Genomic DNA, 68,672 nt, shown 5'->3' on the forward strand with positions numbered 1-68,672 from the left:
TTAGTCTAAAAGCAAGAAACCCCCAAAAGATGGTAAGAAAAAAAAAAAACTTTGTGCGTGCGTGTATATAATAGCCTGCATTTTAAAAATACTTAATCTATGAATCACACTGTCAGATCCTTCGATGAATTCTGCTAAAAAAATAGGTCACTATTATGCCATACGCTTGCCTTGCGTTATCATCATTTAATTTTAGGCGCATTTAAAAAAGAAGGACACACACTCAACATCAGCCAATGCTAATTTATTAAAATCAGCTGGGGAAATTCAGAACAATGGAAAATCAGTCAATAGCCTGACAGAATTCTTCATCTTCATATAACGTTAGCCAACATATTAGCTAAAACACAAGTCAAAAACAATAGGAAATTTTTATCAAGGAATAGCATTAAAACGGCTTTTAAAAACCTACTTCATCATGTAGGCTATATCATCTAAAAACAAAACGAACAAAAAGAAAGACAGGACCTGAGGCGATTAACAATTCCTGCACTTGAAAAAATGTGCTCTGCAGGAACTGAAGTCGCAGGCACGCAGAGATAACGAAAAGCAAGCCAACAGAATTTCGGAAAGTGCCAGGACATCCCGCACCACCGAAGTGGGTCTTCATTAGAGGAATAGACAGCGCGGACGGGATCGCAGCGGTGGCGGGCTGTAGTGAATGACGTGATTGACATTAGCTGGCTTTGGCTAGTCTCTAAGCTAATGCCTACATGCCTGTATTGTATATGATTACGTATCGCTCCAGTAGAGTTATTGTAAGCCAATTTGACATTACACAGTTTACACAAAACTTTTCTGTTTCCTTCTACTTCAAAATAATCCCACACCTTGTCGTCTTTCACGTGGTCACTTTTGATCTCGCCACAACTGACACGAAGAAAACTCATGCAAGGTCTGAGGTAAAAATTTTGCATTTTTCAAATAATATAAAAGGATGGTAATTTGAATGATGATTGATTTTTTTTTTTCTTTTTCTGTCGTGTAATTGACTATAGTTTTCAGTGTCGACTAGTAGGAGCTGTACAGTTTAGTTGACTAGACCCACACATCCCTAGTAAGGACATCGGTAAAATAGTCCATATGACATCAGGGGTTCAACTGTAATTTTACGAAGCTACGAGAATACTTTTTGTGTGCAAAGAAAACTAAAATAATGACTTTATTCAACAATATTTCTCCTCCTCATCCCGTCTGCAGTGGTGCACCACCATTGTGGAAAGTATCACGACGCATGCGCTTGCTTCCGCTTTGTGTAAACAATGCATGCACGTGTTAATGCAGCACGCACAAAGTTTAATTTGTGTTCCGAAGATGAATGAAGGTCATATGGGTTTGGAACGACATGAGGGTGAGTAATTAACAACAGAATTTTCATTTTTGGGTGAACTTGTTATACATTTTTCTTGCCATGAAAATAGCCACAGAAGCCGGCATGGCGTTTAACACAAACAAACAAACTTTCCCTTGATGTCAAACCAGTGATCCATCTGTTAAACCCCTTGTGTTTGATCTGCAGGCTGCAACAGAAACGTCTGTATCTTCAGAAACAATCCCAAATGCAGTCCTACTTCAACCAGATGCACATTGTGGAGGACCCTTATGCTCCCTGTGCAACCATGGGCCACCAGGACTCCGGAGTCCCACCTCAGCCACAGGGTTCGATATTACCAGCACATCAGCAGACACAGAGCCCCCAGGCCTCACCTCAGTTTGCACACACACAGCCGTTTGGCCCCCTAATGGAGCCTAACCCAGAATCCCTGACCTATGAACCCTACCTGGGCCATTATGCTCAGATGCAGCCTCTGCCACAAAGCTTCTCCGCTCAGCTGCATCCCCAACAGCCAGAGCCCCTGAACTACACCTACCCAGCCTGCGATCCAAGCCACTCCGCCACAGGAGAAGTGCTGTATCCGGAGCAATACGACTATCCGCTGGATCTCGGGCAGCCGCCTCCACCTGCAGAGGGTGGAGCGACTGGGTTCGAAGGGCGGGTGTTGGCTGACCCATTTCTGGACAGCGAAATGGAGACAGTGGACTCCCAGCATGGTTTTGTGCTGGTGAACTAAGCCGAGACTCGAATAACCAGTATTACCTTGATTTCTGACTCATTACGGATGAATTGACAGATGAGATGACGTCACAGGGACGGATCGAGTTTTGTACGTTCGACGTTTAGGTTGTGGCAAACGTGAGCTGTAATCTTTATACTTCACGAAACTCCTCCCTACCTCCCTTCTCGTTCTCCAGTGGTCCCACCTGCTGCTCTCTCACAATAGAGTGCCGGATGGTGTGGCGTTTGGGCCAGCCGCATCGGGGGCTCACCTCCTCTCGCCTCCGAACCGACTGCAGGATAGGAGCTGCTCGCTACGCACCGTATGTAGCACAAAGACAGCCTAGATCTGCAATACGGAGCCTGCTCGACAGCACAATTAAATATTGACATGTTTTGTACTGAACAAAATCACTCAAAGCGTCTGACTTTGATTATGAAAGACTAGTCATGCGCACTCAATAAGTGCAATGTTAGATAAAAATACTTGGCAATATTGAAGCAATATACTGATTCATCTGGAACTGAAAAAATGAAGCCATAGGTTGGAACTGCACCACCCAAAACTGCTATCACCAGATGTTTCTCAACTTTTAAACGGCCAAAACCGCAGATATTTGTGGACGAAGCTGTGATTTTGATCTTTTTTCACTGGATTCCCTCCTCACGCTCATCCTAAAGGCCCTAAAAATAACAATCTGCTCTCCTTAAACCGCAACAGTGTTATTTTGTTTGCTAATATCGCAGTTCCTCAGAATTGGCGCACTGTGAAAGATGAGTCATTACTCTCTTTACATGGTGATGGTTAATAAGGAGTGGTTTATAAGTCAGGTGACATCAACTCCATGGGCGATGTTGGTATGCGTTTAAATGATTTAGAATTCAATTCTTATTATTTTGGTGGTATTTACCCCTTTACACTAAAGAATACATCAGCATTTATGTTTAGTCACAAGACACTGGATAGTTTGGCCAATTCATTGCATTTACAACACAAAACAGAGATTGTTTTTGTTAGCAGCAGTTAGTGAATCTGTTCTACTTGAAATGACAAGTCTGTGACTAAACTCGGATATTAGATACTCTACAGAAAATGATCATCACGCAAACTGATCACAAGGTTCGGGGCTTTGTAACAGAACACGTTTTAAGGCAGATAATATACTGGAGCACTTTGTCAAGCAAGCTAAAGGAAATGTAGCGGAGGAGACGGCAGATGGATGAGGTGAACCTGCTCTGCTAGTTTAGTCAAGTAAGAGACAAAATTCATCTCTTTCTAGTAACGTGCTCCAGCGCTCTCTCAAAGAAGGATGCAGAGAGAGCACGACTTGGTGATTGTTTTGTGTAAAATAGGGATTAGAAACTTTGAAAGTGCTTTCAAAATGCAACAAATTTTGTATTTAATGTGATAGTGTTCCGTGTGCCTTTTTCTTTGTTCTTTTAAGTTAAGATCCTAAAAGGATAGTTCACCTAAAAATGAACATTTCTGTCTTTATTTAGTCTCCCTCATGTCAATCCAAACTTGTATGGATGACTTTCGTCTGTGAAACACTTTCAAGCATCACAAAGAATGCAAAAGAATGATGAAAGTATCGTGAAAATGGCTCATATACAGGTTTGGAGTGACATGAGGGTGAGTAAATGATGTTAAGAGTTTTATTTTGGGGTGAATTGTTCTTTAATAATTTAGTTTCTCGGTTTGATTCTGTTGGTATTGTTACAGGACATATGTAGACCCAGGTTTTACAAAGGTACAAAACCAAAGTCCCCTCAGAAGTGTTCCTGTATAACCCCACCGTGTGGAGTTTGGAGCTTCTTGGTCAGCTTCGTAACAGTGCTGTTTTTTTGTTAGCTTTTTTTGGTCAATCAGTATATGCCGTTGAAAAGTATTAATAGCAATATTTCTTATGAATAGTTCAGAAAGAAGATTAGTGAATGTGTTGCCATATATGATAATCACACCTCTGCTGGCGAACACGGTTCCTTAGACATCCTACAATTCTGCATTTACCTTCATGGTTGTTGACCACACATAAGCTAATGTGCTGTTAAGATTAAAAAAGATTTATTGAACAAAAGGTTTGTGCCTGTTTGTTTTATCTGGGGGAATTTCACTACACACAGGCGTCTTTTTATGGTTTTGATGTGTGTATTCGGTAACTTAACTTCATCTGTTAACTGTCATCATCTGAAGGTTTGAGGTCCAGTCACGGTCTTCCACCGGAGCTGCTCCCGTCAGTTTTGCTTGACTTTAGGTATTTGTTCATACAGACGTTAGTCACTCCTCTAAACTGCTGTGTAAACGAGTAATTTCTGCGGTTGTCAAACCCAAACTGACAGTATGAACGTAGCGCTAGACGGATATGCCTGACCGTTACATAAATTGCGCCTTTTGCAAACTGTTGCCAACTCTCGCGAGACAAATAAGCAACCGCAGCTTCAAAAACAAGGCCAATATTTTTTTGATAATTTTTATCATCAATATTATTTATTATCAAATATTTATTACCAATAAATGATCCCGCAACATATTAAAGTGAAACTACCCTTTTATCTGAAAAGCAAAAACATAAGTTATTTGACAAAAATCAGCAAACTGCAACAAAGCAGGAACAAAACTCATCTCCAATCACCTGTGAGCAGAATAGGATTGGACAGATGGAAAAGCAGAAAAACACAAGAGCTTCAAATGGGAGCGGTAACATAGCCACATATTTATAGCCTACTAAAATATTGGCTATTCGAACCAAATCTACTCTTAGTATTAGTATAGGCCTACTTGGTTTTTTTACAGCCCGTGATAATTAGTACATTACAAAAACATTGTAAAAATTAAAAATTAGGCTACCTTATAAAGGGAAAAAGTCATCCCACTCCTCGACGTCTACTACTATCGTCGCTTCAATCCCTCATTCAAGAAAAATCACGTTCAAAAAGAAGGCGCGTGCAGAGGGGGCGGAATATTTGACAAATCACGCTACAGCACTTATATTTTTGCACTGATTGGCTATTAACTGTGAGCAGACAGAGTGTCAAGCAACGTATTGGAGAATACAGTGAACATAAATGAAAAGAAAAGAAGTTGCTTGCCAGGTTTTCCTAACAAGCAACTTTTTTTTTTTTTAAATAAGACCAAAAACCCGCAACCCGCGACTTTTTTACAACTTTACAAAATAGGAAGCCCAAAGTCGCGTATAATACGCGGACTTGGCAACTCTGCTTTTACGGTGTCTCGTTTTTGCGGTGTCTTCTAAAAAGAGCGGCGCTCAAGATAAAGTCACCATTAAAACAAAATCGATTTTTTTTTATTGAATATTGTGGTATTTATTATAAATGATTCGTCCGTGCACATCTATTTTAATTCATGTGCACTTAAAAAATTAATGTGGATGGAAATGAGGCTGTGAGGGATGGATTTGACAATTCTCTCTTCTGTCTACCGTTATCAATCTCTCTATTTTTTCCTCTTTCTGAAAGGCGTGAAATCACTATCGTGGAGTTTTGACATAAGTTATTTGACAAAAATCAGCAAACTGCAACAAAGCAGGAACAAAACTCATCTCCAATCACCTGTGAGCAGAATAGGATTGGACAGATGGAAAAGCAGAAAAACACAAGAGCTTCAAATGGGAGCGGTAACATAGCCACATATTTATAGCCTACTAAAATATTGGCTATTCGAACCAAATCTACTCTTAGTATTAGTATAGGCCTACTTGGTTTTTTTACAGCCCGTGATAATTAGTACATTACAAAAACATTGTAAAAATTAAAAATTAGGCTACCTTATAAAGGGAAAAAGTCATCCCACTCCTCGACGTCTACTACTATCGTCGCTTCAATCCCTCATTCAAGAAAAATCACGTTCAAAAAGAAGGCGCGTGCAGAGGGGGCGGAATATTTGACAAATCACGCTACAGCACTTATATTTTTGCACTGATTGGCTATTAACTGTGAGCAGACAGAGTGTCAAGCAACGTATTGGAGAATACAGTGAACATAAATGAAAAGAAAAGAAGTTGCTTGCCAGGTTTTCCTAACAAGCAACTTTTTTTTTTTTTAAATAAGACCAAAAACCCGCAACCCGCGACTTTTTTACAACTTTACAAAATAGGAAGCCCAAAGTCGCGTATAATACGCGGACTTGGCAACTCTGCTTTTACGGTGTCTCGCTTTTGCGGTGTCTTCTAAAAAGAGCGGCGCTCAAGATAAAGTCACCATTAAAACATAATCGATTTTTTTTTATTGAATATTGTGGTATTTATTATAAATTATTCGTCCGTGCACATCTATTTTAATTCATGTGCACTTAAAAAATTAATGTGGATGGAAATGAGGCTGTGAGGGATGGATTTGACAATTCTCTCTTCTGTCTACCGTTATCAATCTCTCTATTTTTTCCTCTTTCTGAAAGGCGTGAAATCACTATCGTGGAGTTTTGTTGTTTGTTTGTTTGTTTTTGCTATTTGAGCAAATAAGAACGCAAAAAAACATTGGCGTTTTCAGTTCTATGATGACTTCCACTTCTGAGAAACCCTAAAAAGTGAAAGGGTTCCGATTTCAACAATTGGTGCAACATTACAATCCATTGAAAACTATTTAACCCACTTCTATCCCAACATTTTTGACAGGAATTAAAATTTGCAGGCTTGGTTTCATTCCTGTCAAAAATGTAATCAGGCATTGTCCAGACTAAGGTCTATGACATTACTCTTCCGTGATGTGCAATCTGCCACTCACATGAAAACATTGCAACAATTACTAAACAACAATCCAATCAACTACTGATGCACAAAATCAAGTTCTGCCCTAATTTTTTTCTCATTCGAGAAGCTGTTTCACTCAGATGTACCTCTGAATAGCAAAGAAAAGTCACTTGTAATAGCTATGGTTCATGCAATTTCAAAAGGAGTTCAACTAAAAAAAAAAAGATAGAAAAACTATTGAAAAGCAGTTTAATGCAACAACAAAAAAACCCAGCCTCTTTCAAGCCCTCAAAAAATAATAGAAATCACAAAGTATTTCGGGTTACATTAGTCAATTAAACAAATTAATGCCGTTTTTGGGGGGTTTAATTATGTGCATTGCTGCTTACGAAACGTTCCATTCCCTATCAGACCGTTTCAATTCAGGGTGTTTTTAGGGGCGTGATATTCAAATGACGATTGTTTTCTGGCGCCACATTTACCAACATGCGATCATTCGGACGATGAGATCGCCGGCATACGAATGTTTCATAAATCACACATGAACTCTGTCGTAAGTTGATTTGTGCGCACAGATCTGCGCTCGTTTCTACGTTAGATTGATAAATGAGGCCCAATGTCTTTTGAATTGCATCAGCCTGCAGCAGTTTTTTCTGCATGTTTAGACAAATATGATAATCATTTTGTAATAACTAATATGTCTCAATTAATTGTTTAGCACAAACTAAAATGTTGACACAATTTATGTTACAATATAATGAAACAAGAACTGCTACAGTGATTAATAATGTATGTAACAATTAGAGTCTTTACATATTCTCAGAATATTCAGATATAATTAAATATATAGTATTACAAATAACATTGGTATTTGTATGTTCAGAGCCAGAGGAATAAAAACGTAAGGTCTCCCAGAGAGAAAATTGTTTTTGTAAAACCTTTAAAAAAAATCTCAATCCAAGGCAACTGAGGTTTAGTTGTCCTCATGTCAATGAATGTTGGTCTTTGTGAGTTGGTTGCATTGTTTGTTGTCTTCTGATTGAAGTCAACTTTAAAGTTAATTTGAACCCATGGTCAAAACTGCAAACAGAAATACACTTGACATTTCCTCAAGCAATGTGTTAAAAGGCTAATGCATTATTGATGCAGGATGCCTGTAATTTTTGAAGTCATCTTGAAGGCCATGATTAGCTTAGCTTGTTCATGTTTGTTCAATCCGGCCTGTCATGGTGAGTTTCAGACAATGGTATGCAGATTAAAATAGTATCTTAAAAACAAGTTCCATATTAAAAAGAGGGATGAGTCAACTAACACCTAGATATAGTTTTTAGAGACCTTAAACTTGAATGTTGACTCTTTGACTCATCATCACACAATAGCCAAATTTCAGGAAGTTAGAGCTCATCCAGTGTTTGATGCCACAGATAGATGCAGCAAGGAAGCTGATAGAAGTGGTGATTCAGCCAGTGCTGAAATTTGAATGGCATCAGCGTAGTAGTGAAAGTTGAGACCATGTTGATAGATGATATCAGCTCAGAGAAACGAAAGTGAAGAAAAGATAAATGTTCCAAGTACTTAACCTTGGGGAACACCTTGTGTAAGAATGGAGAAATGGTAGATTTGGGCTTCCTTTAAATAACCATTTGAATGATGTTGTAACGGAGAGTCATCGAAACAAACAGCATTTTGGGAGTAACCGCATCTCAGTGCCATCAGTCTTTGAATTTCAGCATGTTTAAACAAAGTGATTATTAGCCATCTTCAGCACAGCTGCCATTGAATAATTCTGCTTAAACACAAGCATGAACATCTGAAAACAATTGGCAACAATAGCCCATCTCAGCTACACAGGAAGTACACAGACTTAACACTGATGATAGTGCAGCTTAAAAAGCTGTGACTTGAACATCCACTTTCTTCAAGACAGAGGTCCACATCACTTTTAGTTCTGCTTTACATGCTATAATATACTACGTGGCCATTTATAAGAGTAATTGCTAATGACATTAATTTGAGGTTTAGACAACTCACTAATGGTCCATTATCTCCACATTTAGGTTCAGGTAATGAGACGGTATTAAATACCCATGCAAACCATTGAGCTAAAGTCAGCCTGATCTATGACTACATGCCTCAAGAATTGTAAGGGTCCAAATTCAAGTGATACAGGAGTTTGCTACCCTCACTAATAACTTACTGAGCTGTTCAAATTTGTTCCAAATAGATTAGTCACAAATCCATCCTAAGAGTTTTTACAGCCTTTGAAATAATTCTGCTTAAGACATCTGATACTCAGGAGACGTGCCAGAGAGCAGCACCACCAGTTCCTGCCAAATTCAGTGACGAAAACACGCAATCCAATGCTGTCGATAAGTTCACTAGCCAGGTAACTGTAGAAAACAGTTAATCAGGAGACCAAAAACCTGATTCCACATTAATCTTTAAAATTCATATAGGATGACAAACTCTTAATAGACGATACTAACCGGTGTGACGCACTCCCATTCCAATTAGAATTATGCAATGATTAGTCTGTGAGAGTACATCAAAGGAGGACAACTGCAGGATACGTAGTTCAACTGACTTTATTTAGTCCCAAAAGTACACCAATTTCCCAAATGAGTTAAAAAACAAAACAAAACTACAAGTTCTCATGATATTGAGCTTGAACAAAGGTGCAAGTTGTTTGTAACAATGAATATTGCTGAATTACATCCCACAAAAGACAATATCCCTCCAACCAGCCGAATGATTTTATGACACGGCCACATTTTAAACATGCCTTCCACTTAAGAGAGAACAATGTATATTGAAAAACGTACAAAATGATAAATCGTACTATAACTAGATAGTTCATTGGCACAAAGGTTCAAGAAAATCTACAAGTTTATAAAGGGGGCTATTCATGACCAACATGAGTGCAAAAATGCAGGCAAAACGGCGTGAATTGATGTTGATTCATACGTGCATCCGGTGTTGCAGCACAACTGATTCAATTATATGGTCCCTAGAAGGAAAAAGCTCATGATAAAGGTGTGACTTCATTGCGTAAAGCAAATTTCTAGAGAGACCGCAATCCAACCATGTGCTCAGAACACAATCTGCCCTGTGCACACGGAGGACTCTGCGGTTAAACCGTGAGAGCACATGAGATTTTTTTTTCCTCTCTAGAGAGGGAACACATGTAAACAATGTGCTGTGCACTAGCAAATCTACTAAAGCAAATAAACAGGCATTTCGCACCATCTGCTACTGGCAGGATGAGCTCTGGTCTAAGAAAAGCAAATGGCATGCTGAAGCAGGCATGTACCGATTCCGATACGATCACACTGGAATGGCTCATGGGGTGATGTTTGCGAAGAGCTATGCGTAATTGTACAAGCATGCAGAGCTTAGCTGCGCTAACAATGTTTGAGGTAAAACTTTATAGAAAGTCCATCCTTTGATCATTCAATATCTTTGAGAGTAAACAAGAACACAACGACGATACTTAATCATTCAAAATGAACAATAAATATAATGCAACAGGTCTTGTGTTGTCAGCTTTTCACTGGATGTGGTGAAGAAGTCAGTCAAGCCAAGGCAAGAACTATGGAGAGAGCGAAAAAACAGTATAGGGGAGAATGAAACAATGTTTCTGAGAGGATTCATGTTTCAAAGGTTAAAGAGATAAAAGAAAATATACCACTTATAGCCTCTAGAGCAAAGTACTTCACATCCATATCTTGGTCTGTAGCTAGTTTCTCCAGGACTGGTTTAACCTCTGCCTGCAAAGCACTATTGAAAACATCATTGTTAGTAATGCTGGTTTGTTTGCTTATGCAATCAAGATACAAAAGGGTACAGGCAGCTATTATTTAAAGATACCTGCTGTCCAAATCTGGTCCGATCTTCTGTAAGCACCTGGCCACATTGAAGCGCACATTGGCCACCTGATCAGTGGACATCTTGAGGACTACAGGCAACATGTGCTTGGTGGTGATTTCCTGTCCACATATTTCAGACAGAGCCTGACCCAAAAAAAAAAATTTTTTTAAAAAGGCTTTCATTTGTTGTCATTTTGCAACACCAGATATTAATGAAATTACTTTCAACTGGGAGAACGTTTAGGTTTAAGAAACAGGCACCAGCCAGGGCATCCAGACTTACATTGATGCAGAAGAGAGTGGTCATCCTGTGCAGGTAGTTGGAATCATTGGCCATGCCAAGGACTTTGGGCACAATGGTGTTCTGGGCCCATTCTGCTCCAAACTTCTCCACCAGCTTCATGAGGTTGCAGGTGGCAGCCTCTCGGATGGCAAACACTGCAGAACAAGGCAAAGATATTAATGTTAACTCACAGGCTAACATGAAGATCGAGATTTGAGATGAAGATGAAAACTGACATTTAGATAAATGTCATTTTTAGGACAAACCACCAGATATACAGCCTAGTGTCATACAAACTAAAGACATACATTCTTCAGTATCACAAACAAATTGTCACTTAGAGAAAAGTAGAGAAAGAATGATTGTGTGTGTTTGTCCGAAAAATCTACATTAAAATAAAAATATATTTTAAAACCATCTATAAAAATGAATTAAAATTAAAATAAGGAATACATTAAAAATAAATACATTTACAGCAGACAAAGTCCCATTCTACACATATATGGCATGGGACTTCATCTACTGTAGATTAAGAGAATTGTGAAAACTGGACATGTCATATGTGACCCTGGACCACAAAACCAGTCTTAAGTCGCTGGGGTATATTTGTAGCAATAGCCAAAAATGCATTGTATAGGTCAAAAGTATCGATTTTTCTTTTATGCCAAAAATCATTAGGATATTAAGTAAAGATCATGTTCCATGAAGATATTTTGTAAATTTCCTACTGTAAATATATCAAAACTTAATTTTTGATTAGTAATATGCACTGCTAAGAACTTCATTTGGACAACTTTAAAGGCAATTTTCTCAATATTTTGATTTTTTTGCACCCTCAGATTCCAGATTTTCAAATAGTTTTATCTCGGCCAAATATTGTCCTAACAAACCATACATCAATGGAAAGCTTATTTATTCAGCTTATAAATCTCAATTTCGAAAAATTGACCCTTATGGCTGGTTCAGTGTCACATATAGAAGACTCATCAGTACATAAAATAAAAAAAAATATTGTGTCCATTTTAGGACACAATAGTGATTCATGGATTGTCCCTTAAGGGGTTTAAAACTACAATCTTCCATTACCAGTCCACATTTTTATCCACAACACTACACCACCCTCCTTATCCAACAGAGGTCCACCATTCCACTTATTTTTCTCCTAAAAAGATGATATAATATGAATAATGCACTTGTTTTGTAATATTTACTTTGCGAATTTCATTTTTCAGTTTGTTTGATCAGATTATCTGGCACGACAGTTGGACCCAAGCAAGGATAATCAACATTGTTTTGGTGCTCCGCATTACCTCCACAGATTACATTCCACCTGACTTCACAATAACTCAAATAGAGATCACAATCAAGCCATTTAACCTTCATTCTGGGAAGAGTAAATATCTACAAACATCCTGTGAAATTGTGCGTCACCAATCTGCTAAACATCAGACGGGCGGCTCTTCTGAAATCCGTCTGACGATGACATAACCCCCTTTATCAAAAAACTGGGAATTTGTCTGAGACAATCCTATTTAGAGTTTAAAATTCAAGACAAAACCCTATCCATAGTCCTTACAGAGCTTATGAAAAAAATAAAATGCTGCACATCAGCCAAAATATGATGAGCAGTTTCATGAAGTAGGTCAAGCTTTAAATGGAGATTATAAAACACACAAAAAATGAGACAATCCATTTGACACAGTGTATCTCTTGCAGATGTACCTGTGTGTATTTGTCAGAAAGAGTTCACATTTACACATGACTGCTCCGGCTCTGAGCTCTTATGTAAGAGGACAGCACTGGCCCAGCAGCACAGGATATACAAGAACATTCCAGTGATGTAACCCATCTGGCCCTTTGTCTACAACTGTGTCAGAGTGAAATTGTGTGTGCACACGGACGAGGTCCTCGCTGAAAATCACCGTGCAAAACACCTCAACAGATGGATCCACTCAGCGCATGGTTCAAAGTGAGATCATAACCATTCCGACAACCATTAAATTGAAGATTTACTAAGAGGCTCATCAATCTGAAACATTCATTACCACTGACATGCCAATCAAAGCGAGATCAGCAGGCAATTTAAAAGTCTGATCTGTTCTACAAAAGTGGCGCCTATACGAAGCTGGATATTAGCTATTGTGATAAAATCTGAATTATCAGCAGCCATTTCTCCTGTCTTTAGTGATCTTAAAGAAATCATTCAAATAGATGACCCTGGACCACAAAACCAGTCTTAAGTCGCTGGGGTATATTTGCAGCAATAGCCAAAAATACATTGTATAGGTCAAAATTATTGCCAATTATATGCCAAAAATCATTAGGACATTAAGTAAAGATCATGTTCCATGAAGATATTTTGTAAATTTCCTACTGTAAATATATTAAAACTTAATTTTTGATTAGTAATATGCATTGCTAAGAACTTCATTTGGACAGCTTTAAAGGCAATTTTCTCAATATTTAGATTTTTTTGCACCCTCAGATTCTAGATTTTCAAAAAGTTGCATCTCGGCCAAATATTGTCCCATCATAACAAACCATACATCAATGGAAAGCTTATTTATTCAGCTTTCAGATGATGTATACATCTCAATTTCTCATTCTTTGATGAATAAAAAGCACAAAAAAAACAGCATTTCTTCTAAATAAAATTATTAAATTATAAATGTCTTTACGGTTACTTTTTTTTTTATGCACCCTTGCTGTATAAAAGGAGAATTAAAGGAGTATTTTTTTAATCTTATTGTCACCAAACCGTAGAAGAGTAGTGTACATGTAGTCTAATTTTAATTATCATATAAAAAAATTTACTCTTGATAATATGCAGTCTTAGACTACAGTATTTAGAGATTGTACTTGGATTTAGACTTGGATGTGGATTTAGAGATTTACACACTTTACCTTGTTAAAGAGTCTCAGACCCCTTTTCTACTTAAAAATAACAACATCATAATAAGAACAGAATGACACACATGGAGGTGAAATTGAGAGAAGAGGGAAGAAAGCAAGAGAAATGTAGAGAGGGAGAGAGTGCTAGAATCTTATCAAACCCTTATAATTGGCTGATAGCAGAAACTTTTTGAGATGAATGCTTTGTAATTCTCTTTCTCCTTTTGGGGAAGGAGTAGGACAGGAGAGAGACTGAGGCAATTGCTGCTGTGCCATCTTCAAATTTAAGCAAATGCATCTGCTTGAATTATACAGTTTAAAGGTTCTGGTTCATTGTTGTCAGTAACTCAATACATCTTTTTTTCTTATGGCACTCAGGAGAATCGTCAGACTCAGAAAACCTACCGTGATCAATGAGCCATGCCATGCACAGGGAATTCAACTTCTCATCGAAGAACTCCACTCCCTAGAAATAAAGTTGGGATATAGTTGCAATCCATACAGTAACAATCCACCCATTTCTCATTCCCACGTGTTTCCAAATCACTCTGTCATTTTAGAGCTTATAGGGGTAATAAAAATTGTCATTTCCTCAACCAAGTTGTTCCAAACCTGTATAAGTTTCTTTCTTCTATTGAGCACTAAAGAAGATATTTTGAAGAATGTTGGTAATCAAACAGCTGACGGTAGCCATTGACTTCCAGAGTATGGAAAAAATACAACAGAAGTCAATTGCGATCATCAACTGTTTGGTTAACGACATTCTTCAAAATATCTTTTGTGTTCAACAGAAGAAACAAATGGTTTGGAACAACATGAGAGTGAGTATCCTTTTCCGCCCAGATACAACTAATCGATCTTGAGTGGAGCGCAGACTCACCAGTTGGCCAGCCAGCAAAGGCATGTACTCAATGATGGCCAGTCGAACCCTCCACTTGGCATCCTCAGCCAGCTCTACTATAGCTGGCAGCAAAGACTGAGAGAGCTGCCGAATCCCGATCACCTCATTCACACAGTCCAGATTAGAGATGATGTTCAGACGCACCTCAGGACACTACAGGAAAATAAGAAAAAAAAAATTATATTTTTAAATACTTTTTTTTTTTTTTATCAGATGGACACCAGGACACTAAACAAAAATAAAATATTTTGACAAAGTAATATACACTATATTACATATTTTGTTTTAAAGGGCTAGTTTACCCAAAAATTTTAATTCTGTCATTAATTACTCTGTCGTTCCAAACCCGTAAGACCTTCGTCCATCTTCGGAACACAAATTAAGATATTTTTGATGAAATCCGAGAGCTTTCTGACCCTGCATAGATAGCAACACAACTAACACGTTCAAGGCCCAGAAAGGTAGTAAGGACATTGTTAAAATAGTCCATGTGACATCAGTAGCTCAACCTTAATTTTATGAAGCTACGAGAATACTTTTTGCGTGCAAAGAAAACAAAAATAATGACTTTATTCAACAATATCTTCTCTTCCGTGTCGGTCTATTCTTGTAGCCTCATAAAATTACAGTTGAACCACTAATTTGTCTTTACTACCTTTCTGGGCCTCGAAAATTTCAGTTGCTTTGCTTTCTACGGAGGATCCGAAAGCTCTCGGATTTCATCAAAAAATACCTTAATTTGTGTTCCGAAGATGAACAAAGGTCTTACGGGTTTGAAACGACATGAAGGTGAGCAATTAATGACAGAATTTTCATTTTTGGGTGAATTAACCCTTTAACATAAGGAATAACAATAAGTTTCAACACCAATGAAACTTGCAGAAAAAGATCAGCAAATTAAATGTGTATTAAATAAAGTAAACATAGTCATCAATGATTTTATAGCTTTAAAGTCCCCATAATTTCTTCTAAGTATGAATGAATTTTATTGAAAGCAAAAGGACTCCATCTTTTATATTTCCCTTAAATGACTCTAAGAGGACGCCACACTCATGTGATATTGTTACAGCGCACGCATACATGCTGCCAAATATTTGATGACTTGCTTGAGCAAGTGCACTTTGGTGATGACTGACTAAAATCCAAACAACAAAGTTTGTTAGTCAAACAGAGCCGGGCAGATAAGCAGCCAATGGAAATACACTTCAGGGCAGAATTCACAGAATCCAGCTCTTAACATTTTCAGATGGTGTGTTTGACAATCGAGAGGAGTCCAATAAAACAGAAGGGAACACAAACACTGGAGGAAAGAGTTTGATGGGTTTCGGTTTGGCATGGTCTTGCTGAAAGCGGAGGCCAAAGTTCAACTTCATTTAAAAACAGACTAAGAGTTTATTAGTACAATCGAAAAGCTAATACAACTCAGAGAGTGGTCATGGACAAGAGCCCAATAAAAGGAACATCAATCAAGGACCTTAGAGAAGACAATTTAGCAAACAGCCCTTAAGCCCAACACAAGGTGACCTATCAGACCTGGAAAATGAACAGCGGTGTCTCTGCTCTAGTACAATCAGAAGGATCTTTGACCACAAGAGAAATAGAGACAGACAGATGAGAGACTGGGCCGAGCTCCAGGTGGGTTACCTCGTCCTTCAGTTGGACCAGGAAAAGAGGCAACAGATGTTTTACGGTGTTGTCCTTGCCCAAGATGGTAGAGAGACCCATGATGACAGAAGCCAAGGCAGACTTCACATGCTGGTTTGTGTCAGACACCAGCTCCTGTTAAGGGAAGAGAAGGAGGCTTGAGGGCTTTGAAATCAAGCTATTTTTCTACAAGTAGCTGTAATCAGAGACAAGGTGACTGCAGGATAGGGAATGAAAATAAATGAATATACAACAACAACAACAAATGTTTAAATAAATATTTTATAAATAAAAGCTCATTTTTTACAATAGTTGTTACTATTATTATTCACTGTTATTTTAAGCAGCAACAATAACAATAACAAGATGATATTTATTGTCAGTATTATCATTAACAATTGTATTATTATTATTAACAGCATCCATAAAATATTTGTATTATTATTACTACTATTAACAGCCAAATAATAATAATTATTAACAAGACAATAATAATAATAATAATAGTTACTATTCCTAACAGTAACAACATATTTATTTTATTATCGGTCATTATATTATTAATAGCAGCAACGATAATAATAATAATAATTAAGACGTGATTTGGAGGAGAAGAATTGTTGGATGAAGTCATTATTTTTGTTTTCTTTGCGCACAACAAGTATTCTTGCAGCTTCGTAAAATTACGGTTGAACCCCTGATGTCACATGGACTATTTTAACGATCTTTACTGCATTTCTGGGCCTTTAACATTTCAGTTGCATTGCGGTCTATGCAGGGTCAGAAAGCTCTCAGATTTCATCAAAAATATCTTCATTCGTGTTCCGAAGATGAACGAAGGTCTTACTGGTTTGGAACGACATGAGGGTGATGACAGAATTTAAATTTTTGGGTGAACTATCCCTTTAATATGGTATGGTATATTAAATAAGTAATTCTGTCTACTTTAAAAACAATGCAGCAACAAGCCACCCAAACTGCTCACCTACGCCATTACTGAAAAAACTGAAATGTATCTGGAAATGTTTTGAAATCGGACCATGACTCCCTAAACTGATTCATTAGGTGTCTAAACATCTCACCCCCATTACTGGGGTCTTTGAAGAAAGACAGCATCACAGCGAGGGAGGCGGCGAGATCCAATTGAGCCTGAAAACCTGGACATTTATTTGCTTGTAAAATGCTACAGAAGGTCTGAAATCCTGAGCTATCTTTGATCTGATGTTTCAGCGAAGAGCTTGTATGTATAGGCTAATTGCCGATCACATCGGCTGACTAAGCAAGCAGAAAGCTGTTTGTATCTGTGAAGAACGATCCGCTTACATAAGCTTATTAACAGATATCAAACATCAGGTCATGAGACTCTCAGGCCACTCATGAGCAAAGAACGCCCTGTGAAGCTCAAGCAGGAACACCGAAAGGCTCCACTGTTCTTTGTAGTCTAGATGAGTAAAAGAGAGGCTTGTCCTGAACTGTCCTCTACTCTAAAATCCCATTTCCATAAGACAATGACTATACATAGAAAGTTAAAGACCAAACATTATATTACACAATATGTTAAGCAGGTATAACAGGTGAATCATTCTTTTGAACTGATTCAATTCACAAATCAACTGAACTACAGCCTTATAAATTAACATGGGATCTCTTTTAAACAGTGCAAAAAAAGGTTGTTCGTGACGTTTTTGTCATTTTATTCATTTATTTTTGTGACTAATATCAAAGTACCAGAGTTTGACAGTATTTTGGCAAAAGATATAGTTACAAAATTAAGTGTTTTTGTACAATTTCTAACTGCAGTATTAATATGTATTTAACTACTAATGGCACACATAAAAATGCCTAATGAAGACTCCTGGGAAACAAATTAATTCATAAACGATTATAAATCATATATGAATATTTCTGAAACCAATTCACTATTAAGAACAATTTCAAAAGGTTAAAAATTAATCAAGTCAAAATAAATCAGACTCATTTTTTGTTCCATTTTAATCAGCTGAATTTGTTTAGGGGGGAAAAAAACCCTGCAAATTTCTTAGATTCATTTGTGTTCCAATAAAGCATGCGTTACATATTCTATTTGATAGTAAAATATTTTTAGTATATACATCTACACTTCCCATAGTTACTAGGAAGGCAAGCTCAGGCTGTATACAGTAAAACTTAACCAAACTCCACTAATATAAAATGCCATTTCACTTCTTCTAGCACTATGATTCAGTCAGTCACAGGCATACACCAGGAAATTAAAATAATAGAAGACTAATCCTAGGCTGATGCTAAATAAACCTAAAGACAGACAGCTGACACGGGATCACTTACGGGTGTAACATAACAACAGTGACCCCTGCTGCCCATCACCTCAGAAAGGACGGACAGTTCAACAACAATCCGAATGAACTCACCTGCTGATGATATCCTAAATATGAGTCAACTCTGATAATCTGTACAGACGAGGCATAATCCTCAGTCTGCATATATTTATGCATGTTTGATGTATGAGCTAGATCAGTGGTTCCCAACCTTTTTTCCCTCGGCGCCCCCCCCTATGTACATATATGTATATATATATTTAATATATACACATATATATATATATATATATATATATAAATAAAAATGTAAATATATGTATGTGTGTGTGTGTATATATATATATGCACGTTATACTAATATTACACGTTTTAGAAATGCACATTTGACAGTAGCTTGAGTTGAGAGTAGCAGGAGCTTGAGTTAGGATGCAGATGTACATTTATTTTCATTAACAAAAACAGTACCCGTTTCTGTGAATACCTGTGAACATTATAACAGCCTCATCTTTCATACATTTGTAGTCAGGGCTCGCAAGATAGCTAGCCCGACGTCCCGTGGCTATTGTGTTTTCCAGTCGGGCTACCAAAATGTACCACTGCCCTGCCCCACGGGCTATCTTGAATAGTGAAATAAAACCCCTTCCTTAATTCGCGTTGTTCACTCGCTTGTAGGGGTGAAACGGGTCATAGGTTATCATTTACACGCGTTTCTAAGTCTTACCAATTTCATGCGCATGAAGAATTCAGTTCGGTGCTCGCGAGAGCGGCGTTTCAGGCAGAGCACGAACACAGAATTGATTCCTCTTTCGTTTGAACGGACACATACATGCAAAATTATCTCAAAATAACTATCTCGGCAAGTGTTTTCGTGTCTTAAATGAACGTTAACAGTGGAGAAAGAAATCGCACGTGCATCATTATATTGGATCTGTGCATTCGGTCTTAAAGGGGCAGCCGCCTATAAATACCTGCTGTTTAAGCGCCACCTGCTGTCAGAGAGTGACATTTGCGTCTCATTCAGCCCGTCTGCTGTTTTTGTTTCATTCAGATTTTTCACATAGTATCACAAAGCTAAAGTCAGACCATTTTGTTTTTGTTTCAAATTTTTACAATTTAAAATCTAAATAACATGCATGCAGCATCTATTTTGGATCGTGATTAAAATACACAGGCAAAACCTTAGTTTACTTGCATGGAGACATTTATTTGAATTATTTATTTGATTCGGGATTTGTTTTAAATTTTAGTTAGTAAAGTTAGTATATTGTTTGACATTTTCAATTTCACAAAGTAATGTGCAGCCTTTTGGTCTGAGAAATAACAAAAGGACACCTTTTTTTAAATCGGTCTTAAATCTCATTTTGTTACAAAAGAAATTGTGAGAAAATTGTATTGTGAAATCAGCATCGTGAATCATATCACATCGTGAGTTGAGTTACATCCCTATATGCTACTAGTTTTTGCTGTAGTATCGAAGTAGTAAATTGTTCTTTAAATAGTAAGTGTTACTTAAATAATAAAGAACCTTTTTTTTTTTGTGCTCATCTGAAAAATGATCCGATCTGTGACTCAAAATGTGATATGATAATGTAATATAGTCCGAACCGTGAGATTTGTGGTCCGTTGCACCCATACTCTCCTGACTTGTTATTTGAAGAAAAAATACAATATCTTTTATTGGGCTAGTTAAATTAATTTTTGGGCTACCAAAATCTGAAGAATGCCTGCCCGAAGGGCTACTAGGGATTTTGACCTTTTGCGTGCCCTGTAGATCATGATAACCACAGGTACAGCACCTCACTACCATGGTAAAAAATAGCCTAACTATTTGGTTCCAATAATATTTGCTATGAAAAACAGTAACCTGAAGACATTCAGTATAAGTACAAATGCACAACAAACAACTGATATGACTTAATAACAAAAATACTGTGATTATATTCCATTACTCCTTTCATATATTTAGTACATTATTCATATAATAAAATTCAATATGAATATTCGGTCACACTTAAAAATTAGGTGGCCTTAACTACTATGTACTTACATCAAAAAATAAGTACAATGTATTTATTGTGTTCATATTATATCGCAAAACACTTTTGCTGCTATTGAGGTGGGATACGGGTAAGTTTAGCAAAATAATGTTTTGTACAATTAATTTAATATCATCATGTTGTATTGCAAATACAGATTTTGTGCTATGGTTAGGTTTAAGGGTGGGTTAAGGTGTAAGGGATGGGTCAACCGTGTAATTATAAATGTAATTATAGAAATTAATTACAGATGTAATTACATAGGTATTTTTAAAAATATAAGTACAATGTAAAAACATGCACACAATAAGTGCATTGTATCAAATGATTAATTTAAATGTATGTTTTCTGCCACAATACCATGGTTTGGCTTTAAACTAGTTTAAATCGCACACCTATGCGATTTGTAATGGAGAACTCTGCAAAGGTGTAAGGGATGGGTCAACCGTGTAATTATAAATGTAATTATAGAAATTAATTACAGATGTAATTACATAGGTATTTTTAAAAATATAAGTACAATGTAAAAACATGCACACAATAAGTGCATTGTATCAAATATAAAATAATTTAAATGTAAGTACATAGTAGCTAAGGCCACCTAATATAAAGTGGGACCAAATATTCAACTTTTCTGCCACAATACCATGGTTTGGCTTTAAACTAGTTTAAATCGCACACCTATGCGATTTGTAATGGAGAACTCTGCGCTGAACTCGAGCGCGATCACTAGATCTCACAGCGCTGTTTAGTGGTCTCGTGATCGTGACTGGTCAGTGCAGTAAATAAATTTGATGTAGCTCACACCACGCTCTCTTTTTTTTTAGCTGAGCTGATAAAAGGCCCGCGGTTTCAAAAGAGAAGCGCTATTTAGTTTCGCTTTTGCCACGTTTGGTGTTTAAAGCTACCACTTGTTTATGTCGAAAAATGTAAACACCCCCAAAATAACACAAAAACAACCAGACCTACTGCAAGATCTCTTGCAGAGACAACCTGGATACCTTCCCAGATATGATATCACATTATCAAAAAACAAGCTTGAGTTTTCTAAGTACCCCCTCCTGAGAACTTGGCCGGCACCGTGCGGCATAACTGTTCAGCCACACGCAATTTCATACACAAGTGGGCGAGATTAAAATGTGTACCTTGACGCATGGCAGAATATGAGTCATGATGATGGTCTCCCTGCTGTCTTCAAGCAAATTTTCACAGAATACTGCAGAGATAAACAGGCCATGGGATAAGGGTGTTGTTGTGTGGCTCTTTTCATAGAGACATCAGACTTTGGGAAGCTGGCAGTGGGACACCTCACCTTTCACCTTGTTGGCAGCAGCAGTCCGGACCTCTGCCTCGCAGTCTTTCAACAAGTTCTGGAACGCCGGGACCAGATCGGTCTTGGTGATCTCTGGGCCAACTGCTTTTTGCAACTTTACACAAACAGAAAAACAACCAGAGTTGTTTCAGAGTCTCAGAGGCGACGTGGATAACGGCCAAATATGCGTTTCATAAGTACCCACTTCTGAGAATTTGTCTGCCACCATGTAGCGCACCCTCCAGGACTTGTCATCGGCGGCCTGAAGTAAAGTGGGCATGACCAGAGCCTCCAAGTCTTCCTGTGGCAGCAGAGTAGCAATGCTGACGCCAGCTTCTACCGCCAAGAGACGCACAGAGTCCTGCAGAGAAAAGGAAATGCCTGGATCAATGACATAAGAGCACTAGAGGTCTGCTACCAGACCCGAGCCCGACAGGTCCCGAAATACTTTCGAGTTTCGGGTCGGGTTAAAGTTTAATGAATTCGGGTTGCGCTCGGGTTTATAGCTAAACTAAAACTATATGCAGTAGGCTATGCTGCTTAGACGCAAGCACACACATTAGTGCACACGGCAACGACAACACAGCACGGAAACTTTTATTAGTAAAATAGCTTCGACAGGCTACTGACTCGCAACTTTATATTTCTCTGCAATGAGGGGGTAAAATCGTTGTTTCTGAAGGAACTAAGCCTCATTGCTTGTAGAGAGAGGCGTGCAAACGCAGGTTCACACACGCAACTTTCAGCCCTCTCTCTCTCTCGCTAATTCAAATAAATGATATAATTAATTCAAATAAATGCGATCTTACCGCACTGCATCTGTGTCTGATTTAAAGCAGGCCGAATGCTAACGAGCCTTAACTGACGAAAATGACCATAATTTGCACGATGGAAGAATTATCGTCTTGTTGTATACAACCATTCAAAAACTCTGCAGAATTTATGTGACTGCTGCACCTGATGTTCATAAACTTTCATAACTGGTAAGTGTTTTTTCTTTTGCCTTGTGAACTGACCGAGCCTTAATTATTCTGTTTCTTTACATTTTTGTTTTTTCATATTTGTTTACTGACCGTTGCATGCTATCGTGAAATACAGCATTTTTTTTTTAAACTTACTGACGGATTTCCGCTTTAACTGTACTGGACACACGTGGGTAGCAGACGCTGAACAGTCCGCACGCAGACGTTCGGGAGGTGAACCAGTCCCCGCTGGCCAAACGCTTCACAAGTGGTACAAAATGCACCTCTAGGTCTACGGGGGAATGTTCCTGAGAGATCTTTCGCAGAGACTCCACGGCCTTGTCCCGCACAACCGTTTCCTCCACTGTGGCCAAACTCTCCAGGGGAGGCTGAGGAGAGAAGAAGTGCAAGATTACTTATGGCTAATATCTAGGGATGTAACGATTCACTCAACTCACGATTCGGTTTGATTCACGGTTTTGATTTCACGATTCGATTCACGATTTTTTTTTACAAAATTAGTTTTAAGACAAATTATAAATTAAATATGTCCTTTTCTTATTGCTTGAACAAAATACTGTATGTTTCTTTGTGAAACTGAAATATAACTATAATAATATAGCACATTATTGCATATTATTGCTCTTTTGTTGGTTATGATTGCTTCTATTGTCCTCATTTGTTAGTCGCTTTGGATAAAAGAGTTTGCTAAATAACAATTTAAATATAATGTAAAATGTAAATAACAAAACTAAATTGAAATTTTAAAACAAACCCCAAATAAATAACACAAATAAAATAAATCTCTTCATATAAACAAATACTTTTTCTGTGCTCTTTCCATTTAAAATTAGAGGCAACCACTGCATTTTAATCATGATCATAAAAAAATATCTGCATGCAAAAGAGCAGACGAGCTGAATGAGACGCAGATTCACTCTCTGCCATCAGGTGGCACTTAAAGCGGTTCCTTGGTTTCCGCTGTAAACAAAGCAGCGCTGCACTTATGAACTTTAGTATGCATTATACAGAGGCAAGAGGAAAAGAAAAAATACCATCGAAAGACAGTAAGTTCCCCTCAGACATACATTTATATAAACTCCTACCCCTAATTGAATCGCGATTTGTTTAGCATCTCAAACGATTTGAATCGTCACATATTTAAATCGATTTTCAACCAGCTCGCGGTTAATCGTTACATCCCTACTAATATCTGATCTGGTCATTTTTAATTAAGTAACCAAATACCTCGCCTTTAGTGACCTACCAAGAGACAGTTCACAAACTCTGGGCCTCCAACCAGTACAGTGAAGCTCCCGAGCTGCTCAGCCAAGGCAAGGAGAACTTCATCCTCATCATATATGGTGTCTGCAGATGAAGGGATGTCAGGTAGCTAATTGATATTTAGGTAAGTAATACAAACCAAAAGCAAGTGTAACAGACCAAGGTCTTTGAAAGAACAACAAATGGTCAATAAACAACAATATGACAATTTAAAAAAATTAATTTTCTCTTCCCACATATTTCATAACACTTAGTTGTTTAAATTATTTTTGGACGTGATGATAGTTTTATAAAAAAGGACAAACATAAAGCCTAATTAATATACCAAAGGATTGCATGTGAACCAAAAGAGAACTCCGTATGATTCATAGGGCTCAATGTGTTTATGCATTGCAGCTGGATAATTCATTCACACTATTTTCCAAATGCATGTTATTGATCTTATAGTGAAAGATTTATGCATAATATTTCTGGCCTTGTAAATTAATCTAAATGTCTTGATCTTCTGATAAAACGACAGACTCTGGTGACATATGAGGGACTTCTCCGATCATTTTGTCCATTTAAACCCTAACTAGGTCTTACAATCAATGGATTGAACCACGTCCTGTCCTACATTTTTGTTCTTTTTCAATAATCAGTTTCATTCAGATGTACATCTCATTACGGAAGAAAGCATCTGTTGCCAATTTCATTACATCGCAACTTTAGCTATTATTGCAAATTAAAACCCAAGAAATTTGCTAAAATACCTATAAAATAATTGAATAAAAGTATATTTTCTATACTACAAAAAAAAGGCACTAAATAATTGTTTTAATATACTACAATGAAAATTAATTGACAGGCCAAGTAAATAAAAAAATAACACAGATGAGCCATGATTAACAAACACAAGATAAGATCCATCTAACAATTCATTTGTTTCAGAAATACTGGGATTTCTTACCAGTAAGGAATGGCAGTAGTTCAGTTCGTGTTCTTTCCACACCCAGTGCCAGAGCAATAGTGGACAACTTCTTAATACTGTTCAACCGCAACTGAGGATGGGCACAGAATAACATGAACAGTTACAAATTATGCAAACCCCCTGTTATGTTTCATCACATTATGCATAAAAATCCAGGTCAGTGGTTCTCATCCACGGTACTGGAGGACAGTTTAGTACCTCTCCTTAAATGTAACACACATCATTAGTAAAGGCTTCAAGACCTGACCTGGGTTTGTCAGGTAAAGACACCAAACTCTGCAGTGCCTGGATCGAGAAACACTGACCTGGAGAATGACTAAATGACTGGCATCCTAATGTACGTTTTAACAGCCCAAAAATGTCGCCAAGGTAAATGTTGAGAATTAGCCGGTCAATTTCAAGCTTATTATGCCCGGATCCAACTTCTATCTTCAGGCTTTATGTTATGGATCAAATAGACATCTAAAAAAAACCTTAATGCAAATTGATAATTTTCTGGAAACAGCTACATGAGTGAATATTGAGGGGAAAGTAAGGAGAAGAAAATGATGTTTCTTTTGTAAATGAATCGCTTGCACGGTTAGCGGGCAGTGCTGGAAGATACTAATAAAACGCGAATTTTTTTATACATATGAATCAAACTCAGATTCTCTTAGACTGGTGTCTACCTGAACGTCTTCATTTCTCAATTCATCGATTAAAACCGCGATAGGATAAAGCGAATCGTCTCCCTCTGCTCCTGCCATTTTAGACTTAGATGTTCACTGCAGAGGCGTCTGGCGTTGTGCTGCTTGACTTCCGCTCGCCGCGCGGGCTGATGGGAAAACAGTCAACAATTTTAAAGTCCAGGGCTGCGTTCAACCGACCCCTAGTTGCTACTTGTTGATATGACTTTAAGATCAACAAAATATTCCATATTCATACACTTCTCCAAAGTGAAATGCTGATAACACATTGCAGAGCCTTCCAGAGCAGAGCACTTTGGTACTTTTCAATCATCTGTCAGATGATGCATGGCTAACCTCCCCCTCATATTTGCACAGCTTATAAAAGTGCGTTGCTCTGTTTGTTTGACGTGAACTGGGAGAAGATGTGAGGAGAGACCTGAAACAGAGCAGCTGCTGCCACAGACCAATTAGTTGGAGGCTTGCTCTGCTCTTCCGAATCAATTACTGCAGCCATTTAGCAGCAGAGGCAGACTATGGGCTGAGCTGACACTTGCTGACGTCAAACCTGCGTCCCATAAGGCTGTGCAGGCGGAGGTGTGATAGCAGAGATGTGAAAGTGAGGGAGGGCAGGGGGTTGACTGCTCAAATCAAAGCTTCTTGAAAGCTGTTTTCCCCCCTGGATCATACATCCATTTCCTCCTCTGTTTTCTGAGTATAGCAAAGACATTCATTGACGTCACGCCATAAGGCCAATGAGTATTTAACAGAGGTGATGGAGAAGCATCGTGCTGCTGATGGGTGTTTTTTGGGCCAAAATGTGCCCTGGATTACTTTGAACTGAACACAAGGGACTGGTTGCTCAAACACCTTTTATATTATGAAACAACACAGCAGAGTGTGATGTTTGAGGCAAAGGTTAGGCGAGTGCCGTTATGAAACCCAGGCTGTAATAAGGTCATCTGTCTGATCCAATTTTTAGAGTAGACTTTCATTACATAATTTAAAACATTTAGGCCTATATTAGTCATAGCCTTAAGCAACCAGAACACCCTAGAAACTGCCCAACAACATGCTAAATTCCACTCAGAACTATTTAGCAGCCACCTAGAAATGCTGTAAGCACAACTGCATAGCATTTTGCTAAAAACTGCTCAGAACACCTACGCTGCATCCAAAATCATATACTTCTATGTAGTATGCAATTATTAAATGTACATACTGAGTGACTGATACCATCTTTGTTATGGAATACATTCATTGGTTCGCAGTGAGTTTACAGTTTTAATGTACATCTTTGCTTTAATTTATTTTCTAGATCTGAGGTAAACTATCTGTTGTTGCTTTCAGTATGGCTTTAAATGCCATGCAATATGACATTCAAACTCACATTAGATATGTTTAACTTTGAATCAGTTTGAAATAACTGATTACATATAACTGAAATGCTGTAATTTCATAACAGCACTCACCTGACCTTTGCCTCAAAAAACCAAAAGAGTAGAATGTCTGAATTTATAGTATTCGCAAAACAGTAAGCAAAAACGACCTAGATGACCTTCTACTTCTGCCGGGATTCTGAAGGAATTAAAGTTTTATGGCATTTAGGATTAATGATTCTAAAGTGACACAGCTGATGCTGGTAGGTCACATGCAATGACAACATGGCAGATGTAGTACGTTTTTAACAATCATGAAGTAAGTTCAAATTCAAATATAGTTCCTACTCAGACAGCACATGATTTCAAATGCACCACTAGTAACTGTCCAAAATACCTGAGCTACACGCTACCTACCATGCATCAACAAGCCAAAAAAAAAAGAAGTCTGAACTCCTTAGCATTTAGCAATGTCTTAACCAAACAAGGGTGCATTTCCCAAAAGCATCATTAGCCAACTTGCAAGTTCTGTCATTACCAACATAGTTCAACGATTCTGTATTTCCCCCAAGCCATAGTTCAAACAAACATTCGCAAATAGTACTGCAAACTTGCGTGGTTGGAACTGTGGTTAGATAACAAGATAAGCAAAGATAACATGCAGTACAATATCTTAAATTCCATTTAAATATATAATATATATATGGGGTCCACCATGCTTAAACCACATGTCATTTGACTTCACCTTGAGAAATTTTTATTATAATTTTTTTAAACCAGCAAAAAAATAATCTGATCAGATTTTCTATGCTAAACTGTAGCTGCAAGAATATCATAAAGAAGGTCCTAAATCTTGGCATTAATAGTATTAATCAGTATTAAGATGTGGTCACATTTAATGCACCGATACTCAATGCAAAGTTTGTTCTTTTTCATTCTTCTTTTAGGGGTAAAAAGAAGTTGGTCCACCATGCTTAAACCACATGTCATTTGACTTCACCTTGAGAAATTTTTATTATAATTTGTTTAAACCAGCAAAAAAATAATCTGATCAGATTTTCTATGCTAAACTGTAGCTGCAAGAATGTCATAAAGAAGGTCCTAAATCTTGGCATTAATAGTATTAATCAGTATTAAGCTGTGGTCACATTTAATGCACCGATACTCAAGGCAAAGTTTGTTCTTTTTCATTCTTCTTTTAGGGGTAAAAATAGGAAATATATTTGCAATGGTCTACTGTTAGCAAACATCCCAAATACCGGAAAAATAAACACAGAACTAAAAAGAATGACAGCAGTGAGGAAACGGCAGTTAAGAAAGTATTCAACCATAGTGATGTGAACATGTTTGAAATTCAGCACTCCAGTCAAGTCATGTTTATTTTTTAGAACTTTATAAAATAGACTGCTTTAAAGCAAGCAGCTTTACAGTATTAAACATAAAAACCATCTCAGTGTCACTTTTAATTAGAATTTCAACTTAAAGGGATAGTTCACCAAAAATGTTTTATTCTGTAATGAGTTATTCACTCTTGTCGTTCCAAACCTGCAAGACCTTCGTTGATCTTCAAAACAGAAATTAAGATATTTTTTGATGAAATCCAAGAGATTTCTGACCCTGCATAGACAGCAAAGTAACTGAGATGTTCAAGGCCTAGAAAGGTAGTAAGGACATTGTTAAAATAGTCCATGTGACATCAGTAGTTCAACCATTTCTGCTCTTCCGTGTCAGTCTTCGCCGCATGTTTACATGCATGCTTCATGGTACTCTCGTGAATGCTATTTTTTGTTATTTTTGTTTTCAATACGTCATTGCCGTGGAACAATGGTAATTCAAAGGTGTTTACCAACTGGAAAACACTTTTTCAGAAAGCTCGATTTCGGAAACAACTTACAATCAAATTTCGTTTTGGTCTGATTTTGTTCCAAATGACATCACTAACTCTTTGATTTTGCAAAATTACTGTTGTTCTGTAAATATTTGTGGGCAAATAAGTTGCGCTCACAGTAGCGAAATTTCATGGGCAAAAAAAAAGCTCCATTGTCTCAGCTCACACAGAAATTACTTTCAAACCAAGCAACTGTACCTGTTGCGAAATCTGCGTTGGGAATTTTTTTTACCCTAGTGCAAATCGCATGGATTCCTATTGAAATTACTTTTGATTTTGCCCATGAAAATTTGCTGATCAATGGTTATTGTATAAATGGTACCACAACAGGAATTCACACAATCAGCAATTTCACATGAAGGCTAAGGATTTCCCCAGATTTCACAACGGCTTCACGTTGGTCACGTGAATTTGTGATGAACAACAGAAAGATGCTTGGTTTGAAAGTGACTTCTGTGTGAGCAAAGCTTCATACATTGCCACGCTATTGACAATAGACCATTTTGACAATAGTGTAATAGTGTATTTAATAGTGTTTTTCTTCTTTTATAAGTTGCTTTGAATGAAAAAGAATGGATCAATCAAAATATAATAAATGCCAGCCATCATTTAATGTTGGCGTAAGAAGCTATTATTAAAGCTTGAATGAATGACTGACCACATAGATGAAGTAGGTGATTCATAAACAAACTCACTGGAGGGAATCACTACAACTCAGTACCACCAACTTTGAGAATGCATCATACTTCCTCCGTTTGGCTCTTTTTTTAATCCTCTTCAGGATATGATCTTTTTCTAGCTTCGATAAAATGATACTTAGAAGCAATACTTATCATCCGCCTCCAAGAACCAACCTGAATGGGATTTTTATAAAACACATCACAGATATGATGACAATAAAGAGCTAAAAGCACATGCACACTTCAGTGTAATCTCTACCTATATGCAATATACACAGTGATGCACTCATCTGATCCTCTGTAAATCATACCAATGTCAAATATAGACCAGACCAACAGCTACAGATTACATTTAACTCAAAAACCATAGCTCATTCCAGAATAATGTGTTTTAATATTGTGAGGAATATCCTGAAATAACTCAACCCAATTTCTGGTAATGCGCTCTCATCTTATGATAGAGACAAGCATCTCTACACCGTCACAATATGACGTAAATATGAAGTGCTCTGCAGGCAGAAGAAGGATTATTGGATTGACCTGCATGGCTAAGGTAGTTCTGACATGGTTAACGTGAAGAAGGAACATACCCCACACAATTGTGTAATTGTAGTGTAATGTGAATCAAATAAAAACATGAGATCAGTGTTCTTCCTTCTAGGCAAAATCTGAGGTTCTTCATCAACTGTGTCCAGACTTCTACTGAACAAACAGCAAGTAGACAAATTATGCAGCTGATTCCTCAGGGGAAGATTTTGCTTTGTTAAACTTAGAAAGCATAAATGATGACTAATATCAAACAATTATAGGGCTGACAAAAGATTTATTATAGTGGCTTAACATGTTCAGTTACACTACCATGTAAGGCTGCATTTATTTGATCAAAATTACAATAAAAAAGGTAATATTGTGAAATATTATTGCAGTTTAAAATAATTGTTTTCTATTAGAATACATTTTAAAATATCATTTATTTACACATTTTCTTTCATTTCAATATCTTTGTGGAAACTGTGATACCTTGTCACCCCCCGTTGCTTATTTTGTGAAACCTAACTACGTTTATGGAATAACCGTTTAATAAAAGCAATACGCCCCGTGAAGCTGTGGTTTACAGTGAATTTATAACAGCTAAGGGGGTTTTAGGCACTCCGCTTCATGTCTAACAACGCCCCTTAGCTGTTATAAATTCACTGTAAACCACAGCTTCACGGGGCGTATTGCTTTATTTTGGTTATAGAACGGTGGCATATAAATAAAACATTATTACTTTGTATAGGAGACACTTTTATCAGCAGCTTTACTCATATTTCCCAGCACTCCATCAAATGTCTCAAGCAAGCAAACTAACACGAAACTAAACGAAAAACAATACATTTCTTAAACTACTTCCATTTGAATCTGTTTTTCGCCCACAGTATTAACTGCTTTTAGCAGATTTTTTTTAATGATGATATGATGATCATTCTGAAATAATGCTGAAGGAAAGTTATATGAATTATGAATTAAAAGGAACACGCTGGTTTGGTGTCAATGAATGAAGGGGCATCAAATTGGACAAAACCATCACAGTATGAATTGGAACAGTTACAAAGAGACCAAAAGGGCACAACCTTTAACGGATCAGCCTGAAATTCCCCTCAGCAAAATCATGTCTGAACAGCGTGTTCCTCTGAGCTGTGTTAATGAAGACACAGAACAGCTCAATCTGATGAAAGCTGGCCACATTTAATTTGATTTCATTATAAAGCGAGGCAGCTTTCAAGTGTTTGATCATTTTCAGAGTTGTAATGAGTCGTCGTGCGGGGCTGTTAGGAAAGGGCAGTGTTCATTACCATAGAGACGCAATGTTCTTTACGCCGGCTGCTGCGTGTTTACTGCGGAAGATGCAGGATAATGAGCGGTCATCCACACACCGCCGGCTGCTCCTTGTTTACTGCGGAAGATGCAGGATAATGAGCGGTCATCCACACACCGCCGGCTGCTCCGTGTTTACTGCGGAAGATGCAGGATAATGAGCGGTCATCCACACACCGCTCGTACGACGCACGTGGAGCAATAACGGTAAACACTGACAAACAAGTCAACTCCTCCGAGGGGACTTCAGCTACTAATAAATACCTGTTGTTCCAAAGTCAGCTTTAATGATATAATTACATCTATATGACATGAATGTTTGACCTTTGGCAGTTTAGTGCAAATTAATCAGTGAAAGCGAAAACGTTAGCAAGGGGAAGTAGCCATTATCCGTAAATGTCGGAAGTAAACAGTAGCGAAATACCATTTACTGTAGGTGTTTACAAGCAAACGTTCAAAACAAGTCATTAAAAGACAATCAGGCAGGCAGCCTCGATTTGAGATCGTCGTCTGACGTGCAACAGTGCCACCTTCCGGACAACTGCCATATGACACATTCAGTTACTCGAACTGAACACACAAATAAAAAATAAAAAATAAAACAATAAAAAAGTGACGTGACATGTGGCCAAATATGGTGACCCATACTCAGAATTAGTGCTCTGCATTTACCCATCCTAAGTGCACACACACAGCAGTGAACACACACACCGTGAACACACACCCGGAGCAGTGGGCAGCCATTTATGCTGCGGCGCCCGGGGAACAGTTGGGGGTTCGGTGCCTTGCTCAAGGGCACCTCAGTCGTGGTATTGAAGGTGGGAGAGAGCGCTGTACATTCACTCCCCCCCCCTACAATCCCTGCCGGTACCTTTGGGTTATGAGTCCGACTCTCTAACCATTAGGCCACATATATATATAATTAATTATTTATACTTAATATATATATATATAATATAATATATTTATATTTATTTATACATACATATATATATATATATATATATAGACAGACACACACACACACACACACACATACAATTGTATTGTCATACCTGACAGGTTCAAGTATACAAGTATATAAAAAAATCAATCCAATTCAATTTCACACATGGTAGAAGAATACCTGAGTTTTTTTTATGACAATAAAAATTGTTCAGTCTGACGAGTAATAAAAAAAACATGTTCAGAGATATATAAAAATGTTTAGAAAATGCAACCTCATAAAAATTAGACAAATTCTCCTGGATGCAAACATGGTGAAAAAAGCCATCAAGTGTCTGTTTGATGAGGTATAAAGATCAAGTTAATGACTCCAGACCCATGATCAGAGTCTCCCAAATAAAAAAAATGTGTCTAGAGTTAGCATAGTCAAGCAGACGGGTAATATTGAAAAGTCAAGCATCAGAGCTCTCCTCTGATCTCTCCTCATTCGCCACTTTCCAGTTTTTCCGCTTTTTCCTTTGAGGTTCGGTCAGCGTGTCCGTTTCAGGGCAGTCTCTCTTCCTGTGGGTTCTCGTCCTTGTGTCTGAATGGCTGTCCTCTGTGTCGCTGTCTTTGTTTTTGTGCTCCTTTTTCCTCCGCTTGCTCTTACCTCCCTTCCTCCTCTGTTTCCTCCTGACGGTGTCCTCTGCATCGCTGCAGGTCTCAGAGCCCGAGGCAGCAGTCTTCCTTCCCTTCTTCTCCTTTTTCTTTTTCTTCTTCTTAGACGACTTCTTGGAAGATTTCTCTATGTCAGCGTCTAGTTTGTTCTTGTGTTTTTTCCTTTTGTGTTTACTATTGCTGCAGTCTTTTCCCCTGAAATAAAATAATAAATATAGCATTAAACAAGCAAAATATGCTGCTGGAATATTTTAAATAATTTTATATATTGAGATTATGAATTCAATTATTCTAGAATTAAGTTCTACATTACTTTATTATTAAATAAATTCATAATTAAAATATATTACATGATTTATGACTATTTAATTCTTTAGAAAACATAATTAAATTAAAATAAAAAAAAAATAAAAAAAAGAGTAGTCGTTCATTAACCTTTGTATTTACATGTTTTTCTCTGTTGGTTACATTGCAAAGCCATACAAATAATCATTATAAATGTACATACATATATTTGTAAATTACATTTTCATTTTACAGAATACATTTTAATTTGGATAGTGAAACATTTAGTTAAACTTTGTTTTTTATTCAATTTCCCCACAAAATGTAGTCTAAGATTAAACCATAATTGGTGACCCCTACTTCATAAAATTATTTATTTTAAGATTAAATGGAAAAATAGACTCTTTTGGATTTACACACAGTATACAATATTATAATTTTACTTTGAATTAAATGTGATGTATTTTTATTTTATTTTAGAATGTTTTTTTGTAAATTGCTTCACAGAATTTCTGTCAAGATTAACAATAATGTCAATGTAATCATCAAAGAATAATGGACCCCTGCATTACCACAACAGACCATGTTAAATACCTCTGCTCTTTAAAGATCCTTCAAAAATATGCGGAATATTCATTAGACGCTGGCAGGAGTGCTTCTCCTTACCCATCAGGATAAAATTCCTCTGGATAAAGCTCCTTAAAGCCACTGTGGCCCCACCTGAGGAGACAGAACAGAGATCACAGGAAAGGCCTCAAGCATACAAAAATAATTAATACACCATGAGAACAAAACCAACCAGCAATACCTGTCAGGATCACTGGCTTCAAACTCGTACAGTTTTCGTGCCTCTCTCTCAGACATCTCATCTCTCCTGTCTCCAAGCCGCTCTCGCATGGACCCCTCCGAGTCATCCAAGTAACGGTCACAGTGCATGCGGCCCCTAAATGAGAAGTACACATGGTCACTAAAGAGAAAGAGACATCATGAGCAATAAACGAAGGTTGTGCCATCTGTACCTCTGCTTTGGGAAATGAGCAGACGAGGCTTGTTGCTCAAGATCCCTCAATTTCCACATCTCAGACTCCTCTTGAATCTGAAGTTAGAAGTTTAATCATAACAAAGACTTATTTGATTCAGCTGATATAAAAATGCTGAAATAATGCAAATTTAGGAGTTAATATACCTTGTTATGGGCGTCTGTGTGTCTGATGACATTTCGGAGCAGTACTTTACCCATAGACACCTTCGACATGATATCAAACCTTCAAACACCATACCACAGCAGAGTTTAATGTTTCAAAAGCTCTATATATAATCTACACACACAAGGCTGTTGTCTGAGAAACCAAGGATTTAATATCTATTTGGGACAGAATCGCTTTAGTGGAAATCCAATAGCTAAGCAAATGAGCTGGATATGCAAAAATAAGCGATTAAATACCAAAATAATCATTACACGTGGCATGTTTTTGTCATGTAAACATGAGTGTGGCAACTTCTCTGTTGACATTAGTTCACTAACGTTAATTGGCTTCCTACTAGCTAACCCAACCGTTCAGTTAAAGGTTTCATTAAAGTAAGTTACAGTCATTGAGCAACATAGTGTTTTTAAAACAGTAATGGATGAACTGACCTTTCTATTATTCAATAAATTCGAAATTTAATGAGCAACGTGAACGTGGCAACAAAAACTAGTAGTGTATGAACTTCTCCGCAACTTACGCACAGGACTTATTTCAAAATAAAAGTAGCGAATACGCGAAAACATTCATTTCATAATAAAAGTCATAATTAATCACGTCCTTCTAAATATTAGAAGTGCTATTTGAAAATCATCTAGAAGACACCAGACAATAATTACTTTGAGTTTTTTAAGTTTAAAACCGAGTAGAATATGCATGTTTTTCACAAATTGTTTTGAATATTAATTTATGTTAATCTACGTTAAACAATGACACACATAAGCAGAACATTATGGAAATTCTCTATTTAATTGGTAGGTTATAGTTACATATCATGGGGTCTGTTGTGTCACAATGGCATCAACACAATGTTGCAATATATCACTCCAGATCCTCATTCATCAGAAATTCCGCTTTAGGAAGGCAATGAAAGACAGACAGACAGACAGAGACAGAGAGAGAGAGAGAGAGAGAGAGAGAGAGAGAGAGAGAATGGAAATGAATTCCCCAAACAATGTAAGAAATTTTGTTTTCTGATACTTTTCCTTTACACGCTACTTCCTTCTGAATGAAGAGAGATTCTTATATTGTAGAATATTATAGCTTCTCGTACTGTGCACCAATACAAACACATTATTTAATAAAAGGAATCTTACTAAACAGATTAATTAATAGCCTACTGTACTATTTGAAGAGTTTATTTCCAAAAGCAGATAACTGTTTTTTAAATTAATTTTCATAAATCATGTTTTTTATTGTGTTAGTTAGCTGTATTTTTTAGTTATTATTATTTAATCAAAACAACCCAACTGCAGTTTGACTGATATTAATTGGAATGCCTTCAAACCTTAAATTTATTTAAAAAAACATGATTTTTGAAAAAAAAAAAAAATGGAGTTACCTGTTTTTGCAAATTAACTCTTCATTTGTAGTATCTATGAAGTTGATCCTATCACAAGAATCAATAATTTTATATGATAATTTGTAATATCTATTAAGTTTAAAACACAAAAACAACTATGTAAAAATAATAAGATATTAGACTATAAACATGAATTGAAATCTGGAAACATGAACATGATGATGAGACCGCAGGTGTATTCAGTCTAAACAAGGAAGATCATTTCTTGACAAAACATACAAACAAATAATAAACTATAGGAGAAACACGTTTACAGATTTTTTTGTTTTTTTTAAAGTGGTTTGGTAATAGCAACACATTAAAATGCCTATAATGAAGAAGAAAAGTCCCAGTTCTGTGGGACTTTGATTGGTCTAGCTCTTGGTCTGATGACAGGATCCTGATGACGCTCATGTGGTGTATTGTCTTGTCTCTGTGTGAGTGTGCAGCTTTCAGTGGTTCTCAGGCCGTTTCTTGTGTGGCTCCCTCACTCTGCCTTGCCTTTTCCCATCTTAGCTTGACCAGCTCATCCTCGCCTTGCCATGCCAGTGACTGAGAGCTTTCCCTTTTGTTTCATTCTTTTCTCTTTGTTAATAAAAATACACTGAATTAACTTTACAAGTACTTGAAGTACTTGCAAAAAATCTAAAAGATCAGCTGTCACCTGTAAACATTTCAACAGCCAAGGAGAACTATATATCATCCAATAAAACATATATGGACAACCAATAAATACCTGCATTATCAGCATATGACGTCAGCCGCTTATAAAACCACTTAGCATTTGTTCATGATAAAGACAGCATGTTTATATGCAAGCATGGTGCATGTGGTTATGTCTGCTGCAGAATATGTGGTTGTCACAGTTTTGCTTTTAGCCTGGGGAAGTGTCTGCTAGACGATAGTCCTTTCATGAGAAAAAGTTATATGACCACAAAAGCACATTCAGTGCCAGGGTGTTTATTGAGTGCTCAATGAAATAATATATGATGACCAACAGCCAGCAGAGCACCTGACACAACCTAGGTCATTTATTGACATTGACCAACTACAGGTGGTATATGATGGCATCAGCTGAACAAACAAAAAATTTGATGTAAGGCGATTGTATCACGAAACAGATAAACGCATACAGAGACATAACAAGTCTCAGTTTTGCTGATGATACCAGTTGTAACTTTTAACTGTTGTAACACATATACGTATGTGAAGTATACATTACATTTCAAAGTAAGAAAGAAATTACTGGGATTTTATAATGGTCGTTTTTCTGAAATGAGTCATCTTCAAAGGCGTATGTGGCCAACAAATGCGACAGAAAAACAAGCATGCAGCCATCTTTGCAATGTTGTCTTTGAACTTCCGTTTTTGCAGTAGCTCAGTAGTTCTCGTGCCTAGATGGCGTCAAGTTATATGAAATATGTTGAGATCTAATGTACTAACTAGCATTCGATTACTTTTACAACAGTTTATGTACACTTGTCCATTTAAGCACACACCTAAAGAAGGCCAAACAGTTTCACTCGGTCTCGGAAAGTGCCTGGGCCACAGCGTCTCTTCCGTAGCTCAAAACTGGCGCACTAAACAAACTCCGGCGTTTCAGTGATGACTAATCTGAACACCTCTGATTGGCCATTGCATTCATAAGCTCAACAGAATCATGTGTGATTGGTTTGAATTTGCAACACTGTAAAAACACGTAAAAAGAAATATGAGATGAGTTGACACTTTTACATTTTCACTTTTTCACAGCCGTAATAGGCTTAGTTTAATTATACAGGGGCATTTTTTTGTCCAATTAGGTGGCATTTTGCCCCAAAAATGTTCCAGGGAAACATAAAAAATCTTACTGATCCCAAAAAGAAGAAGTGACTTATGCTCATCAAGACTGCATTCATTTGATCAAAAGCAGTAGCATAATATTGTGAAATATTATTACGATATAAAATAACGATTTTCTGTTTTAAAATCCTTTAGAAATATTATTTCCCAATATGCGTTCTTAGGCGCCATTGATGCTGTTGTTTTTAAGCGCAGAATGCCTCCTCCGCCATGTTGCCATCATATAAAACAGTTGCCATGCCAACTGCCTCATGTTCTTCCGAGTTTGTTCTTTCAACTGGTAAGACCAGGCAAGTCCGTTCTTTGCATTCTTGGAAGTGAGAAACAGCCAGTCTATTCCTGCGGTGGCAAAGCTGAATTTACATCAGCCCAGGGGCGTAGCCATTATTTCAGAAGTGAGGGGGACAGAAATGTCAAATGTAATAATAATAATATTTTTAAAAAATTTTTTTTTTATTGACCAGTTTTATTTTTCTCTTATTTCTTATACGTTTAATTAGCTAAGAAATCAAATACACAGCTGGACAATAACCAATCATTTGTATTCTATAATATTTTTCTTATATTTTCAAATTATAATTTTATGATTTGTTTATACAAACACTTTTCCCCCATTTTTATCACAGAATAAGGCAGAACATACTTTAATAAATGCAATGTCAATTAGGCCTAGCACTGCATTATTCATATACTTTATTTATTACCTGGAGATAACTTGAAAAAACAAGTTAAACATTGTAAGTCCGTAAGACTACAAGGGCACATGAAGTGTTCCATTTGGGACAGGGCCATATTAGGGATTTCCTAGCATAAGTTATTACTTCTATGAGTCTGTCTTGGAGGTTCTGCACAAGAGCGCCCTCTGGCTTTATTTACATCAGCCCAGGGGCGTAGCCATTATTTCAGAAGTGAGGGGGACAGAAATGTCAAATGTAATAATAATAATATTTTTAAAAAATTTTTTTTTTATTGACCAGTTTTATTTTTCTCTTATTTCTTATACGTTTAATTAGCTAAGAAATCAAATACACAGCTGGACAATAACCAATCATTTGTATTCTATAATATTTTTCTTATATTTTCAAATTATAATTTTATGATTTGTTTATACAAACACTTTTCCCCCATTTTTATCACAGAATAAGGCAGAACATACTTTAATAAATGCAATGTCAATTAGGCCTAGCACTGCATTATTCATATACTTTATTTATTACCTGGAGATAACTTGAAAAAACAAGTTAAACATTGTAAGTCCGTAAGACCACAAGGGCACATGAAGTGTTCCATTTGGGACAGGGCCATATTAGGGATTTCCTAGCATAAGTTATTACTTCTATGAGTCTGTCTTGGAGGTTCTGCACAAGAGCGCCCTCTGGCTTTGAGTATGAATGAAACATACACTGCATGAGAATGTTGAGCGCTCTCATAGCCTCATTCTGGATGCAAATAAAACATCAAGTCATGCACAGACTATCCTATCTCTTTTAAAGGGGCCATATGATGCTGCTAAAAAAACACATTATTTTCCACATACTGTACATTATTGTTTCTCCTCTATGCCCTGCCTTTCTGAAATGCGTCGATTTTTACAAAGCTCATCGGTCTGAAAAAGCGAGGTGTGCTCTGATTGGCCAGCTATCCAGTGCGTTGAGATTGGCCGAATTCCTCAAGCGTGTGACGGAAATGTTACATCCCTTACCATATGATGCCTGCGGCAACCACATGTGATGACCCCGGGCTGGACTCCGCTTCATCCACGGTGAAAGCCTTAACTTTTATAAAGAATATCTCTTTGGATTTGAGACTTTAGTCTTTGCAACTTTACAGATCTTCTTTATGCACCAAGAGCTTGTAACACTCCAAAGAGAAAGGAAAAATTGAAATCGCATCATATGACCCCTTTAAGTTGAATCTAGATTTATTCACACCAACCTTTGAAAACCTGTATGTGAAACACACTTGCCCCGAAAAAAGTGCGAGGGACGAATTTAAGTGTTATTAAAAGCGTATTCTATGCTTATGCATCAGCCATACTCCTTTCTTCAGTGTCACATGATCTTTCAGGAATAATTCTAATATGCTGATTTAGCCTATTCTCAATGTTAGAAACAGTTGTGCTGCTTAATATTTTTTTTGGAACCTGTGATGGGCTATTTTTTCCAGGATTCATTGATTAATAAAAAATGAAAAAGAACAGCATTCATTAAAAAAAAAAAGTTTATATTTTATTAAGTCTTTAATATAACGTTTTAGCAATGTAACATGTCCTTGCTGAAAGTATTAATTTCTTTCAAAATAATAATAATAATAATAAATTAAAAAAACCTACTGACCCCAAACTTTTAAATGGTATATGTATGTATGTATATGTGACATGCCTTTCACTCCTAGTGCAGACTTGACTTGACAAGTTCACACAAGCTCAAGCTTTGCTGCTAAAGCCTGTGATAAGAGGGATGAGGAGAATTGTGACCAGCCTTTTGATCTTACTCAAGAAACAGAACTTTGAGGTTAAAAGGAATAAATGTGCTGTAGTCAGGAGTAAAAAAAAAGTCCATATCTTCATGTCTTCCCATTAAATAGGCCTATGAAGATAAATATGTCTTTTTTTTTTCTTAACCTGCAACATGACAGCCTCGGAAACTCTGTGGCTAAATACATCATCACCATCATAGCCATCCTTTCAGTTTCTGCATGGTATAAAACAGATCAGGGCAGACCGGTCAGAGTAACAGGATCTGGTAAGTGATCTATGATTTATTTGCCTAAGATTTTAAAATGTCTTAAAGTGGAAACAAGTCATTTTGATAGAAATTTAGATGCTAAATTTAGGTCATAAAGTCATAAGAATAAACTCATAAATGAGTGGTTGAAATGACTGATTCTGGCGGAAATTAGGTATGTTAATGAATACTAAAGCTCACTAATCTAATTTGTTCAGTGTGGTTGAATCTTGAGTCTGTGTGGGAAAATATTTCTTCCAGAATAGGGGAGCCCACACATGATTCATTATCCTGAAAGGGACATTAGACATATTTATTGCTGGAATACCCTATCCGTCTTCTCGGTCTCTTTAGTCAATTAAATTTGAGCAATTACACTCTTAGATAGGCTATAATCTGTAGCGGTTAAGTAAAGCTCTGGACCACTTTTAACCATTTTTCATTATGAAGGTGAGTATTAGTCAATTATTCCAGTGGACTGTGAGTATCATTTAGAATTTTTATAGCTTGAATTTGTCTGTGATTTATACTGTTATAGTGATATAACGGTTATTATGCTGCCCAGATTTCTCCATCATTTTGCAATCTGCTTCTGTTCTCCATAGGTTTCGCTTTCCAGAACGTGCAAGTGCTTCTCCTTCTCCGGCTTCTGGCTCGAACAGTTCAAAATGTTTCAAAACTTTAGTCCGTGTAAATACTGTGAGTATTAGAAGGACATGTGCTTTTGATTTGTCCAAATGCTTGTCTGAATCAGTTGCGGAGACATAGGCTACATGCTAAATTTAAATTACAGGGACTCCAAAGGAGGTGAAATAGGTGACATGTGTCTTTTTCATTCATAACAAGAAAGTCAACCGAAACCATTTTCGTGTGTGGAGAAATCTTCCTGTATTGAGTAAATAGGAAAACAGGATCGTTTTGCTGGAAAACGGAACTAGTCTACTGAATATTTTTAAATCTTCAATTAGCTTAGGCAGCACTTTTAAAAGCATTCCGCTGCTGTTCAGTTAGCCTATCCAAAACTAAAAGTAGCCAATATGACAAAGAATGTTCCATGTTGACACCTTATAAAAAAGGGAGCAGCAAATGTTGAAGAATAAGTGGAATTTACGAAAAACTTTTAAGAAACTCCCTTATATGAAGTAATAGCAAATAATTTTTCTGTCAAAACTACACCTGTCGTAGAAAACCCTCACCTAATTCTTAGAAAAAACAACAACACAATCCAATGCATATTAAAATAGGCTACGGGTAAAACACCTGTCAAAATCAAATTCGAAAATTCCTTCATATTAACATAGTAGGCATAACTACATTGTGCCGTATTTTTACGGAGTGTCGCCTAAGGGGCAAAAATGCAGCTACTTGTAATTTTCTGTCAGCCTATCCGTTAGGTTTACGGGCATTGCTTTAACCCCAAAACAAGACTCAAATGCAATAAGTAATTCCAAATACGGGTAAGACACCTGTGAAAAGTAGCCCTGCATTGATCCCTATTTTTACGGACTTTTCTTAAGAGTGTAACGAAATAACTAAACTCCAAAGGCTTATGGGTAGGCTATTTCTCAGTGCATCCATTTTGAAGTGATACTGTTGAGTGAACTATTGGAGTTTGATTACAAAAATTCACATTTCAAATGCTGTTTAATTATGAATGCTTAAATATTTTAATCGCATAAGGGTTTGCAGTGTGTATAAATGAAAATAAATTTCAAACATAGCCTAACTGCCAATAACTCTTTTATTTGATCATTTTACCCTGTAATTTCTGTTTTCAACCTGCAGTGCTGGCACTGATCTTGGTTTTCACCTACCATGCTGGTGGAACTACAGACGAAGACCCTCTTTTCAAATGCTTACAAGACTCTGATTATGATTACCTTCTGAAGCTAACAGAACAAGGTCTCCCTCCATCGAAGAACCCTCAGCATGTGGTAATCGTCGGAGCAGGTGCTGCTGGACTCACTGCAGCCAAGTTCCTGGAGGATGCAGGACATAAGGTCTCATAACACATAGCACAAAGCAACATTTAACACTAACCATAACAGACCCATGAAAACAGGAAATACTGATAGGAAGAGCTCTCTAAACACATCTACTGAAGGAAAAAATGACTGGTGCAAATCATGTCTCTAGTTACAAGAGATTATTAGAAATAATTGGTAAAAGCAGAACAACATGTTTTCCCCATTTCTTCACATATGAGAAGTTAGTTCCAGTTATCTATTAGTTCAGTTATCTATATTGCTGGGTTTAACCCTTTCAGACCACTAACCACTTCCAGGTGAGATTCATGATGTGGCCTAATATAGTAACTTTCTGCTAGTTCCAAAATGACATCTCCAATTTCATGACCTGGCTTTTCCTAACACATGAGGAAATCAGTCATTTTATCAAGTAATATACAGTGTAATCAAGGTTATATACAGTGGGTAAAGCAGAGAAAATCCCTAGAAAATGTTTCCGTAAAGCACTGCATGATTAAAGTTTATTTAAGGTCTTTTCTGTAGAAGCACATGTACTTTCTATTTAATATCTGTATTATAATTATACGTCATTATAATAGAATTTCAATTAACGTGTGCTGCTTTTGCCTATTCTTTTTTCTCTGCTCTTAGGTGACGATTATCGAGGCAAGCGAGCGTATAGGTGGAAGAATTCTAACACATAGGGACAAAAAAGAGGGTTGGTATGCAGAACTCGGTGCCATGAGGATTCCAAGTTTCCACAAGTAAGTTCTTTAATCTCTATCCATGAGAGTCCAATTCTATTTCATATTCAGCTCATGTAACTTTCTGAGGGTAGACAGTACAATAATTAGTGTGAAATTAGTGTATCACAATCAGCTGAGAGTAAAGATAAAAGTGCAGAGATTTATTTGATAGTGTAATTCATAATGAATAACAGGAAATCCAAAATGTGAAACTGAAAATCAAAACTTCTGCTCAAGTGACAATGACCCCTGGTGGTCAGAAGGTGGAAGGGCAGGCCACAACTTAAAGGGATAGTTTACTCAAATATCACAATTCTGTCATTAATTACTCACCTTCATGTCATTCCAAACCTGTAAGACCTTCGTTCATTTTCGTAACACAAATTATATTTTTGATGAAATCCAAGAGCTTTCTGACTCTGCATAGACAGCAACGCAACTGACATGTTCAAGGCCCAGAAAGGTAGTAAGGACATAGTTAAAATAGTCCATGTGACATCAGTAACCCGGTTTCCATCCAAAGTTGCGAATTTAGCTTATGCGCAAAACTGGAATATCGCATAAAACATTTGCGAACAAGCATTGTTTCCATCCAACAAGTCAAAATCGTCACTTCCTGAAAACTGGCACTAGAAATCACTAAGAAAAGTAGGAGAATATAATAACTTTCATATACAATAAATTACTTGCGCCTCAGAGCGAGCAGACGAAACACAATGAATGCGGTCATTGCTTTCGGAGGTGGATGCTGCTGTTTGGGAACGCAGTTGCCTAAGAGGCAATTATACAGAAATACTTGACAGACTTTGCTCGTGCTTTTCCGAATGACCATAACAACATTTCAGATGCTGTGGAATGAGATCGGTCCGCTGGTTAGTCAGGTTTTGCCGTCCCATAGCGCAAAGTCACATGACTTTTCTGATGCGCTTGGAGGAATTTATTCACAAAATGCATTTCCATCTCCCATTATTCGTCAAGTATACTTAAATGTCATTTTAAGTATATTTCTGAGAAGTACATAAAGCCCATTTCTGAGAAGTACATAAAAAGTAGACTAAAAGTATACTTTCCTATTTTTAGTTTAAAAGAAGTATACTAATAGCACACTTGAATAAACGTCTTTTTCGTAAGGGTTCTCATGCGATACTTCAAAATGCACATTAAAATAGGGTGATGGAAACATAGTGAGTGGTTCAACCGTAATGTTATGAAGCTACGAGAATACTTTTTGTGCACAAAGAAAAAAAAATACAACTTAATTCAACAATTTCTTCAATTTTAATTTTTAGTGAACTATTCATTTAATCAACTTGTTTTCAATGATATCACTTTCAAGGATTCTTAGGCATTTTGCACAAAAGCTGGGCCTGGAGTTTGGAAGCTTCGTACAGGACGATGAAAACACTTACTATTTTATAAATGGATTTCGTTATAAAACCTACACCGTAAAGCAGAACCCAGACATTCTGAACTACCCTGTGTATGACTGTGAGAAGGGGAAAAGTGCCAGAGAACTGTTTGACACGGCTTTGGGCAAGGTGAGTGAAAAGACAACATTTTCAGTTTATTCAAAAAGTGTATGTATCTGACCAGCCAAATGTTTATTTAAAAGGAGAATGAATAAGGTTATTTACTAATGAAGTCAGAATAATTTAGAATAATTCAATAATGAATTCATTAACAATGTAATACTGTTATAACAAAACTTTTCCCCTTATCTTGCTTTTATGATTTATTTGCTAATATATTTTATTGTTCCTTTCTTTCTTGGATCTTTATTAGTTAAAAGATGATCTGCAGAAAATGGGCTGTGAGAAAACGTTGAACAAATATGATTCATACTCAGTTAAGGTAAAATGTCTGTAATATGTCATCAGATTTAATTAGCATTTATAATAAGCTTTAAAAATGTATTCAAGTCTAAATATGAGTACTAATGGCAGGATGTCTCTAAATCCAATCTGTAACAGGAGTATTTAGTTAACGTGGGAAATTTGAGCAGAGGAGCTTTGCGAATGATTGGTGATATCCTAAATGAGAACAGCTTCTTCTACACTGCCCTCACTGAGATGCTCTACATCCAGTGTGATATAAATGACAATGACACGTAAGATATTAACTTTAACCCAATATTTAACCCAATCTTATATCCTCTATAGTACCATTCAACTGTTTGGGATTTTTAAATGTTTTTAATGAAGTCTCTTACACTCACTCGGGGAAGTCATGGCCTAATGGTTAGAGAGTCGGACTCATAACCCAAAGGTTGCGGGTTTGAGTCTCATACCGGCAGGGATTGTAGGTGGAGGGAGTGAATGTACAGCGCTCTCTCCCACCTTCAATACCACGACTGAGGTGCCCTTGAGCAAGGCACCGAACCCCCAACTGTTCCCCGGGCGCCGCAGCATAAATGGCTGCCCACTGCTCTGGGTGTGTGTTCACGGTGTGTGTGTTCACTGCTGTGTGTGTGCACTTTGGATGGGTTAAATGCAGAGCACTAATTCCTAGTATGGGTCACCATACTTGGCCACATGTCACATCCCTTTTTCACTTTCACGAATTTTCAGCATTATTACTCCAGCCTTTAGTGTCACATGATCCTTCAGAAATTATTCTAATATGCTGATTTGGTTCTCAAGAAGCATTCAATGTTAAAAACAGTTATGCTGCTTAATTTTTTTCAAATTATCATGACAATCATGACAGGATTGTTTCCTGAATTTTTTCAGCATGTATTTACTGTTATTTTTAATCAATTTAATGCATCCTTGCTAAATGAAAGTACTAATTTCTTTTTTTTTTTTTTTAAATCATACTTACTTGTACGGTAGTACATATCAGCTAAAATAACAAAATGATGTCAAACATAATCAAAATATCTACATCTCTTTTTCAGGTATTCTGAATTTAAAGGCGGCTTTGAATCATTCCCTAATGCATTGTACACTGTGCTAAATGCCACAATTCTTACGGACTCAAAAGTCCAGGCCATCAGTCAAACGCAGAACAACGTGACAGTTTCATATGAAGACCGTCATAACCACGGCACCCTGACCAGCATTACTGCCGATTATGTGTTGGTGACGGCCACAGCCAAAGCAACGCTCCTCATTGACTTTAAGCCTCCTTTGTCGGCCGAAAAGATGGAAGCACTGCGGTCGCTGCACTATTCCAGCTCCACAAAAGTAGTGCTGAGTTTCAGCAAAAAGTTCTGGGAGAATGATGGCATCCGGGGTGGGAAAAGCATCACAGATCTGCCATCACGTTTCATCCACTACCCCAGTCATAATTTCTCCGGGATATCAGGCGGCGCTGTGTTGGCTTCTTACACCTCCTCTGATGAGGCTGCATTCCTTCAGACTATAAATGAAGATGAGTTGAAGTATCTGGTATTGAATGACCTGGTGAAGATCCATGGAGAACACATCCGGCAGCTCTACACGGGGGGTGTTGTGAAAAAGTGGGGACTGGATCCTTACAGCCATGGCGCCTTTGCCATCTTCACTCCATTCCAGATGAGAGACTATAGTAAGTCTATAGTCCAGAATGAGGGGAGGATTTACTTTGCAGGAGAGCACACGGCCAGACCTCATGCCTGGATTGAGACCGCCATGAAATCTGCTCTGAGAGCTGCAGATAAAATAAATAATGCAAAGTAGGAAACAAAGCATGACGGTGTGTTTAATAATACACTAAAGACATGTTTGAAAACCATATAGTTGCCTAATTTGAAATGTAACCCTCTTGTGCTCTTTCTTTACCAGGTTTTGACCGACTACACTCTCAGAGACGTCAAAATATGACTTGAAACAATGTATATCACAGCACTCTGTCAACCATCACCTTTGCCAGACTTTGTAACTTCCACTGCCATGATACTATGTGTCAAATACCAATTGTAAAAAAAAAAAAAAAAAACTTAGATTTTTGTGGAGTAAATGAGTAGATTAATTTGAGGGATGTGGTTGGCATTTTGGAGTTGTTTGATATTTTATTAAATTGTATGTAAATGTAAGATGCTAGTGATCTTCTAAGCAGTTATGCAAGAATCATGACACTCAGTACAATGTATCATTATTTATTAACCTGAATTCTATTGCTAACTGTAAACATATCATGTAGCAATGCAACTAGACTACAAATTTTTTTTTTTGACATTTATTCAATATATTTTTATTTAATTGTATTTAATTTTAGATTACTGACATGGTATTACCTTACCGAATATTCTAGCACTGTATTTACAGACTATTTTATTATTAACAGCATTAATAATATATATTTTCTTAAACGGAAATGAAATTATATTTACATACCTTTTGTTATAGATTTACAAGTTAAGTGAAATGTTAAAATGTTAGGCCTACATAGATTATTAAAACTGGGTATTTGTTAAAATATTTTGTCTTGTTATTATATGTGATACAATTTGTAAAACATCAATTTAAAAAAAGTAATGAATAGCACTAACACATCTAATACAATACATCCTCTGTTTATACTGTATATATTCAGTCTGAAAAAAAGATGACGTTAATGGGAAGACTATAATGTAAGTAGGCTAAACAACTCACCCACTGGATATCACCACTTTGTCAAGTCCAATGAAAACTTTCAATGGCCTTTCAATGTTTTTTTCTTAAATTTCACCATAAGTTTGGTGAAATCAAAGGGACATCTCCGTGTCTGTGACCAGTGTTTACCCAGCTTTAATGACTGATCCGAACATAAGTTGAGTAAGTTTAAAGAACATCCACACATTAGTTCATAAATGAAATATTGTTTAAATTGCGGTTGATTGCGATTTTACTTTTTAAATGTTAGTTTGTGTGTAATGTTGCTGTTTGAGCATAAACAATGTCTGCAAAGTTGCAACGCTGAAAGTTCTATGCAAACGGAGATATCGTCTTTTAAAATGCTGGCAGTTTAATGCCTACAAAAACGGCTGGTAGGGACTACAAGTTACTTCCCGGGTTCCTTACTTCACAAAGCCAGAAATTTACATAAACCCTGCCCCCCCCCCCCCCCCCCCCCCCCCGGGAACATGCAAAATAAGGGGGCGGGACCATGTTACCGGACAACGTGCAGTACACAGTTAACCAATCACAACAAACTGGGTCAGCTAACCAATCTGAGCCCATTGTGTATTTCTGAGGGAGTGGTATCACAGAAACAGGAAGTCAACTGGCTGTTCAAATGACAATGGAGACAGCGGCTTACAATAAAGGTAAAATATATGAAAAACAAGGCGTTTTAAAAAAAAAAAAATCATAAAGACGTGTTACACTGCACCCCATAAACACAATCAAGCCAAGAAAAAAAGCAGTCAACCACCCCTTTAAATTGGTACTGCCCAGATGTTTAAAACACTAACTCGATGAGATGTACTATATTAAAATCAAGTATTATCGTACATATATTTTAATCGATTTTTATTAGCATATTTGGCATGTAAAGGTTAATTTCATCACACCGGTCACTGGCAGCATTAGTACATCCGGGTGATTCCAGTGACCTTGGGTTGGTTGTGAGAATCATGGCGGCTCTTGTCAGGATAAGTTCTGTTTGCCACAGAGGTGTCAGCCGTAAGTTTGAGTGTTTTCATGCTTTTCTTCTCGGCACCTCATCCTGTATTTCAGTTGTTTAGCTTCAAGGTCGTGTGTAAAAGAAATCATTTTCCAATGACGTTTCATGTTAATCGCAGCAAGCGTACTTGGACTGAATAGCTAGCACGCTAACTTAACCCTGTCTTTTAATATATGTATCAGCGCTGTGTCTCTTCTCTTTCTCTAAATTAACCAATCAACTTTATTATATTTATGGTAAAGTGTTGGTAAACGCAATAACCTACACATTAAGACTTGAGACTAGAATATGTTATTAGTGTATAATAATGTGTCTGTGTTTATAAAAAGTATTTGTAAAGGCTCAAAGTAAAAGTTATATTCTCGTAGTTAACCACTTTATGTGGGGTGTTTTTAAATGATTTATATAAGCATTGTATGAACATCCATCAGTGACCTCATTCGTCACAGATGAACATCAAATTGCGTGACATTTTAATTCTGAGTACCTTCTTCCTTTTAATTACGTATTAATCCTTGTAATGTTCATTCTTGTCACTTTCCACAGCTCTGTTATTTCGCTCTTGCTCCCTCATCAGACCTTTGGCCGTACAGAAGAAGGATCGTGATTGTCCATACTTGATATCAGCAAAGATCCATGCAACTTCATCCAACTATGGTTAGTGATTTAGATTGTGTGTGTGTGTGTGTGTGTGTGTGTTTTAACATTGTAAATCAATACAGAGCTTTTAGTCTATTCCTATAATTTTATTGTCCTAATATATAGTTGACAGGACTGTCAGACTGGACAAGAGCCTTTTCGTTGGGTCTGAATTTTAGTGTTTTAACATTCAGAAGTCCAAATGTAATCATGATTGTTTCATTAGTCAAGTAAATGATTATTAACAGGTGACTACAGTGTAAGATAAATGCTGAATGTGGATATTGCCAACCATCTGTCAGGTTCTCAAAGCAAATGGTAAATAAGTTGATCGCTGGTAAAGACAGAATGAAAACACTGGTCATTTAGAGCTACAGACTAAACATAGTAAAGCTCAAACACTCAGAATGTCCTCTTCGGCTTTTTCTTTTCCTCTGTGTTACTGTTTCATTTAATAGCGGGCTCTGGGTCCAAAGCCGCTTCTCTGCACTGGACAGGAGAGCGGATCCTGAGCATAGTTCTTCTGGGTTTGGCACCCGTTGCATACTATTACCCCGGCCCTGCTGTTGACTACACTTTAGCAGCTGCACTTACTCTACATGGTCACTGGTAAGAGAATATGTGTTTTATAATCAATGCTTGACATATTCAAAATGAAATGGTCCTTTGCTGTTAATTTTTTGTCTTGCTTTTTTTTTTTAATTATGAGAACAATTTAAATCAATTATCAGTAAATGTTGCCACAGTCAGTTGTTAATATTTAGTATGTGACTGTTGTGATTCCGTATGAACCTTCAACTCTGCAATTTAGTAGTGGATTGTAAAAAAAGGGAAAGGTCAGCATTGCATTTTACTTTGTGTTTTCCAGGGGTCTTGGCCAGGTTTTGACAGATTACGTTCACGGAGACTTTAAAATCAAGATGGCTAATGCTGGCCTCTTCCTTCTGTCGACCGTCACCTTCGCTGGCCTGTGCTACTTCAACTACCATGACGTGGGGATTTGTAAAGCTGTGGCCCTCTTGTGGAGTAAATGACTGGACTGAGATGGAGGATGGGATCGCTTTCGGCATCAGCGTTTCAGTTTATTGTATACAGTGACATTATGTGTCAATTCTATAAATATATAATTTTTGACAACATTGTGTCGATTTGCAAGCATTTTTAATTGTTAAATGTTGTCAGTTTGTTCTGAACATGCTTAGCTTCTGCTTAAGATGGAAATCTCTGCATGTCAGCCACTCTCTTGTCTGGTAAATCAAGTGTTTCTGATGCAGCAAAAGGAACTAATTGTTGTGGCTACAACTTACAAGATGCTGGTCACTGTATTTGAACTTGAAAAATCGATACGCTAACATTTTTACAGGAAAATGATCAGGTAATAAATGTTTTGGCCGTATTTATTGCATAATGTCTTTTTGTCAGCCATTGTGTTAAAACAATATCTTGACTTAAGTTGGTTGTGTCATATGCAGAATTAACTTTACACAGGTATTTGAACATGCACCTTGATAGTCCTCCATTAATGACCACGACGTCTGGAGAATTCAAGTCACATTGACAGTATTTCAGCTTTACACTTTGCATGGCTGTATTTCTGCTCAAGTAAGTAATTGTTTATGAAAGGCAATTTGTAATTGGATGTGCTTTGCATTTAAAGCAATTTATTTATGTCTTTCATTTTAAGTTACTTAGATGTATTTAAAACAGGCATATCCCAGCTTGTGTGTGTAATGATGTAAATTTAATCTAAATGACAAAATATGAGTTGTGGATCTAAGGGTTTCTAGAGATATTTTTCCTGAATGACTTTGATGGGAATACATTTTAGACAGAGATTTTGAAAGTCCTGTTATCATGATCTTATACATGTCTGAAAATGACATGATAGAGTCTGGTTGCACTTTTGTCTGTTTAAAGTGCTATGGAGATTTGTGTAATAAATCTGTATGACTAGATTTCTATGCAGATTGAAGCTTTGGGTTCAATTGTGCACTTAAGAATAAAGGCAGATTTTTTTGGATATCTGGTTTTATTAATATGGTTTCTTTGGAGCCAACAAGAGTTTCCACTGTACTGTTACAACAGGCAAAGTTGAAAGATTAAATGCCTGAATGCACATCTTAAAATTCTCAAATTTTCTAAGTTTTAAGTTTCAATGTCATTTCAAGGGTCTCGGTGATTGCTACTTTAAGGAAAAACTAAATTTATGTTCTATAAACTAACAAATATGTTCTCTAAAACTAGCTGATAAGGCCTCTAGCTAAGGTTATAAAGCTTGAAATACCAAGACTACTCAAACAATATTATGTATCTAATCTGGTTTGCAGGTGAAGCACATAATGTTACAACCATGAATAGATTTGACCTGTAAATATGTATTTATAAAATTGTAATGAAATCAGATGTTCAGTGCAAACATTCATAGATAGAGTGTAGTTCTTGATAGTCACTGGTGAGCTTTGTAAATGGTATCAACATGACGATGCTAACAATGATGGAAAAACAGTATGTAACTGGACCCTTTCAATGCTGTTTCATTATTGTTAGACACTGGATACTATATTTATCCATGACTATGTAGAGCAACATTTACTGTTTAAATATCCTGTGGGTACCTTGCATTAATTTTTTTTTATTTGAGGTTGCCGTTTTGAGGTCATTTAAGAGAAAACTAAGTTAAGCTATGCAGTTCTAAGCCTGATCTTAATCAGAATCAGAATCAGAAAGAGCTTTATTGCCAAGTATGTTTGCACATACAAGGAATTTGTTATAGTGTCATAAGCTTCCAGTACATGGAGACAACAACAACACACAGATAATAAAAATAAGATGTAAATAAAATACACATGCATAAATATAAACCACAAAAAAAGAATAAATTGTATGTACAGGTGTGCTATAGATAGAGTATGAATAGAATAAAATAAAATACAATTGTAGGGATGTACTAGGATTTAGGGTGATAAATAAGTATCAGGTTATTGCACATACTTTAAAGGGGTCATATGATGCGATTTCAAGTTTTCCTTTCTCTTTGGAGTATTACAAGCTGATTGTGAATAGATAAGATCCCTGAAGTTGCAAAGACTAAAGTCTCAAAACCAAAGAGATATTCTTTATCAAAGTTAAGACTCTGCCACGCCCCCCTAAAACGGCTCGTTCTAACATGCCCCCACACACTCTGTCTTTACATTTATTTTGAAAGATGAAGCTCACGATTATGGTAAGGGGCGTTACATTTCCGACGAGTGCTTGTGGTGTTTGTAGAAAACTAAGCGTTTGAGAGAGGCGGGCATAGAGGACCTACAATAATGTACAGTATTTGAACATTAAAGCATGTCAACATATTCTGTTACACCAAATAATGATCTTTAAAAAAGCATCATATGACCCCTTTAATTGCACAATGGGAGAACATTAACTGTTCACGAGTGTTGTGCTGATTATGGGCTACATGCATGTAAAAGAGACATTCAACACTCACACAATTTACTGTCTTTAATAGCCATGAATGTGTCCTCAGGGGAGATGTATTTTATGGCAGCTGCTGCACTGTTGTGAACTTAAAGAGCCCATGTATTCAGTTATAGCACCAAATGCCTCGGGGAAATTATTAATATTTTATTTTGGATAACTTCACGGGAAATTCCCAGGCACAGACTTAAATACATGCTGCTTTTGTTCAGAAGGTCAATACATTTTTCATACTAGTCCATTTATTTATGTCAGATTCGAGAATGTACTGTTTTTCTGCAATAGCCAGAGGAGTTGCTGGTAAAGAGGTCAGATGCACTTTTGGAGACGTGTTCATGCGCTCAAGGTACTACTGGACCGATTGAAGGTGGAAGTGAATGTTGGCAGCTCAGATTGGGATGGATATGCTTTGAGTAATTATGTTACAAAATTCTGTTTGGACAATATCACAAAATCAGTAACTGTCACTGACTTTACGTAACTCCATTTAAGGTAATCACCATATATCTTACAAGGCAGACAATGCACTGATTACTGATATTTGGAACAAACTCGTGCTAGATCACATCAGTAAATCAATAAAACACTAAAGGTGAGAACATTAGGTAAGCTGCTCACCTGTTTAATCTGAAAGAATTAAACCTCTTCTAAACAGGATAGGCTGTGACTTGTTGAACTACTGATTTCTATGAGACAATATCAGTCTGGTTTTTCACAATGAACGTGTTTTTAAGGGAAATTCCCAGAAAGCATAAGATTTCATGCACAGATTTTTGCATTCATTACAAATAAGCATACTGTTCACATTACATAAATTGGAAATGTCACATTGTTTTTCCCCTTCAGATGTTAGGACGAAATTTGACCAAGATCTTCCTCTGCAGGCTTTGTGTAATTTCCTTTAAACTTTCTAACGCTTTTTTGTTTGAGCTATTTATTTTTGCCCCATGCATAATGCATTTTAATGACTGTATCTGTGATTGATCTAAAAATGGGACAAGGACATTTTTCTGTTGTACAGGATGCGAAAACTAAATTTTACACAACACTATCTATTCAATCTAACTATCAAAAAGAGTTGTCCTGACCTAAATCAGACACTAAACATTTAATTGCAATTTAACTTAGGGCCATTGCTTTTAACATTTTGCTTTTAATCCATGGATTTAATGCATTTATGCTGAATATCACATAATAAGTGGAGTACTGCTGAATGTACTGACAATTTTGACTCAAATTGGTAGTACATTTCACAATTAGTAAATACAAAGAAACGGCAACACATTTTATTAAACTGGAATTTTGAAATAGAATGACTAAAATAGTATTTTCTTGCAAAACGTATACCAAAAATCTTTGTTTCATTTATTAGTAAAAAATGTTTTTTTGCCATAGATAAGTACACATATTTATGATTTTTACAGTGTAATTGACTTTTTAATAAAGTAAAGAACCAATTAGCCAATATAATGCTATGCCAAAATTAGCTAAAATATCCCTGAAATATTCAATGCTTGTGCTTGTGAATAACTTTCAAACAATGTACAGTACATAGAATGTATATTTTATATACAATGTACAGTATGTAGAATATATATTTTAATCTGCTGTAGATACTGGTTCATAACCTGTTAAGATGCATATGAGTTTGAGTCTGAATTTAGTACAATCATTGATACATGCATATTACAAACTGTTGCAGATTTTTTTAAACATAATATATAAATAAAAGTATAAAAATATTTCAAATCAATTTAGGTGAACACTACAGGGTATTTGTATTGATATATTTAATATTAAAATAAATATTGAAGTAGGCTACTGAAATAATGAATACTTAAATTCAAAGAAAGTCTGTGGTTCAGCGTAGCTGGTTTGATTATTAGATTTTATGGTAAGGTCACTTAAATTTCCCCCATAACATTAAGATTTCAGAGTTATTACTTTTTTCCTTCTTAAGTTTGAGTTAAAGTAAGGATATAGTTACATCATTTGCTGCTGACCGGAATTTCCCAGACGATTAGATTGACTTAGAATGATTAATTTTGCTAATAAAATAACACCACAAATCTGCCTAGCTCTGTATAATTAACTGCTTCTGATATTATTGAAATATATTAATATATATTTGTGTTGTGTATCAAATGGTATAGTGACAAATGTTCAGTTTCTATATTTATTTATATATAAATGTGTTGCACTCAAGCACTCCAAGAAATTAACTAGTTAATTAGTTCAGTTGTTTTAGCTTAGAGCAACCTTGTACTGAATTAAAAACATACCATTCTTGTCAAGGTAACTGTAAGATAATTTAAGCAAACAACTTCAGTTGGTGTCTGTGATTTGGTATTGCATAAGCACCATGTGACCCAACAGATCTCTTTATAAGAGAGTCCAGTTAGTAGAGGGAGACAAGGGAGTCTCCAGGACAGCTCTTGAAACATCTTCAACAACAAGCCATCACAAGCAGACCAGCATGTCTTCTGTGAACCGTCTGAACAACAGCACTTCTGGTAGGTTACCGTTCTAATCATAGATTCAATGTACGTAGTGCACAAAACTTCAGATCTAAAAGTCTTCTTTCCCCCAAAGGCTGGAAAAAGACCAGGTCACAGAATAAAGACCAACACTTCACTGATGTTCTTGGTCTCCCGTGCATTGAGAATCTGGTGTGTTCTGCAGATGAAACCCCAGAGCCCATCGCAACTACAATTACAGGTAACATCCCCTCCTGGATCAAAGGCAATTTCCTCAGGAATGGACCTGGAAAGTTTGAGATCGGAAGAAGCAGGTGAGCATCATCTGGGCTCCTTGAGAACTCAATAGATCAGTATTATCAAAGCAAATAAACAAGCATTTGTGTTTGCTCCTCAGTTTCAACCACTGGTTTGATGGCATGGCGCTTATGCACCAATTCCACATTGAGGATGGAAAGGTGACGTATATGAGCCGCTTCCTCAACAGCGATTGCTACAAGGAAAACCTTGAGCATAACCGCATTATGGTGTCTGAATTTGGCACGATTGCCATGCCAGACCCATGCAAGAACTTCTTCCAGCGCTTCCTCTCGCGCTTTGAGCTGCCGAGTGAGTGTGAAATCTTCGGCTCTGATTGAAGTGGTCTGAATATGTTCTGCATATGTGAGCACGTCATCTCTCTCTTCCCACAGAGCCAAGTGACAATGCGAATGTGAGCTTTGTCCAGTATAAAGGAGACTACTATGTCAGCACAGAGACCAACTTCATGCACAAAATAGACCCACAGACGCTGGAAACAAAAGAAAAGGTAATTATGTTTTAAAAATGTATAAAGTATGTTTGTGTGGAGAACAAGCTGAAATGAGAAAATTGTTGTTTAGGTGGACTGGAGTAAATTTGTTGCGGTTAATGGAGCCACAGCTCATCCCCATGTGGATCCTGATGGAACTACATACAACATGGGCAACTCTTATACTCGAAAAGGTTTGTCGGCAGTTTAAATCTAAAAAAAATCACACTGACTGAATTTAAGAAATGTCTAAAAGTGTTTAATACGGTGGAAGAGAAGTGCTAAACAAATCACAATTCTGAAAACAAAATAACAAATTACAAACGCAAATGCGAGTCTAAAAAACAAAATAACAATTCAGAAAACACAACAACAATTCAGAAAACATTATAACAAGTCAGAAAACACAATAACAAATTCGAAAACAAATTAACAAGACAGAAAACACAACGACAAATCAGACAAACCGGAAAAGGTAGGTATAGTTTGAGACAGCGCCATTGGTTTGGGATTACTCACCACTGACTGGACGAGACATCTGTCAATCAATGTATACAGGGAAAAACTAGCCGAAGAACAGCAGAGTCGTGGTAGAAAGTTCGGAGATGGTATTAAAGTAGCTCAGTTTAAATGTATTGTATGAATTGCCCTTACTATGGAATAAAACATACGGGGTGGGGTGTATATTTACATTTAGTAAAAAGTGGCTGTAGAACATCAGCTCCAGTGGTGCAGATGGATGAGTGGGTGCCCTTGGCTTTTTGACGGATCGACCCGGGTTCGATCCCACCTTTTGCCAAACTTTTTTTCCCTCCCTTTTCAAATCTCGTATTAGCAATGGATTCTATTTACACTAAGTGAAAATAGCAGTATTTGTAGCAATATGCTATTTTACACTAAGTGCAAATACCTTTTTACACTATGTTAAAATAGCAGGATTTCTACTATGAAGTATACTACTTGTTGCAAATAGTGGCAATTATCTGCACTTCAGTATTGTAGTACATTATAAAACAGTATGCAATAATAACGTATTGAGTGTAAATTATAATTTAAATTATTAAATGGATGCCACCTTATTGCTACAATAAAGCCCTCCCTACACCTACCCTAACCCTACCCGATACTTTATTTTCAAAAAAGTTCGAACCCGGGTCGATCGCGTCTAAAAGCCAAGGGCAAGCGCTTATCAATCTGCACCACTGGAACTGATGTTCTACAGCCACTTTTAACTAAATGTAAATATACACTCCGTATTTTTTATTCCACAGTGAGGGCAATTCATACAATACATTTAAACTGAGCTACTTTAATACCATCTCCGAACTTTCTACCATGACTCTGCTGTTCTTCAGCTGGTTCTTCCTGTATACATTGATTGACAGATGTCTCGTCCAGTCAGCGGTGAGTAATCCCAATCCAATGGCGCTGTCTCAAACTATACCTACCTCTTCCGGTTTGTCTGATTTGTAGTTGTGTTTTCTGACTTGTTCATTTGTTTTCGGATTTGTCATTGTGTTTTCTGACTTGTTATAATGTTTTCTGAATTGTTATTTTGTTTTTTAGACTTGCATTTGCGTTTGTAATTTGTTATTTTGTTTTCAGAATTGTGATTTGTTCTGCACTTCTCAGCCCCCGTAGTTTAACGAGTTGAACGAAAAATTAAGAATTCTCATTCTTTTTCAATTTTATTTTTAAGGTGCTTTCTACAATATAATAATGGTGCCGTCAAAAAAGGTGAATCCAAATGATACCTTGGAAGGAGCCACAGTTGTGTGTTCAATCCCCTCAGAGGACAAGTCTAAACCATCCTACTATCACAGCTTTGGTATGTGAGCAATGCCTTCAAACTCTTTTGCAAATAAATAAGTAAATATAAAATGATTGAAATATTTGGGGTTTGTAAGATTTTTTTATATTTTAAAATAAGTCTCTTATGCTCACCAAGGCTATATTGATCAAAAATACAGTAATATTGTGAAATATCATAACAATTTAAAGTAAGGTTTATTTTGAATATATTTTGAAATGTAATTAAGCAATTTTCAGCAGTCACTACCCGTCTTCAGTGTCACATGATCTATCAGAAATCATTCTAATATGCCGATTTCATGCTCAAGAAACATTCCTTAAATATTATCAATGTTGAAAACAGTGCTGCTTAATATTTTTTATGTTTTTTCAGGATTCTTTGATGAAAGTTCAAAAGAATAACATTTATTTAAGAAATCTTTTTATCTTTTTTAATATATGTATAAACATATTACATTCTTATTGCAGCCATGTCAGAGAACTATGTGGTATTCATCGAGCAGCCAATCAAAATGGATCTCTTGAAGATTGTGACAAGCAAACTCCGTGGAAAGGGGATTAATGAGGGCGTATATTGGGACCCCAAACGAAACACAGTTTTCCATGTAATCAATAAACACACAGGAAAGGTAACTACTGCTAATAATTCCACACTGTACTCACTCATATTATTTTATTTAGTATAACTCATTTTTTAAATTATTCTGCTTCGGTCACAGCTGAGCCTCATCAAATATTATGCAAAGCCACTGTCAACCTTCCATCAGATAAACTGTTATGAAGAAAACGGTTTTCTGATCATTGACATGTGCTGTTCTGATGATGGCCAAGCAATTAACAACTACTTGATTCAGAATCTAAAAAAGTCTGGAAATGCTCTGGATGAGGTAAAACCTTACTTTTGTTATATCTGTGTGTAAACGCACCCTTGTTTTTCACAAGTTTTTCCACATAACTAGACTGTAAAAAAAAAAGATTTTTCGAAGTTGTAAATGCAACAATTATCGAAGTACATTTTACGAAAAAATACTATTTCAGTCTTTCTATTTAAAAATATCACGTTTCATTTAATGTGTTACTTGCTGATTCTTTGTAAATATTTAGCAATTTTTCAGTGTACTTCAGTGTTCATTGTTTTTTTTCGCTAGGTATACAACACAGTGTGCAGAGTGTTCCCCCGCCGCTTTGTCCTGCCACTGAACATGGACAGTCATACACCCTGTGGGCAAAATCTCAACACGCGCTTGAACAACACTGCCACAGCCATCAAGACAGACAAGAATAAGGTTGGTTTGTGTGGATAACTTTTTGTCTAGTTTATCTACATGCAATTCCAAAAAATATGTTTTTGCTATAATATCATATTGTAAATTGTGTATTTATACAGGTGTTTTGCACACATGAAGATCTCCATGGTGATGATCTCCATGAATTTGGAGGTCTGGAATTCCCACACATCAACTATTCAATGTGCAATTCCTGTCCCTACCGTTACTTCTACGGATGTGGCTTCAGACACCTGGTTGGAGACTCCCTCATTAAAATGGACCTTCAAGGCAAACAAATAAAGGTTAGTTAGGAGTATTCAGTTAATGCATGTTAAAATTGTGTCAGAGACTTTTAATGTTTAGTCATTTGAACTAATATTTCAACTTATGACAGGTGTGGAAACATGCAGGCATGTATCCCTCAGAACCGATCTTTGTCTCATCACCTGGTGCTGTAGAAGAGGATGATGGAGCCATTCTGTCCGTGGTCATCACCCCAAATCAGGTATAACATGACATGTTCCTCAGTGGTTTCAAATATTGCTTGTTAGCTTTTCAAAAATGAGGTAAAATATATGGCTAGGCTAATGAGCAATTGTCCCTATAGGACAAGAGCACCTTCCTTCTGGTGCTGGATGCAAAAACATTTGAAGAACTGGGCCGGGCTGAGGTACCTATCAACATTCCGTATGGATTCCATGGGACTTTCCAAAATAGACACTGAGAGACTCTTTTGAAAAGCCCAAAAATTTAGCAAGATGTTCAAGCTGTCTCTGAATAACCTACTTTTAATTTTCTACTAGTGTTGTTTTTACTCTCCTGAATTAATAACTTGTATTATATAATCTCAGTAACTTTACATTTCAATAATGTCTGCTAGAAGAATAAGAATTTATTAAAATAACAAATGCTTTTGTGTGTGTGTGTGTGTGTGTTGCGTTTCTTCAATATATATATATATATATATATATATATACGTATATACTGTATATGCAATTGTTTTTATGATACATCACTACAGTTTGTGACTGTCACCACATATCAGCTTTATTTCAGCATAACACCTATATTTCTATTATTGTAAAGTATATAACTTCTAAAGTATAATATGGACATGTACAATCAGCATTAACAATGTCTTAACTGATGCTTGTATAGCAAATGAGATGCATTATGTGAATCAAATAACACCACTGAAAAGAACTGAACCTATCCTTGTAGTTTGTCAGAGATCAAAGTCAAAGATCGTCTCAGGTGTTCCTTCTTCTCTTTAAGATGAGATTCCAAGCTCCTGGCTTCAGTAAGTATATCCTCCAGTTCTCCAAGCTGTGAAGCATCCACAGCAGCTCTTTCCCTTGGAAGAAAATATGTGAAATTAATGTTTGACTGCAAACCGTATAGATCTATTACTGATGATGAGACACAGCATACAAATCCATCCAGTTACCTCAAGACCTCGGAGTACTTGGAATAGAGGACACTGACCTCTCGGTTAGCCTCTAAAATGAGAAGACATACAGAAAACTGAGTAACATGCCTCACAAGTTGAGGTCTACGGGAATGGTCATGAAAAATAATTGTTGTGTTTAAAACATGAGGTAACTTAAATGGCTGTCAAATACAACCTCTCATATGTCAAATAATTGATAAAGAGAGTTATTATTATATTAGAAAAACCAAGACTTGCCTGTTAATGCTACTTCAAACCCATAAGGCATGTCTCCAGCTGCTGATCTGAAATGCTGTGCCTTTATCTTTTTTGCTGGAGATGTCTCCGAAAATGGTGCATTTTCAACCTACATGTACATTTGTGAGCATTAGTAAACAAATCGGTTAGAAATCAGACAAATAACTAGCAAGACAACACAGAAGTGAACAACTGGCTGATATTTCGTGACCGTAGATTTCTGTGATGATATTAATTCAATTCATGATGACCTCGAAATCCTCACCTCACGTACTTTGGCTTGAGACCTTTTCATTTCTGTTCCTCTGACGGCCTCTTTAGTGCTCTCGAGACTGCGTTGTGTCATTAAACTCGCCTCTGACCGAAGAAAAGTGGCGTAATATTCTTTGTCAAGATAATATTCCCACTTTGATGTTAACAAAGCCTTCTTAAATATAATTCCCGTTAGGACAAACACCTGGGTATTTTGAACGTATTCCAGTAACTGAATCTTTTGTCCATGGATCTCTCTTGTCGCCACAAGTTTAGCCAACGCAAGAGCTGACGTGTTTGACGTTTTCAATTAAATCAAGTGATAACACTTATTTAAACAATGTTTACATTTATTTACACAAAATCAATATCTATGCCAAAAGGGTGTTAGTTAATAATGGAATACCAGTTGTTTGATTAGGCTAACTAAAGTAAATACCAGAAAATCAGTAACCTTCGATAAGCTTCAGTTCACCTCACTTACCAACCGCCGCTTTTTTGAACAGTCAATAATCGCGAGCTCACAGAAAACACGCGCAACTGTAGTCTACTACTGAGGGTAGCCTACAACTCATAGTAAGCGGACACCAATTACTACTGATTATTCCGCAGCAATTATTAGTGGAAAAATTAGGAATATATAAAATATATATAATACCTTTACAAATTCTGACCAGCAGATGGGGGTTTCGGACAACTGAACTCAAAACCAGGCGATGAGCTGATGAAAAGATCTGGCAAAATATGTAATTATAAGGGTGTTGTGGTCGTATCTTTGATTTAAAGCTTTAGCAATGGCCGAATGTTTTTTTTTCTGAAAAAAAAAAATCAATTTTCCATAAAGACTTTTGTCTTCAGCTATTTTTAAAATCCATTTTCCATAAAGAATACTTCATAAATGACACAACATTTTTGGTATTAGAACTAGACTTTTTGTGACATTTCCATGGATATCTAAACAAACACAATAACGAGGTTTTGTGTTCATATTAAACGAATTAGTTTGTTTTTAATAATAATATAAACATCTGTTTAATAAAAGTTTAAATGTTTCCCATATTTGAAGAACCAATTATGGCCTTTTACCTTTGGCCTTTTAGCAAGTTATGTAGCTTTAAATTGTTTTTCAATTCTGATCCAAACATAAGCTATTTTACCACAACAAAAACCTCCTGTGCTATTTATACATGTAGATCCTTTTTACACTAACCATTTGTGTTTTTGTTATTAAATTGGAATCAAGTTTGGGGAAGTTCGCAATTTATTTTCCCATCAAAAAGCAATTAAGAATTATTATTTATTTATTTAGTTATTTAGCAGACGCTTTTATCCAAAGCGACTTACAAATGAGGACAATAAAAGCAGTCAAAACTAACAAAAGAGCAACAATATAATTATATATATATAATATTATTATTATTATTATTACTATTGTAATTACTATTATTATCATTCTTCTTCTTAATTCATAGGTCTACCCAGTCAACGACATTTAATGGGATGCTGATGCAAGACGTTCTTTCTGTGAAATCTTCCCTGAAACAATCCTTTGTTTTGGTCTTGCCAATCTACAGTTTATGTAAAACAAAACAAAACATCGTGTGCCATCATGTGCCATCTGTATCCATGGTAATGAGTCTGAATGCGGTTGACCGCTAGAGGCGCCCTGTCACACATCGCATTCAACATACACAAACATGGCGTCAGGGCAGACACGCAAGATGCTGGCGCTCAGTCGCTGTGCCATATATCTGTTATTTTTACTCGTTCCTGGAGCGATCTCCTCCACGCTTCGACTTCACCATGACCAGAGATTCATGCTACCACAGGACATGGGTTTCTCCCTAGTGCGTGCACACCTGGAGCATGCAGCAAGTCGCGTCGTGCGTCTGGAGAGAGAAGTCAGGGAGGCTTCATCATCCGCGCACCAGCATCGCGTTCGGCGGAATGCTGCTGGATCACCCGTGCCAAAGGTTTATGGAAGGGTAAGCGAGGTTTACATCAATTAGGTGTGATTGCATTGATAATAAGGGCAAAAACATCCTCACGTGTTTGCATAACCTCATAAATATTACATTCTGTATTCTCAATAGTTGTGTATCATTCACCTTTGGTTTGCACGCAGTCACCTAGAAGTGTAATTGACCTGTTTGTCAGATGAAAGGTTCTCGCACTTCCCTTCAGCGAAATATTGCTTCTCCGGTGAGGGTGAATAATTATAAATAATACATATATATACATTTTTATAGCACTGACTTCAGTGAAAGCCAAGGTTTCATCATTACCCACCGATTAAACGGTCTCACATTTTTCTCGTACCTGTTATGTCAATCAAGATATTTGATACCAAAACAAATCTATTTTTTCTTAGGATGTACAATGTAAAAAAAAAAAAAAAACTCGATTGAACGATTTTCTTGCAAGCAATTTTTCATTCTCTCTCTCTCTCTCTCTGTTATATTGAACAACGAGACATTACGTGTTATTAAACAATATTTAGAATCAGATATCATTGATTTTTTGTTTTATTTTTTAAGTATACATTACCATTTTTTTCTATTATTTCTGTCTCTGTAGTGATGCTAATACTAAAGGTTCCTTCTAGAATAAGAAAAACATTCATTCAGTTGGTATCTAATAATTATTGAAAGCTATTTTATACAATTAAATATTCTGTAATATAGGGAGACCGAGGCTAGTTGTCTTGCTTTTTGCTCCAGTAAAAAAAAGAAACTGCTCATTTAACACATATTGCCATGCCATGTGGGGTAAGTTGTCACAACGTAACCTGCCACCAAATAACTTATTGTAGGTTTTTGGGTGACATTTAGATGGTGAAACAATTTTGAAACACCAGACAAATCAGTAAAATGCGAAAATATCCCATCAAATATTTTTGACTTGAAACTCTATAGTTGCTGAGATAAAACCCTAGTGAAAACTAACGCGTCTCCCTATATATAAATAATGTTGTTTGTTTATGCTTAATGTCAGTCTCTTGGGAATTAGAAACAGACTCGGCTCATCTTTGTTCCTATTAAATGTATGACACAATGTTTCGTTGTTTGTTTACCGTCAGGAAGCAGCTTTGTTACACAAGCATAGCTGGTTGCACAGTCTTGCTGGGAAATTTCCCAGCTAATTCTTTTACCCCCTCAAGTGTTGTGCTTTGAGATGTTTGTTAAGTCAGGCATGCAGCAGTTCCTAGTTTTGCTTTTACCACAGATCTATTGTGACTTTGAAATCTCGAAGGGGTCAAAGCACAGAATTTTGTCTGAAAAACAGTCATTGTGCTATGTCCACAGACACGAGATTGTGGTTGGCAGAGTAAATACAGGTATTGTGGTTTTTGCAAGAGCTGGCTGACCTCCCATGGGCTCAAATACACTCATCTGCTGCAGCAGGTGATTTTATGATTCAAGGTATGATTCGTTGTGACTCACTTGTGTTGAAACAATCTAAAATAGAGGTATGATGGTATGGTATGACTGTTGATTTGTTCAATACTATTATTGTGAAACTAAAACATTTGAAAAATGAATCGAAGTGCATTTTAGTTATTTGGTTCATACTTACTCGTAAATATATCTGAGTGGTGACTTGCAGTATTTTTGAAAATATTAATCAGTTTTATTTTCTAGTGATGTACAAAGGCAAATTTCTCAAAATGTCAAAATACCATCATATAATTCTGTAATGCATATGCAGTTTGAGCAGTGGGCAGTCACTAAGATTAGACATCTCCCCTTTTCACCCTGTTGAGTGTACAGGAAATCCTTTATGAAGTGTTATTAGTGTCCTGGATGGAATCCATTGCAGTTGCTATGAGGTGAATTACCCTCTCAGATGATCCAGTTAAGATCTCCCATCTGGCCCCCCCCTCTTCCTTCCTCTTTCAAAGGTCTTTCAGACCTTTTGGTTTATGTGTTGTTTTTGGCACATACAGAGAAGCAGTGTTAGGTAAGATGTAACAGACATCAATCTACTCTTTTTGTCTATTGTGATCAAGTAACCTCGAAAAGTCCTCAGCTCTGCCAGGTCAAGGATATACACTGTTTTAAAGGGTCTTTATGTTGTCGTCTTTGCAGACTTGCTGTGACACACAATTGCTCATGAAGTTTGAAGAATTGTGACAGTCATTATCATACATTTTCAGTTCAGCGCCAGACCCCAAGGCAGACTTAGCAACGAGTATTTTTACTGAGAATTGTATTTTATTTTTTAACCAAACAGTCCTATCTATTTTTTATTTTTATTTAGAATTTGACACATTTGTTTACATTTATTGCTTTTGGAGGCACAGCTTAATGGGAAGTATTTCACAATTTGTCCCGGCAGCACTGATGAAGCAGTAATTCATTCTTAGAAGAATGTTATACATTCAAAACAAGTTTTCTATTAAATTGAATTCATTTCATGGACCTCGGATCTACTGTTCCCTCATATATTTAGCTATGTTAAGTAGACTTCTGGCAAACGAATGCGGTTTTGTTCTAGTATGTAAAGTATGCAATGCAGAATCATTACCATAAAGTAATAGCTGGAATCTAAATGAGTTGTCTTGACATTGCCTCACCTTTTGCAGAATAAGCATGGACTTACTTCACGAGTCTCTAAGTCATGTGAAGTCAGTTTTTAATCTAATTTGGTAATTACTTTTATTCTCTCTCATTTAGTTTCTCTTTGTCCGTGTAGTACTTAAAACATTTGCTGTTTAGTTAAGACTGAATCATAATCTTGGACAGACTTAGTAAGTAACAAGTTACTTATTTTTGTACTAAATACTTATGTATGACAGTTACTGCAAAAGAAATTTGTATTGAATTCCCTTTTAGTTTTTCCAGAAAATGACCCTATATTATCACGGGGGCAGTCGTGGCCTAATGGATAGAGAATCGGACTTGTAACCCGAAGGTCGTGGGTTCGAGTCTCAGGTCCTGCAGGAATTGTTGGTGGGGGGAGTGAAAAACCAGCATTCTCTCCACCTTCAATACCATGACTGAGGTGAGACCCTTGAGGAAGGCACCGCCAACCCCCAACTGCTCCCCGGGCGCCACAGCATTGGCTGCCCCCTGCTCCGGGTGTGTGTTCGAGGTATTTGTGTGTGTGTTTGTTCACTACTCACTGCTGTGTGTGTGCACTTAGATGGGTTAAATGCAGAGCACAAATTCAGAGTATGGGTCACTTCACTTCCACTTTTAATTTTTTTTAGTATTCCTGTTCAAACATGATATTGCAGAGTATTTTAGTTTTGTTTTCGGTGATAAGAAAGTTCAAAACCCAGGGGAAGGAAAATGGGGGGCGGTGTAGATGTTTATAATGATTCCATGGAGTATTACTGGAACTTGTCTGAACAGCCTGCCGGTTTAGTTTAGGTTTTTCTGAAGTCCTCCTCTTGCATTAAGCTCAAGGTGAAACCAAATCAACACAGATGAGTCATATAATCTTTATTGTTCCCTTAAGACACAATTTTAAACATCAACAAGAAAATTATAGATGGACTGAACCCAGTATTAATCTTGTCTGCAGTTTTTGGTTTAAGATGATTTATTACTGCTTCATGTGAATATCAAAAGAGAATGAACATTTCTGTTTTTCGTATTATGTGCAAATGGATATTTCAAAGGCAGTCGTGGCCTAATGGATAGAGAATCGGACTTGTAACCCGAAGGTCGTGGGTTCGAGTCTCAGGTCCTGCAGGAATTGTTGGTGGGGGGAGTGAAAAACCAGCATTCTCTCCACCTTCAATACCATGACTGAGGTGAGACCCTTGAGCAAGGCACCGCCAACCCCCAACTGCTCCCCGGGCGCCACAGCATTGGCTGCCCCCTGCTCCGGGTGTGTGTTCGAGGTATTTGTGTGTGTGTTTGTTCACTACTCACTGCTGTGTGTTTGCACATAGATGGGTTAAATGCAGAGCACAAATTCCGAGTATGGGTCACTTCACTTCCACTTTTAATTTTTTTTAGTATTCCTGTTCAAACATGATATTGCAGAGTATTTTAGTTTTGTTTTCGGTGATAAGAAAGTTCAAAACCCAGGGGAAGGAAAATGGGGGGCGGTGTAGATGTTTATAATGATTCCATGGAGTATTACTGGAACTTGTCTGAACAGCCTGCCGGTTTAGTTTAGGTTTTTCTGAAGTCCTCCTCTTGCATTAAGCTCCAGGTGAAACCAAATCAACACAGATGAGTCATATAATCTTTATTGTTCCCTTAAGACACAATTTTAAACATCAACAAGAAAATTATAGATGAACTGAACCCAGTATTAATCTTGTCTGCAGTTTTTGGTTTAAGATGATTTATTACTGCTTCATGTGAATATCAAAAGAGAATGAACATTTCTGTTTTTCGTATTATGTGCAAATGGATATTTCAAGTATGTTCATTACCTGGTAGCATAGCATAACACATCCCTGTAATGGTCCCATATATAGTAATTATTCATACTGCAATAATAAAACAGGCTTTTAACTGTACTTTAAGCCTTTAACGGCATAATGACTCCTCGGTTTTCCTTTGGTTTCGGCCACAGTGATATTAAATGTGTGGTTCACCCGTATTTTTTCTCATATGGTTGGTTGCCAGAAGGGAACGGGTAGGCAAATTGTTGAACTGTTAGCCCAAATGTTAGTGCTGCAGAGATGATGTCATGGATTCAAGCCGTGCGTTGCTTGCAGCGATGGGCGAAGGTGCTCCAGTGCTCCCTCTCTCTCATTCTTCCTTCTGTTTCCCTGCTGAATAATGCATAAGGAACAGAAAAAAATTCATTATTTTCACAGTCTCATTCTTTAAATGCTTTTTCAACAAGACAAGCGATTATGAATGTGAAGTTATTTGCACTTGTCTTACCGTCAATGCTTTCAGGATATTACTGTGTCAGTATAAATGAGGGCCCTGTTAGATTAGCAGAAAGTCCATTTCCAGGATAACCAGAAGTTGCAGACAGGCCTTTAACTGTCTTTGAATAAGCAGACCCAAGAGTTTGCTGGGCTGACATAGATCGGGTTGCAACCATTTGCTCTTTCAAAGTGTTTGTTGGCAAGGTGGTGGGGAAAAGCTCTTCGACACATCCTGATGAGGTGGTGGGGAACTGTTTTTAGAGATTAATCAGCTGTTAAAAAACCTACAGTCAACCATAAATCAGTTAATGTATCATTTGAAATACAAATGTACATTTTTCTCCTTGCTAATTTAGTTGAAAATTCATTGGTTTGTTCAAATGACTTCTG

The 68,672-nt window shown here is 36.8% G+C and overlaps 7 protein-coding genes across 10 annotated transcripts in view; 5 read left to right on the forward strand and 2 right to left on the reverse strand.

The window, feature by feature from the left end:
- LOC107586235 (serine/threonine-protein kinase SIK2-like) overlaps positions 1–2,470 on the forward strand; it is a 51,034-nt gene extending 48,564 nt beyond the window's left edge. For both annotated transcript variants that reach the window (XM_016273501.1, XM_016273500.1), the window contains exon 15: positions 1,520–2,470. In XM_016273501.1, coding sequence (XP_016128987.1) covers positions 1,520–2,072 — 553 coding nt within the window. In that variant the 3' untranslated portion in view covers positions 2,073–2,470. The remainder of the gene's footprint in view (positions 1–1,519) is intronic.
- A 6,861-nt stretch (positions 2,471–9,331) lies between these two features.
- Positions 9,332–26,038, reverse strand: LOC107586237 (serine/threonine-protein phosphatase 2A 65 kDa regulatory subunit A beta isoform-like). The gene is made up of 13 exons (XM_016273504.1): positions 25,899–26,038; positions 25,210–25,300; positions 24,244–24,344; positions 22,220–22,375; positions 22,015–22,129; positions 21,848–21,918; positions 16,349–16,483; positions 14,684–14,857; positions 14,209–14,269; positions 10,912–11,066; positions 10,630–10,772; positions 10,448–10,539; positions 9,332–10,351 (listed from the first exon to the last, which is right to left on the reverse strand). The coding sequence occupies exons 1-13, from the start codon at positions 25,974–25,976 to the stop codon at positions 10,335–10,337; spliced, it is 1,389 nt and encodes a 462-aa protein (XP_016128990.1). The 5' UTR covers positions 25,977–26,038; the 3' UTR covers positions 9,332–10,334.
- Positions 26,039–32,826: 6,788 nt separating this feature from the next.
- Positions 32,827–35,320, reverse strand: LOC107586236 (NKAP domain containing 1). 2 transcript variants are annotated; one of them, XM_016273502.1, is made up of 6 exons: positions 35,223–35,320; positions 34,773–34,851; positions 34,606–34,682; positions 34,395–34,529; positions 34,253–34,306; positions 32,827–33,496 (listed from the first exon to the last, which is right to left on the reverse strand). In XM_016273502.1, the coding sequence occupies exons 2-6, from the start codon at positions 34,839–34,841 to the stop codon at positions 33,097–33,099; spliced, it is 735 nt and encodes a 244-aa protein (XP_016128988.1). In that variant the 5' UTR covers positions 34,842–34,851; positions 35,223–35,320; the 3' UTR covers positions 32,827–33,096. The 2 variants fall into 2 exon arrangements, with proteins under 2 accessions (XP_016128988.1, XP_016128989.1); XM_016273503.1 differs by having other exon boundaries at positions 34,773–34,832; positions 35,223–35,307.
- Positions 35,321–41,367: 6,047 nt separating this feature from the next.
- Positions 41,368–47,379, forward strand: LOC107586302 (L-amino-acid oxidase-like). The gene is made up of 8 exons (XM_016273585.1): positions 41,368–41,439; positions 42,526–42,740; positions 43,359–43,471; positions 44,790–44,991; positions 45,236–45,304; positions 45,424–45,560; positions 46,350–47,128; positions 47,218–47,379. Exons 1-7 carry the CDS (start codon positions 41,409–41,411, stop codon positions 47,110–47,112), a joined length of 1,530 nt encoding a protein of 509 aa, XP_016129071.1. The 5' UTR covers positions 41,368–41,408; the 3' UTR covers positions 47,113–47,128; positions 47,218–47,379.
- A 1,560-nt stretch (positions 47,380–48,939) lies between these two features.
- LOC107586238 (succinate dehydrogenase [ubiquinone] cytochrome b small subunit B, mitochondrial) lies at positions 48,940–51,816 on the forward strand. 2 transcript variants are annotated; one of them, XR_001609329.1, is made up of 5 exons: positions 48,940–49,038; positions 49,586–49,696; positions 50,137–50,287; positions 50,547–51,053; positions 51,167–51,816. XR_001609329.1 is itself a non-coding variant. In XM_016273505.1 (4 exons), exons 1-4 carry the CDS (start codon positions 48,990–48,992, stop codon positions 50,710–50,712), a joined length of 477 nt encoding a protein of 158 aa, XP_016128991.1. In that variant the 5' UTR covers positions 48,940–48,989; the 3' UTR covers positions 50,713–51,814. The 2 variants fall into 2 exon arrangements, 1 of the variants encoding a protein (XP_016128991.1); XM_016273505.1 differs by having other exon boundaries at positions 50,547–51,814.
- A 3,763-nt stretch (positions 51,817–55,579) lies between these two features.
- Positions 55,580–60,342, forward strand: bco2b (beta-carotene oxygenase 2b). Its single transcript, XM_016273586.1, has 12 exons — positions 55,580–55,665; positions 55,745–55,943; positions 56,027–56,238; positions 56,322–56,437; positions 56,511–56,613; positions 58,119–58,247; positions 58,700–58,860; positions 58,951–59,118; positions 59,380–59,517; positions 59,619–59,801; positions 59,894–60,004; positions 60,107–60,342. The coding sequence occupies exons 1-12, from the start codon at positions 55,629–55,631 to the stop codon at positions 60,221–60,223; spliced, it is 1,674 nt and encodes a 557-aa protein (XP_016129072.1). The 5' UTR covers positions 55,580–55,628; the 3' UTR covers positions 60,224–60,342.
- A 2,793-nt stretch (positions 60,343–63,135) lies between these two features.
- The window catches only part of sorl1 (sortilin-related receptor, L(DLR class) A repeats containing), a 107,391-nt gene continuing 101,854 nt past the window's right edge, over positions 63,136–68,672 (forward strand). The window contains exon 1 of the mRNA XM_016273568.1: positions 63,136–63,423. Within this exon, the coding sequence (XP_016129054.1) occupies positions 63,136–63,423 (288 nt within the window). The remainder of the gene's footprint in view (positions 63,424–68,672) is intronic.

This window comes from Sinocyclocheilus grahami, unplaced genomic scaffold (assembly GCF_001515645.1).
Source record: "Sinocyclocheilus grahami isolate Dianchi unplaced genomic scaffold, SAMN03320097.WGS_v1.1 scaffold79.1, whole genome shotgun sequence".
Taxonomy (NCBI): Eukaryota; Metazoa; Chordata; class Actinopteri; order Cypriniformes; family Cyprinidae; genus Sinocyclocheilus; species Sinocyclocheilus grahami.

Bases quoted from the DNA above. Each gene is read 5' to 3' on its own strand.
- LOC107586237 (XM_016273504.1), bottom strand. From the start codon at position 25,976: ATGGCAGGAGCAGAGGGAGACGATTCGCTTTATCCTATCGCGGTTTTA. The intron at 24,345-25,209 runs GTAAGAAATCCC...CTTCATCTGCAG, and splicing joins ACTACTGCCATTCCTTACTG to ACACCATATATGATGAGGAT. The intron at 11,067-14,208 runs GTAGGTTTTCTG...CTTGTTCTGCAG, and splicing joins GGCATGGCTCATTGATCACG to TGTTTGCCATCCGAGAGGCT.
- LOC107586236 (XM_016273502.1), bottom strand. From the start codon at position 34,841: ATGTCGAAGGTGTCTATGGGTAAAGTACTGCTCCGAAATGTCATCAGA. The intron at 34,530-34,605 runs GTACAGATGGCA...CTTCTCATTTAG, and splicing joins GCTCATTTCCCAAAGCAGAG to GGGCCGCATGCACTGTGACC. The intron at 33,497-34,252 runs GTAAGGAGAAGC...ATTTTATTTCAG, and splicing joins GAGGAATTTTATCCTGATGG to GGGAAAAGACTGCAGCAATA.
- LOC107586302 (XM_016273585.1), top strand. From the start codon at position 41,409: ATGTTTCAAAACTTTAGTCCGTGTAAATACT. The intron at 43,472-44,789 runs GTAAGTTCTTTA...ATCACTTTCAAG, and splicing joins AGGATTCCAAGTTTCCACAA to GATTCTTAGGCATTTTGCAC. The intron at 44,992-45,235 runs GTGAGTGAAAAG...GATCTTTATTAG, and splicing joins TTGACACGGCTTTGGGCAAG to TTAAAAGATGATCTGCAGAA.
- LOC107586238 (XM_016273505.1), top strand. From the start codon at position 48,990: ATGGCGGCTCTTGTCAGGATAAGTTCTGTTTGCCACAGAGGTGTCAGC. The intron at 49,697-50,136 runs GTTAGTGATTTA...TTCATTTAATAG, and splicing joins TGCAACTTCATCCAACTATG to CGGGCTCTGGGTCCAAAGCC. The intron at 50,288-50,546 runs GTAAGAGAATAT...TGTGTTTTCCAG, and splicing joins CTTACTCTACATGGTCACTG to GGGTCTTGGCCAGGTTTTGA.
- bco2b (XM_016273586.1), top strand. From the start codon at position 55,629: ATGTCTTCTGTGAACCGTCTGAACAACAGCACTTCTG. The intron at 56,438-56,510 runs GTAATTATGTTT...ATTGTTGTTTAG, and splicing joins CGCTGGAAACAAAAGAAAAG to GTGGACTGGAGTAAATTTGT. The intron at 58,248-58,699 runs GTATGTGAGCAA...TTCTTATTGCAG, and splicing joins ATCCTACTATCACAGCTTTG to CCATGTCAGAGAACTATGTG.